Genomic DNA, 72,089 nt, shown 5'->3' on the forward strand with positions numbered 1-72,089 from the left:
CAGGTTTGATAATCTCCTTTGGGGATAATGTGGTATAATTACATAAAGGACTATTATTCACCTAAGAAAATGACAAAAACATATTTTCAGGCAAATGGATGGAACCACTAAATATCTTCCTGGCTGAAGTAACTAAAATTCAGAAAGACAAAAATGGTATGTATTTCCTTATTAGGAGGTCTCCTAATATCAGGTGATAAATTTCCAATAGGCCAACTGTAGTGACCAAATCAGTCTTCCACCAGTGTGGAGTGTGATTGGATGGCAATTAATGATTTATTGGGCAAGGTAATCCTACAGAAATTTTAAAGTAACCTAGTCTGATATTAAAATATCTCTGCATTCAAAAATAGATCAATGTCATGTTTTTGGATAAACAAAGATGGTTCCTTCTTCATCAAATGGAATACAGAGACCCACATTCCAATATTATGCAGAGAGAGACCTTAAAACACACAGCTCTAAATGGATTTCCCTATGAAATTATCCCTTCCCTCAGATCTTTATAATGCCTGTAGGAGAGCCTGCAAGAAAAGTGTCAAAAGTAGAGGGAATGGAGGATACAAAGAAAAAATGCCCTGGGAATCAGGCCACAAAAGAAGAAAGAAGATGCAGCCAGCCTGGTTGAGACCTGATAAGCTAGAGTCAGAATGAGGAGGATGACCTCCCCTATCAGTGAACTAGAGAGAGGGCATAGGGGTAGAAGAAGGAGGGTTGGTGAATTGGAAGGAGAAGAGGGAGAAAGCAGCAGAGGGGATACCAAGTGAAAGATTAGTAATAAATAAATACATAAGAAAAACTTTGATCAAGGTCATAAAGTGTAAAGCTCTTCAGGACTGATGGCTTTTTCTTGGGGGAGGGTTCAGGGTACAGCAAGGATGAACTAATTTTTCTTTAAGGGACTTGGCACTCAGATTCTGCTCTTGTTCCAATCAGTAGATGAACAACACATATCAGAATTTATATATATTTAAAGAAAAAGAATTAGTGTGAACATGGCTATGAATTTGAACCTGGGAGCAATGGAAAAGTAGTATAATGTATATTATATGAAATTCCCACAAAATTAATAAAAAATATATTGACAATTTTTACACTGGTCACTTTCATTGACATATCAACCTCAAAACACTCCTTCTATAATATAAATCCAAAGGAATTATATATTTTTAATATTTTTAATTTTTATTTTTTTAATTTTCCTTTATTCACTTTGTATAACCCCATAAGCCCCCTCCTCCCCTCCCATTTCATGTTCTCTTCCCCTTCTCCACACATGCCCTTCCCCTAGTCCACTAAAAGGAGATTTCTTCTTCTTCTTCTTCTTTCTGATACTAGTCTATCAGATCACATCAGTATCACATCAAGCTGCATTGTGGTCCTCTGTGGCCTGGAAAGGCTGCTCCCTCATCTGAGAGAGGTGATAAAAACCACGCCAATCAGTTCATGTCAGAGGAAGTCATTGTTCCCAATGCTATGCCTGTAGGAGAGATTGTAGAAAAAGTGTCAAAAGTAGAGGGAATGGAGGATACAAGGAAAAAAATGCCCTGGGAATCAGGCCACAAAAGAAGAAAGAAGATGCAGCCAGCCTGGTTAAGACCTGATAAGCTAGAGTCAGAATGGGGAGGACAACCTCCCCTATCAGTGAACTAGAGAGAGGACATAGGGGTAGAAGGAGGGTTGGTTTCATAGGCTACATCTGTGCAGAGGTTCTAGGTTATCTCTATTTGATTCGAGTATGAGTCTCAGGAAAGACCCCTGTGCTCAATATTTTTTGGTTCTGTTGCTCTCCTTGTGGAGCTCCTGTCCTCTCCAGATCTTACTATTTCCCACTTCTTTCATTGGATTTCTTGCACTCTGCCCAACAGTTGGCCAAGAGTCTCAGCATCTGCTTTGATAGTCTGCAGGGCAGAGCCTATCAGAAGCCCTCTGTGGCAGGGTCCTAATTTTGTCCCCTGTTTTCTCCATCTTTCTGATGTCCATCCTCTTTGCCTTTTAAATGGGAATTTAGCATTAAGCCAAAGTCCTCCCTCTTGATTATTTTTTCAGGTGTACAGATTTTATTAGGTTTATCCTATATTATACCTCTACATGAGTGATTCTATACCATGTGTGTCTTTCTGCTTCTGATATACCTTACTCAGAATGATGTTTTCCAGTTCCCACCATTTACCAGCAAATTTCAAGATTGCATTTTTTTTTATTGCTAAGCAATATTTCATTGTGTAGATGTACCACAATTTCAGTATCTATTTTTCAGTTTTGGGGCATCTGGGTTGTTTGAGGTCCTGCTTATTACAAATAAAGCTACTACAAATATGGTTGTGTAAATGTCTTTATTGTGTACTTGAGCCCCTTTTGGATACATGCCTAATATTGGTATAGCTGCATCTTGAGGAAGTGCTATTCCTAGTAGTCTGAGAAAACACCTGATTGATTTCCAAAGTGGTTGTACAAATTTATATTCCCACCAGCAGTGGAGGAGGGTTCCTCTTTCTCCACAACCTCTCCAGCATGTGTTGTCACTTGAGTTTTTTATCTTGGCCATTCGGATGGGTGTAAGGTGAAATCTCAGGGTTATTTTGTTGCGACCCACGTAATCGTCTCGCTAGCAAGAATGCACATTTGACAACAGGATCCTTCTGCAGCAAGCTTTATTACAGTCAAGCTATGAAAGGAGGAAGACCCCGAGCCCTGAAGTGGCGCTGTTTTTATAAGCCCTGCTCGCACCAGTGTGGTGTGAGATGACGTATCATTCCCTGATTGGCTGCTCACCCATGGTGTGAGATGATGTATCATCCCCTGATTGGCTGCTCACCCATCACCCCATATGACACCCCGGGCTGGGCTCATGAAGACGGTTGCCCAATGGTCATAATGGTTTACCAGTTTTGAGGGCGGAAGCCAGCGCCATGGCAACCAAGCCCCGGCTCTCCACATTATTTGATTTGCATTTCCATGATGGCTAATGATGTTGAACCTTTCTTTTAGTGTTTTTCTGCAATTCGATATAACTCTATCTAGTGTATTCTGTTTCCCCTGTTTCCCATTTTTTAAATGCATTTCTTGATTTTTTGCTTTTCAACTTCTTTAGCTCTTTATATACACTATATATTAAACCTCTATCACATAGAGACTTAGTGAAGAATCTTTCCCTTTTGTAGGCATCCGTTTTGTCTTGATAACAATGTCCTTTGCTTTACAGAAGATTTTCAGTTTCATGAGGTCCCGTTTACTGATTTTTGCTCTTAGGGCCTGTACTGTTGGTGTTCTTTTCAGGAAGTTGTCTCCTGTGCAAATGACTTCCAGGCTCTTCCCCACTTTTTCTTCTATCCTATTTAATGTGTCTAGTATCCTGATGTCTTTAATCCACTTTGACTTTAGTTTTGTACACATTGATAAGTATGGATCTATTTTCATTTGTCTACATGTAGACATCTAGTTAGGTGAGCACCACTTGTTGAAGATCATATCTTTTTTTTTTCTGTTTTGTGGTTTTGCTATGTTAGAAAAAATCAGATGTCCATAAGTGTGTGGGTTTATTTCTGGGTCTTTAATTGGTTCCATTGATCCACCATTTTATTTCTATGCCAGTACCATGCAGTTTTTATTACTATTGCTGTATAATAGTAATAAAGATCAGGGATGGAGATACCTCCAGATTTTTATTGTGGAGGATTGTGTTAGCAATTCTTGGTTTGTTATTTTTCCACATGAAGTTGAGATTTTTTTCTTTCAAGATCTGGAAAAATTGTCTTGGTAGTTGATGGGAATTGCATTGAATCTGTATATTGCTTTCGGTAAAATGACCACTTTTACAATGAGCATGAGAAATCTTTCCATCTTCTGATGTCTTCTTCACAGAGTTGAAATTTGTTTTCATCCAAATCTTTAACTTGCTTGTTTAGGATCTTACAAATGTTTTTCATGTCTTCGACTGAATACAAGAACACATCAAGGATATCATCCACTATGAAATGTAGGCTTCATTCCAGGTATGCAGGGGTGGTTCAATATTTGGAAATCCATCAATGTGATCCACCCTTGTAAACATATTAAAGAAAAATAGCACATGATTATCTCCTTAGATGTTGTAAATGCATTTGACAAAATCCAACCTGCACTCATGTTTAAAGTATTGGAGAGATCAGGGTTACAAGGCACATATGTAAATATATGTAAGTATATGTAACTATATGTAAAGGCAATATATAGCAAGCCTATAGTCTTCATTAAAATATACATAGAGAAACTTGAAGCAATCCCACTAAAATCAGGGTCAAGGCAAGGCTGCCCAGTCTCTCCATATCTCTTCAACATCGTTCTGGAAGTCCTTCCTAGAGCAATAAGACAATTGAAGGAGATCAAGTGGGTTCAAATCAGAAAGGAAGAAGTCAAAAATTCACTATTAGCAGATGATATGATAATATACCTGATTGACCCCAAAATTTTACCCAGGAATCCTACAGCTGATAAACACCTTTAGCAATGTGGCAGGATACAAAATTAAATTAAAAAAAATCAGTAGCCCTCCTGTATACAAAAGATAAAAGGGCTGAGAAAGAAATTAGAAAAAGAAAAGAAATTATATTATCTAACAAGGCCATTCCTCCTATCCCTAACCAGACATTACCTCACTCAGGACTCCACATGTAAATAGATGGCTTTCAAGGGGACATTGCAATTCAGATCACCAGGAGGTAGAAGATAGAGGGAATTCTAGGCTAAAAGAGCATATTTATCCTGAAAGTTTGTCATTCAATACAATGATTAAAGTCCCAACAACTTCCAAAGACTAAAGAACAGGACTGACCATCTCCTGGATCGAAATTTTTTATGAGTATTATTTTATAATATTTATTATTTTATAACAGAGTGGAATATTTTTATAACAGTATTATTCAGCTAAGGAAATGAGAACAAGATATTTTCAGGCAAATAAATGGAACCAGGAAAAATCTTCCGGGCTGAAGAAACTGAATGTAGAAAGACAAATATGTTATGTACTCACTTCTTAGGAGGTCTACTAATAGTGGGGTCAAAAAGGCCATCTATTGTGACTACACAGGTCTTCCACTAGAGGGATTGGATGGCAGTTTATTGAGTTTTGGGGCCAGATCATCTTATGGAAATTTTCAAGCAACTCATACTGTTTTTATTAAAGTATGTTGCTCTCTGCTCTCAACTCATTAATCAGCGCCATGTTCTTGAATCCATAAAGATGCTTCCTTTTGTATCAAATGGGATTCCATAGAAAAACCCACAGTCTAATATTATGCCAAGAGAGACCTTAAAACACACAGCAAATGAAATTTCACTATGAAATTCTCCCTTCCCTCAGAGCTCTGGGAAGCATGCAGCAGAGTTGGCAGGAATTGTGTCATAAATAGAGGGAATGGATGGCAGAAGAGAACAATGCCCTGAAATTCAGCCCACAGAGGAAGATGATGCAGCCAGCTTTGCTGAAACCTGATAAACTGGGGTCAGATAGAAGGGGGAGGAGGACCTCCCCTTTCAGGAAACTAAAATTTGTTATAGAGATAGAAGAAGGAGGCTAGGTGGGACTGGAAGTAGAAGAAGAAGGGGGCATCATAGGCGATACAAAGTGAACAAATCATAATAAATAAATAAGAAAAATTGTGATCAAGATTATGAAGTATAGAGATTTTCAGGACAGATGTCTTCTTCTTGGGGGTGGTTCCAAGGTGTGGCAAGGATGAACCTAGTTTTCTTTAAGGGACTTGGTACTGAGACTTTGATCATGTTATAATAAGCATATTAACAACACATATTTCAGTTGATGTGTTTTAAAGAAAAAAAATTAGTGTGGCAAATGAATTTGATTAGGAATTTGATTCTGAGAGCAATGAAAATAGTGTAATGTATTTTCTATGAAATTCCCTCATAATTAATAAAAGTAATATGTTAAGAACTTTGTTATCTTTGAAAAAAGATTCTGTTAAAGGAGGGCCGAGTTTGAAAGTATAAGACATGTTTTTCAGGAACTCAATATGTAGCAGAGAAATCTAATCATGAACTAGATGTTACTCAGCTACCTCAGACGTGGTGAGCTCAGGTGGCACCTAGCAGTCCTGGCCCTACCACTATGTTAGAGGATTTGTCTGGAGGACCACAGCAGGAAACATGGCTCCTCTTTTTTCATAGGCTTATAACATGGACCCATTTCACTGTCCTGGAGGCCCAGTTTTAAAATGTAAATCCCAGGGCCAAGAAGATTTCTCACTGACCTCGGAGAAGGACATAGCTGCCAATCCACACTGGTTAGCCAAGACCACCCTACTCATAGAGGTTTGGCAAGACTAGTGTGGAACAGAACCAGCTGTCAAATAGTTTAGTTCCATTCATTTCTCCTTTTATACTCAAAGATTTTCTCTTTTTCAGCCAAACCAGTCTCAGGAATTGTCTGTTTTCTAAGGAGTCTGGTAATTGGAATTATGCTTCCTGGTCTTGGCAGATGCTGGTCTTATCTAAGTTTTATTTCTCAGAGGCTTTACTTGGTGGACTCTGCAAGTGGGGTGTTCTGAGTCTGAGAAGTAGATAGCAAGCTCCCTGCAACCTTGGGAACCAGACAGCTTACTATGTACAACCTTGAGTGAATTCCTGGATGCCTTGCCAGGTATGAAAAATTTTTGCTTGTACCCTTTGCTTTATAAGTGTTGTTTGCATGTTCAGTAAACTGAGACTTGATCAGAAATCTGTCTCATCTCCATCCTTCCTATCTCTGTCTCCTCATTTACACTTCCTCTTTCAGGTGGACCTTTTCTGTTGATATAATATTCTTTTGAAATGCATACACCTTACACTTGTTCATTCAAATGCTGATTCCCCCCCCCCCTCCCCAATCTCTGGTTTCAGTCAAGATATTACATTGTGATAAACAGGCCAAAATAAAATAACTAGCCACAATGTTGTGCAAAGGGAGGATCCAGAGGACAGGAAAGAGGGGAGGAGCCAAAAGGGTGAGAAAGAGAGAGAGAAAGAGAGCTTGGAGAAAGATCTGAAGGACAGATCTTGGAAGTACATGGAGATGGACTGGACATAATATTTCACAAAAAAAAAACAAGTATAAAGGATTAAATCTAAAGGTTAGAAAACTATGAGGAATTGGAGGTTTTGGAGGGAGTAACTATTGCCCAGCATTGTGTTCTAGGTTAACTAAATAAACCCAGTCTCTTTGTGGTGATTTGGTTATACAGTTGTGTAGGATTAACAGCAAGCTTTACTAAAGACAATTATTAGTAAATATTAATCTCACATACAACACTTTTCAGCAAGCCCAAAAGATGGGTTAGTTGGCACCTGAACAAGGGACCTTGAAATTCAGGGGCAAAATGAGAAAGGTTGGTTTTTGGAGCTCTGGATGCCTAAGAAAAAATGTGCTTCTTGATGACTGTCCATAGCAGAGAGGAAGACTAGGTAGGAAGACAGCAAATTCATGGGCAGAGAAATAGCAGGGAGATGTTAATGAAGACTTTAAAGTCAATGCTAATAAAAGGGAGGAATTGGGAGAAAAGCCTTTATGCCAGTTAGTTTGTAAATGAAGTTTGTTCCTGGTTCCCAGTTGACGCTACCTTCACTCTGGAAACCTGGGAAAAGGAATCTCCCAAGCTAAAGAGTTACTTGGGGAGATTAGGGCAGCCAAACAGGCAGAAAAAAAAATTACTTCTAAGATTATTTCAAGTGTTCATAAAGGAGTTCAAACAGATTTGTGTAATTTGAGAGCAGAAAATAATTTAGGAGCTAGATAGTGAGGATGAAACAGAGTCAGAGGAAGAAACTGCCAAGTCTCATAATTCACACTGGCCTCCTGCGCCCTATGCCCCTATGTCTTTCCCTGACACATTTGGAGAAGACATGGTACCACTGCAGAAGAATATTACTGTTCTACAAGTCCTATTAGAAAGGGAAATAGTTCAGTTATTAAGGGAATTAGAGAAATTAAAATTAAAAAATAATAAAGATAATAATAATAATAAATAATGATAACAATAATAAAATTGGATTGTTCGCACTATTAAATTTTAAAGTCTGTTTTTGTCTTTTAAAATTATAAATGTGCTTTATGATTTCACTCCTAAAGAGGATGCTTTTTTTTTTAATATTTCAAAAACAGGCTTTAAAAATATTTAAATGTTTAAAAAGCAGGTACTGTGGTTGTTTTGTCTTTGTCTCTGTTTTTTTTTTTTCGTTTTTGTCTGCTTGCTTTTGTTTTTGTTTCTTGTTCTGATTTGCTCACAAGGTCTGGGAAACGTGGAGATTGTCCAGTCTTGTGGTGGGAATCTAGTGGACCTTCCAATTCCTGGGGAAGAGACCCCTAAAGGGTCTACTCCTTTTGGGACCAGGATACAGGGTTGCTGGGACCCTGTTCTGTGTGATAAGAGGGCTACTGGAGCCTGCTCTTTATTGGGAAGCTGTGGAAAGTGCCATGGAGGCTCTGCTCCTTCTGGAATCTATGTTTGTGGAAGGGACCCATATGGAGGCCCACTCCTTCTGGAATCTGTGGGACTTGTGTCCAATAGGGGCTGTTTAAGTCCTGGAATTTGGGTATTCTGGCTACTCCAAGGTGACAATGTCACATTTATATGTTCCTTATGTATCTCTATGTATGTATATGTTTATCTGTAGACTAGGATATTTTTAGACATGAGATAATTTGAATCAACAACTCTGAGTTTGGTCCTGGACCATCAGAGTTAAATTTTATAAAACATTTAAAAAATTATCAGATATTTTAATATAGTAAATTTTGGACAGTCTAACAAAGAACTTAAAACAGTTTCTCAAACCTTTGGGGAAAATTAAAAACCTTGGTATTTATTTTATTAATTTTACAAATATCACAATGCTATCACAATGCTACCATGATATCACACTGCTATTACAAAATGATTGTGGTATGACATCACAATGGAATTTTAAAATCACAATGATATTGTGATATCGCAATGCTATTATGACACAACACAAAGGCATGTCATCTCAAGGCTATTATGACATGACAATGCTATTATGACATTCCAATGGTGTTATGACATCACAATGCTATGATAACAATAAAATGGCATTATGAACAAAAAGTTCTCTTATGAAATTACAATGTTATTATGACATTGCAATGGTATTATATATCACAATGCTATTGTGACTTCAAAATAGTATTATGACATCACAATTGTGATATGAAATCACAATAGTATTATGACAAAACAATCTTAGATTACATCAAAATGCTATTATGAACTCAGAATGGTATTAATGATATGATTGTGGTATGATATCACAATGGATTCATGATATCATAATGAAATTTTCATATCAAAATGGTATTATGACATCACAATGCTGTTATAACATCACAGTGCTATAATGACATCACAATTCTATCATGACATCACACTACTAACATAACATCACAATGCTATTAAGATCTGGTAATGGTATGACAACTCAATGCTTTTATGACAGCACAATGCTAATATGACAACACAATGGTGTTATGATTTCACAATGATAAGACATCAGAGTGCTATTGAGACATCATAATGGTTTTATAACATCACAATTGTACGATTATATCACAATAATATGACATCACAATGCTATTATGACATCTCAATTGTTAGACATCTCAATGCTTTTATTAAAACACAATGGTATGTCATTACAAAGTTATTATGACATCAAAATTCTATTATGATTTAACAATGCATTGGCTTCAGAAAGTTTTTATGATATCACAATGATATGACAGTGCAATACTATTATGACATCACAATTTTATCATGGCATCACAATGCTATTAGGATGATTATAATGTGGCATCACAATGGAACTTTAACATCAAATAGCATTATGACTTAAAAAATGCTATTATGACATAATAATAACAAAGACATCACAATGATGTAATGACATCAAAATGGTATAACATCACAAAGGTATTATTTAACAATGGTATTATGACATCACAATTCTCATATGACATCTCAATGCTTTTATTACCTCAGAATGATATCATGAAATGACAATGGTATGACATCACAAAGGTATTATTTCACAGTGCTTTTATGTCATAACAATGGTATTTTGACTTTGCAATGCTATTATGACTCACAATGTATTATAATATGACAATACTATTATGACATTACAATAGCATGATATCACAATGTTATTATGACAACAAAATGGCATGACATCTCAATGGTATTTTTGAATTCACAAAGGTATTATGACATCACAATGGTATTTTTGACATGACACTGATATGAGGTCACAGTAATATTATGACTTCATAATGGGATGACTTCTCAATGGTATTAGGATGTCATAATGATAAGTCATTACAATGGTTTTATAACATCAAAATGGCATTATGACATCTCAATGCTATTATGACATCACAATGATATGACATGACAATGCTTTTATGACATCACAATGGTTTTATGACATCATAATCATAATATTACTATACAATTGTATTATGACCACATATGATAGCACAATGGTTCTATGACCTCACAATGCTATTATGGCATCATAATGCTATAAAGACTTCACAATATTATTATGCCTTTACAATGATGAGATATCAGAATGGTATAATGACAATATTCTGGTATCCATAGCTATTTACTGAAGCCAAAGCCAAATTGTGAGGTCATTTAGTGGAGACCTAAAGCTTTTAGTGAAAAAGTTACCTAGGACCCTAAATCATGGATGATAGATTTGTGGGGACATATGTCTTTTAGTTTTAGAGTATCTGTGAGATATTTTAAGAAAACATCCTTGTGGTATCTTGCAGGTGCAATATTCAACCCATGAAAGCACTCTTCCTATCTCCTGCAGCAGTAATTTAGCCTTCCTCCCCTCCTGCCTTCTCCCTATATAACTTGGGTAAAAATTTCTAATAAATGAGGCTTTTATCAGAGAAACAGACTTAGCCTTCATTCCTTGTGTCTCTTGTTATACCTCATTCTTTCCACCCCCCTCTTGAGGAACCCGTTGAAGTCCTGCAGGTCAGGACAACAGAATGCTATGATTATATCACAGTGGTATCACATCCCAATTGTATGATTTAACAGTGGTGTCATGACACCTCAGTTCTATTATAACTTCAGAATGCTATTATGACATCATAATGCTTTTATGACATCACACAGTTATTATGATATTACAATGGCATTATAACTTCACAATGGCATTAATACATCACAATGCTATTATAACATAACATTGCTATTATGACATCAAAATTGTTTGACATCTGTCTTGTATGTATTTATTAACATTTGCATTTGATATATCTTCTAGGAAAGCTCCTATTGAGCTTTGTAATCAATTCACCTCACAGATTCTGGTTATACTTAGTTAACCTAGAAAACAATGCTGGCTGATAGTTACTCCCTCCTAAACTTCAAAGCCCTGATAGTTTCCTAACATTAGGTTTTACCCATTATACTTGCTTTTTGTGAAATCTTAGGTCTTGTTCATTCTCCATGTAGTTCCTAGTCCCCCTCCCAGCTTGGCTTTCCTAGTTCTGCCCTCTCCCTCTTTTCCTCCCACTCATTTCCTGCACTCTGGCTCCTCCCCTCTTTCCTGTCCTCTGGCTCCTCCCTTTGCAAAACATTGTGGCTATGTTTTATTTTGTCCTGTTTCTCACAATGCAATATCCATATTGAATCCAGAGATTGGGGGGAAAAATCAGCATTTAAATGAACAAGGGTAAGGTGTATATATTTCAAAAGGACATTATGCCAACATGTCTCACTTTAAGTCCAATAAAAGTCTCCTTTTCTTTCAATACAATAATAATTTTGAAATTATGAAAACAGGTAAAATCTACATGCAAAAAGTCTAGTCCATGTATAATTAGCAACTTAGGAGAAAGTATCTGATTATCTTATCTATCTTGACAAGTTAAAAGTTCTATACCTCAATTAACTTTTATCCTTATTCGTATTACCTATATGAAAGGTATTACTTAACTTTTAAACAACTTAATCCTACATGTGTCACTATGACTATTTGATCTTTAACACCATCAGAGACTTGAGAAGGAGTAAAATTAGTTATTTGAGTAAATAGGAAGTGCATGTTAGCAGTTTCAAAAAAAAATGTCAGAAACATTTAACTGCCTGAATAGTCACCCATAACTCTCTATAAAGTTGAAGCAACATTTTTCGCCATCTGGCTTAGAATATTTGACAGAAATATTTGTGAAGGAGGAACTATTTAGGACTTACTTACCCTGTCTTGGCAGAATTTTGCAGTTGACTTGTCCTGCATTAGCTTGCCCATTGTTGACAGAATTTGTCTGTTGAGGAGGGAGGATATTTTCTTTACTCAAATGGCTCATTTGCCACATTTGAGGCCAGCTCCATACTGAACTAATTCAAAGCTCCTTATCTTCTTTCAGGCAAATGGGTTGCTACCATGTGATGACCTGTCTCATTATCATAGAACCTTCAAAATAATGAAAATATTTTTAAATGTCCATAATCTTTAGGTCTCTGAAGTTTTTGAAGACTACCTATCTTTATATAATAGATACGTCTACAAAATCATACCTATCTGTTAAACCTAGAATATATACTCCTGTGATAAAATAAACTAGTGTTTGACATGACTATGAGCTCAATAACTAGCAAAAACTTTCATTACCTAATACCCTAACCAGTTTTTAATAGCAGTTTAAAAGTATTGGAAGTAACTTTGAAATTATTTCAATATACTAAATAAAGCTTATACCAATGTATAAAAAAAATAGACCTCTTTTTGCATCACTATGCAAAACCCTATACCAGAGTTAAAATTAACCTTATTTGAGAAAAGCAAATAAAACACTAAGTTGAGTAGATTCAATAATCTACCTTTTTCATATTCATTTAAGATATCCCTGTATATTCCTTGTTTCACTTTGAATAAGACCATTAATAATAAACATCTCCCAATGACAATAACATTTTGTAGCCATAGCAAAAAAACAGAAACATACTCTTTAAGGAAAATTATATGCCATTCTCATGAATTTCTTCTTGCTGACATTTTGTACATGTAGAAATCCTGTACAGGGGCCAAATAAAATTGGGAGATATGGTTAATTAAGTAAGCAATAACATTTGTGGTCCAGTCTTTGAATGTTGAGAAATTTCAGGCTTAATAAAAGTCAGCTATGGAACAATTCAAAATGCTGGGCGAATTAAAATTAGTAGCTTTCTTCAAAGTTCTTTTGGGAGTAGGCTTTGGTGAGAAACAGCAGTTGAAGCAGTTGAGGCAGGAAGAAGCAGAATTGTGGAACATGCAAGATACAAGAACAGATTTGACAATGTCCCAGAATGCTGAAGAATGATTCTGTCAGGTTTGATCCAACATCTCTGCTGTCCAGTTCTTTTGTTCTGCAAACATATACTTTCTCAAAAGACTTATAGAGTTCTAAAACTATGAGTGTAAAAGATGTGACCCCAAAAATTGTATCACGGAACTCCTACAACTGATAAACACCTTAGACATAGTGGGTGGATATAAATTTAACTAAAAACATTATTAGCCCTCACGTATAAAAAAGGCCAAATGGCTGAGAAAGAAATTAGGGAAACAAAAGAAATTATATTATATAACAAAGCCATACCTTTTATCCCTAACTGAACATTTCCTCACTGGGGACTAAACATGTAAATAGATGAGCTTCAAGGGGCTATTCCAATTCAAATCACCAGGAAGTGGAAAAAGATAGAGGGATTTCTAGGCTAAAAGAATATAGTTATCCTGAAAATTTGTCATTCAATACAATGTTTAAAAGCCCAATTACTTCCAGGATATGAAGAACAGGACTGATAATCTCCTTTGGGGAAAATGTGGAATATTTACATAATAGAGTATTATTCAGCTAAGAAAATGACATCATGGTATTTTCAGGCAAATGGATGGAACTAGGAAAAAACTTCCCAGGGAAAGTAACTAAAATGCAGAAAGAAAAAATATGGTAGATATTCACTTATTAGAAGGTCTCCTAATAGTAGAGGATAAAGTTCCAATAGGCCACCTATTGTGAACAAACCAGTGTTCTGCAAAGGGGATAGGGTGGCAGTTAAATGATTTGTTGAGATAGGACATTCTATGGAAATTTTCAAGCAACCTAGTGTGTTGTTCTTAAAATATGTTGCTCTGCCCTCATATGATAGATCAGTGCTATGTTCTTGCATCTACAGAGATGCTTTCTTCTGCATAAATGGGATTGCATACACAGTCTGATTTTATGCAGAGAGAGTTCTTAAAACAGCCAGCTTTAAATGGGATTTTCCTATGAAATTATCCATCCCCTCAGAGCTCTGGGAAGCCTACAGGAGAGGAGGCCTGAAGAGTATCATAAGTATAGGGAATTAATACACAAGGATAACAATGCCCTGAGAATCAGGCCACATATGAAGATTATGCAGCTAGGCTTGATGAGACTACAGTCAGATTGAAGTTGGAGGAGGAGTTTCCCTATCAGGGAACTAGAGAGAAGGCAAATGGCTAGAAAAAGTGGGGTGGTGGGCCTGAAATGAGAATAGGGAGGGTCAACAGAGGGGATATAAAGTAAACAAATCATATAATAAATATATAAGGAAATTTGTGATCAAGGTGATGAAGTATAAAGCTCTTCAGGACTGATACCTTATTCTTGGGGGGTAGTGTCAGGGTGTAGCAAGAGCAAAGTTTGGCTGTGAGTCTCTGCTATTTCTTAAACCCCAGTTAAACCATGAAAAGAAGAAAAAGTGGATTTATTGAAAACAAAATTATATTATGTAGTCTTTTATTCTAATTTTTGGGGAAGGTATTGTACTCTCTGTGAAAACTCAGTTTTCTTTAAGAGACTTAAGATTCTGATTCTGATTGAGATTCTGATCATGTTCCAGTGAGTATATAAACAGCACCTACTAGAATTGATGTATTTTAAAGTAAAAAAAAAAAAAAAACAACAAAAAAACATTAGTATGACACATGGGTAGGAATTTGAACTTGGGAGTAATCGAAAAGGAGTGTAATGTATATTATATGAAATTACCACATAATCAATAAAAATAATATGTTGCCAACTTTTACAATGACTTTTAACATGAAGATAAGATCCCAAAAAAGGAGGGAGAGTTTGACTGTGTAATGCATGCTTGTAGTAGAGAATCCTAGCCATGAACTAGTAGTTACCCAGCTCTTTAGACCCCATGAGCTCACTTGGCACCTCTGAACAAGCAGTTTTGACATTAACACTATATTTAGAGGTTTTCTCTCGTCTTTCAGGTATATAAGAAAGACACATTTCTCTGAATTGAAGGCCCAGTTTTAACAATAAATCCCAGCACCAGGAGGGTTTGTCACTGACCAATGAGGAGGGTACAGCTGCCTATCCAGCCAGGTCAGCCAAGGCAACCCTGCTCATAGAAAGTTGGCAAAACTAGTGTGGAACACCACCAGCTGTCAAATATTGCACCTAAGTTCCACTTTTACACTCACCAAATTTTCTCTGTTTCAGTCAAACCAGTCCCAAGAATTGTCTGGTTTACTTCTCTTTCTCCTGCTCTTAAATACTCAGTATCCCAGGGATCCCTAGACCCTGACAGAATGTTATATTAATAAGAATGTGAAGGCACATTTAGTGAGTATGCAAATAATTGCTCAGTTAAAAGTCATAACCTAGGAAAATTTAGGTCCAAGAACACAGTAGGAGACTATTTTGTTATTTGGTACAATCCCCTTAATCCCTCATCACTTTGAAGCTTTCTTACTTTGAAAGCTGTCCAATGAAATAAACATTAAACTTTTATTTCTTACCTGACTTTGTTACAGAGGTAAACAGGAGGAAAAGTGCAGGATCTGTATAAAAGGATGAAATGAAGGGTTTCATAAGAAAAAATACAATGTGCAGAGGATCAGAGATACTGGGTACTGAGGAAAGTTTATATACTTACTTCTATGGAAATCTCAAGTTTCTCTCAGGTGCTGATTGGCTGATAGAGAGAATGATGTCATGAAACAAGTGAAAGCCAATAAGATATTCAGGAGCCAACTATTAAAAGAAAAACCTGCTTTAGAGAAAGCATGCCTCAGTCTGATTACCTAAAAGCACACAACCCAGAGATGTCATTTCCTGTGTCCCTTAGACTTTTAGTTCAGCAAAATTGTCACATATTTCATTCAAGTGGTCATAAATAAAATCACGATCCTTTACATGTGGGTTTTACATTATCGCAGATTCCATTGTACAGATATGTTCTCACTTAGTGAATTCCTGTGAAAATGCTCCTTGAGCAAGGCAATTCTTTGGATAAAAAGCTTTTAGCTCGGTCCTTGCTTATATTTTTACAGACACTCTACATGATGTCACGTCAGCAAGCAGTCATCTCGTGGTAGTCCTTCAGCAGAAATGAGAACTTTTCATAGTGAACCACAAGTGGTAGGCAGAGAGAGGGAGACTGATAGTGACAGAGCTAGAAATAGCTAGAAAGACAGATTCATAAAGAGACGGAGATCAACAGAAACAAAGATATAAAGTGAGAGAGACCTAGAGAGAGAGGCTTCATTCACTTTGATCACTATCATTGGCATATCAACCTCAAAGCACACCCTCCTGTAATATAATTTTATGCAACAAGTCCATACCTCCAAACACTTCCCAGACATTTCCTCCCTGGAGACTAAACATGTAAATAGATGAACATCAAGGGGACATTGCAGTTCAAATCAGCATGAAGTAGAAGAAGATGGAGGGACTTATAAGTTAAAAGAACATAGATTTACTTTTATTTTGTTATTTAATACAATGATTAAAGTCCCAGCAACTTCCAAGGACAAAAGAACAGGACTAACAATCTCCTTTTGGGAAAATGTGGAATATTTCCATAACCGAGTATTTTTCAGCTAAGAAAATGACATCATGAACACTTTGAGGCAAACTGATGGACACAAGAAAAAAACATTCACATACTGGGTGAAGTAACTAAAATGCAGAAAAACAAATATGGTATGTATTCACTTATTAGAAGGTCTCCTAAGAGTGGGAGATAAAGTTCCAAAAGGCAATCTATTGTGATCAAAATAGATTGTGATCAAACCACTCTTGCACAAGGGTAATTGGGAGATAGGGAACTGAGTTGTTGGGACAGGGCATCCTATGGAATTTTTTTTAAAAACTCAGGCTGTTGTTTTTATAATGTGTTGCTCCCTGCCCTCAATTAATAGATGAGTGGCATGTTCTTGTATTCACACAAATGGGATCAAATGGTATTAAATACACAGACCCACAGTCTAATAATATGCAGAGAGAGACCTTAAAACACACAGCACTGAATGGGATTTTACTAGGAAATTCTCCCTCCACTCATAGCTCTGGGCAGCTTCCAGTATAGGAGCAGGGAGACTATCATAAGTACAGGGATTTGAAGACATGTGGAGAAAGATGACACAGAGAAAGACAACACAGCCAGCCTTGATGAGTCCTGATAAGCTCAGTTCAGATAGAAGGGGGAGGAGGGCCTCTCCTGTCAGGGAACTAGAGAAAGGCATATGTATAGATGAATGAGGCTGGATGGGACCAGAAAGAGAAGGGGAGTGATCAGCAGAGGGAATACAAAATGAACAAATTGTAATAAATAAATAAATAAATAAATAAATAAATAAATAAATAAGAAAAACTGAGATCAAGGTGATGAAGTATAGAGCTCTTCAGGACTAATGGCTTCTTCTTGTGGGGGTGCAAGTAGGATGAACTTAGTGTTCTTTAAGGGACATGGCACTGAGACTCTGATCATGTTCCAATGAATACACAAATAACACATACTTCAATTAATGTATTTTAAAGGAAAAAAATAGTATGACCCAACTAAAAACATTAAAAAAAGGAAGCAGATATACCCAAAAGGAATAGACAGTGGGAAATAATCAAACTCGGGGCTGAAATCAATCAATTAGAAACAAAGTTCTCAAACAATCAATAAAACTAAGAGCTGGTACTTTGAGAAAATCAACAAGATAAACAAACCCTTAGCCAAACTAAAAGGCAGAGAGAAAGTATCCAAATCAGCAAAATCAGAAATCAAAATGGAGACATGATTATAGACACTGAGGAAATCCAAGCAAACATCAGGTCGTATCACAAAAGCCTTTATGCCACAAAATTTGAAAATCTAAATGAAATGGAAAATTTTCTAGATAGAGTCCATCTACCAAATTTAAGTCAAGATCAGGTAGAAAGATTGAACAGGACTATATGCCAGAATAGTGCTGCTTAAATACACCCTATGGTGGCGTGTACTCCTCTGGTTAGCTGCTTGCCCATTGCCTCGTGTGATGCTCCGGACTGGGCAGTAACGCCCCTGGGCTGGACAGTGGCTTGGCGGGCTTTTGCAACTTGCAGACGTGGTCTATTGTTTGTTCATTAGGGCCAGGGCCAGGTGTCAGCACCATCTCGTAATGGCGATTGTACTCTCTTGGCTCCCCACATCTCCCCCTTTTTGTTTTAATAAATGAAAACTGCCTCAAAGCCTTGTAAACGCGGCGTACCAGAAAGCCCTAAGCGGGATCAAGCGAACTCCTTCTTTGGGGAGTAAGCGATCAAGAGCTTTAGATTACTCCCTTACCACACCAGGTGCAATGGAGAAAAGTCCTCTGGGTGCAGGGGCTAAGGGAGAAGAATAAAAATGGAGGTGACACCCATTCCCGTGCAATGGAATAAAATTATAAAATTTCAGGGAGTGCAAGGACTGTCATTCTCCTATCTTGGTACCGCAGCCGCTTAGGCAAAGGCAACATTGTGACTTAGATCACTCATCGACTCAGTGCAATGGGTAAAACCCCTGAGGTGCATCGACTGAGTGTCACAGTCTGTTTTAATTTTTTAACATGGATAACCAAATTTTGGGAGATGATCCTTGTTCCAAGGCCACAAGTGCTTGCACGATCGCGACCTTGTCACGGTGTTGTTGGGCTTTGAGCTTGCAGACCAACCAAAGTAAGGACAGTAAGCCACAACATAGGGCTGCACCAAACATTCCAACGCCCACCCATTCCTTAAAATAAGAAAAGGTGGAAGAATCCCAGGATAATAAGCCATCTGTGAGCGATAAATCCACTCGAGTAGAATTAATGGTCACCACCGCCGCCCTTAGCTCTTCAAGCATTTCTTCAAATTCTTCTGACCAGTTTCCTGCAAGATATAAGGACAATTTCCTGGACAAATTATCGGCTCAGGTAAGACTTTCATATTGTACACTGGTAATACAGAGTGTTCCTATTTTTCTCTCACATTCTAATTGAGCCAATTGAAATAAAATATCTATTCTTTCTTCCATAAGATCCAGACGCTGGTTAAGAATCATCAATCCACCTTTAAATTGTGCGCTAGCAGATACATGAAGGTTCATGGCTTCAGCCACACCTGCTGACAATTAATTTACTGTTGTGCTTGTTTGGACTGAATTTGCCATTGCCAAGCCGGCTGCAGTGGCAGCAGCTGCACTGACAGCAATGGCAGTAACAATGGCTGTGGTGATGCCAAAATCTCTCTTCTGTCTAAACAGGGAGAGGGTGGATGGAGTCTCCACAGGGATTGGGATCCACTGCGGGACTCTAACAACCAGGGCACGAGTGTAATGCCTGGCATTCCAACATTGCGACATCCAGCATGTCTCATTGGTACAATTTCTAAAAGAATTATTGGACAAAACAAATAAGAAAGGAGGATAAACACAGACAGGACTAGGTGGAAAAGTCGTCTGATTTGTAATGGTTCTATTCCAATGGGTAATCTGTCTTGTCACATTTACCATTTCCATAACCCTTTTTTTTTAACGCAGTACCATTTAGGGCGCCCATGACGATCGATTTCCCTAAAGTACCACCACTAATGAATCCCAGAGGATTGAGGTCCCTACAACTACCATTTATCCCACAAAGTATCCATTTATAAAAAGGGGCCATATCTCGATGTTGTATAAAGAGCCCCTTTTTCATTACCATACTTTTTGTAGGATCCATCAACATATTTGGGGAAAAGGAAAAGGTTTTATTTTTGTCAGCCCATCGAGTAAAGCACGACTGGCAGTCAGACCATGGAGGGATGGACCCATCATCCTCCCATGCACATGAAGGGGCCACCCTAGGTTGAAGAGGTCTATCTTTATCTAAAATTTTGGTCCTAAAAAGGAGCCGTTTATCCAGGTGACCTTATGCGAAAAGGTATAATAGATATCGATGGCGTCCTTACTATCCCTTTCCTTTTGGGACATAACTTCCCAATCCCAATCCTTATAGCCAAATGACCCAAGAATCCTTTTGGTAAGCCGAACACAATCTCCTACGGAATCCTCGATTTGAAAGCAAAGGGTGCCAGCTTCTGGAAAGTCATGGCTTTCCCCTAATGATGCCTCAGTCTCATCATAAGGCAAATAAGGCAGGCCTAAATCTTTATTGGACAAGAAGAATTTTGGGAAAGTCAATGAATTATGTCTGACCGGCATAGGCTTTGGGAATGCAGACAAAATGGCCCAACTTTGTACCCCCACAATACTAGGAACCCGATTTAGAAGGATCCAAGCAAGAACTGGAATTACTTGCAGGTATATTCATTGGAGGATGATCTTCAGGTGCCGCGAGCTTTCGCATGAGGCCCTCCGGTACCCAGAATGGATTGTTTTCTTCCTGTGGGAAAACACAGACAGCTCCCCTGGAGCTTATTAAAATAGGATCCGGGCTTTTCCACTGATCAGTCAAGACATCCTTCCATTTGTCCATTTCCTTAGGCCTATCAGGCTCTAAGCAGTGGCGATCAGCCGCCGAGTGGCCCTGACTGTCCAAATTTAAAAAATTGAGAGTAAAGAGTGCCAAGGAAACAGTCACATGTGGCACTGAGGGCAGAGCCCCCTCGACTCCCCCTTTTTTTTTTATTAAGTAGGATTTTAGAGTGCGATGAGCACGTTCAATAATACCTTGTCCCTGAGGGTTATAACGTGGGTCACTCCCATTTGATGACAAAACTGTCCAAATTTTTGAGAAGTATAGGCTGGCCCATTGTCAGTTTTTAGAATTTTGGGCTTTCCCCAGGCACTCCATGCCTCCAAGCAATGTTGAATAACATGGGCTGCCTTTTCTCCAGTCAGGGGAGAAGCAAACATAACTCCAGAGCAAGTATCAATGGAAACATGTAAATATTGTAGTTTGCCAAAAGATGAAATGTGAGTAACATCCATTTGCCACATCTGTAGAGGATGGATTCCTCTGGGATTAATCCCAACATGAGGCACAGGTAAAAACTGACAGCAATTTTGACATTGGGTAACAATATTTCTAGTTTCTTTTTTAGTTATGTCAAATCGATGACGCAATGTCTCAGCTGTAACATGAAATTTTTTATGAAACTCCTTAGCCAATTCTAAATTTGAAAGGAGAGCAAATGTAATCATCTTTGTGGCTCGATCTGCCAGGTCATTTCCATGGGACATGGGCCCCGGTAGACCGGAATGAGCCCTAATATGTGTAATAAAAACAGAGGATCTTCTGGTAATTAAGGCAAACTGAATCCTTTGAAAAATTTTTGCAAGCTTGCTAGATGCTTTAATCAATCCAGCAGCCTCTAAGATTTTGGTTGCATTTACCACATAACTAGAATCAAAAACAATATTTAAGTGACGTGGAAATTTTTCCAAAACTTTTAGCACTACTAAACATTCTACAATTTGAGGTGAGGTCTCATGATATTGCTTAGAAACAACGTTATTATTAACCACATAAGCTCCTACTCCTGTTTTGACCCATCTGTATAAATCATAATTTGTCTGATTATGAACAAATTGGCCTTGCCCCGTTAGCAAATCAATGGTCCATTGCCGCTGATTGTCTTCTGCATGGGCATTGGCCCTTGCCTGAGTTTGGGAAGCATCATACCACAAGCATCATTCTAAGTACTGTCGGGAGAGCAGCTTTTATGGTATTTTGCCAATCATTTGGGGTCATGGCCATGCTAGCAAGTCTTTCAAGCTGCATGATCGTAAAATTAGCATCTACCCCGTATTTGTTAACCAATTTAGCAAGTTCTTTAACAAGGGGATATTCTCCTGGTTCATGAACACGGTTTCATTCCGCGGCCTCAAATACAGGGAAGGCCTGTAAAAGCTTTCTTTTATCCCTTTTTGAAAAGAAGGAATCCAAACTGTGTCTCTCAACATAAGGCGGAGGAGCCTTAGGGGTTAATGAGAAAGCCCCTCGAATTTCAGCTCCTCCCCTCTTTTGTTTTAGATTTGGTGGTAACCGAGGTTCCTGAGGGTGGCGCCCCTCCTCCTCGGAGCGAGCAGCTTCTCCGTCTAAATCTGACCCCCTGGAGGAACTTAGTTTGTTAGATTCAGAGCTATGAAACCCCAAAGCCTCCAATTCTCTTATCGGATAGAGAGGCTTTCTTTTTGGATTTTTACTTCCCTTTTCACCTTTCTCTCCCAGGACATCCTTTCCCTTACTTCTTGCTTCTGCGGTTTTAACATCCACAGAAGAGTCTTTTTTCTTAAAGACATCTTTTTCTTTTTTCTTAAGGGCCCCCAACCTTTTATCCCGTTCTGTTTTTGACATGCTGTCTTGTAATTCCTCTAACACCCCTTGGCCAGCTGCTACAGATGGGTGGCATCTCTCATCTTCTAAGCAAGATTTTACTAAAATCCACAATGAACTAGCTCCAACTTTTAGCTTTCTGTTTTCTTCTGCCCTTCGTAAATCAGCTTCTAGCTTATCCCAGGAAGCAAGCGTCAGCGACCCTGAACATGCAAACCAGGGAGCAATGCGATCAATTTCCATAATAAACCCTTTTAATGTTCTTTTTTGAAAGCTTTAATTCATGCTGTTTTAAAAGTGACTGAAGTGCCGTGATCACTGAATGTGAAGCTCCCATGTTGCTCCCTTATCTACGAGAGAAACTGACACAGGGAGGGGCACCACGGCTTATGTACCTCTGGCTAACGGTACCCAATGGCACACCAAAAAGGGAGGGGAGGACACTGTGGCCTATATACGACTGTCTAACGATGTCCCACAGAGACAAAGCACTGTAGCACCAGTCTTTATGGAAACAAAATGAATACCAAAAGAAAAATCGCTAAAGCCATCAAAACAAATGTAAGAGCAACTGGGACAATTAAATGGGGCGAAATCTCTTTAAGAGCAGACACACCTCTTAAAACTTACCTGTTAGCACTGCAGTTCTGAATCCACCCTGTGAGCAGCACCCTGAATCCTCACAGGGCCGGCAATCAAAGGCTGCACGGAGTCCTGGGGTTTCGGCACCAGCTGTGACCCGCGCAATTGTCTCACCAGCAAGAACGCACAAGGATCCTTCTGCAGTAAACGTTTATTACTATGAATAGAGGAAGACGATAACCGCCAGAATGGTGCTGCTCAAATACACCCTATGGCGGTGTGTACTCCTCTGGTTGGCTGCTTGCCCATTGCCCCGTGTGACGCCCCGGACTGGGCAGTAATACCCCCGGGCTGGACAGTGGCTTGGCGCGCTTTTGCAGCTTGCACACGCACTCTATTATTGTTCATTAGGGCCAGAGCCATCTCGTAATGGTGATTGCATTCTCTCGGCTCTCCACAAAGATCTCCCATGCTCATGGATTGGTAGGATTAACATAGGGAAAATGGCCATCCTGCCAAAAGCGATCTAGAGATTCAATGCAATTCCCATCAAAATACCAATACAATACAACCTAGGAACCTGCTACAGAGGGTCTCTGAAAGCCTCTGCCCTGCAGACTATCAAAGCAGATGCTAAGCCTGATGACCAACTGTCAGGCAGAGTGAATGGAATTTTATGTAAGAAGTGGGAAATAGCAAGAGCTGGAGAGGACAGGGTCTCCACAAGGAGAGCAACAAAAAAAGAAAATTTGAACACAGGGAACTTCACAGAGACTCACACTCCAACCAAGGACTATTTATAGAGATAACCTAGAACCACCGCACAGATGTACCCCATGGCATTCCAGCATCCGCGTGGGTTACATAGTAATGGGAAGAGAGACTGCCTCTGACATAATCTGATTGGCCTGCTCTTTGATCACCTCCCCTTGATGGGGGAGCAGACTTACCAGGCCACAGAAGATGACAATGCAGCCACTTCTGATGAGAACTGATAGTCTAAGATCAGAAAGAAGGAGAGGAAGACCTCCCCTATCAGTGGACTTGGGGAGGGGCATGCATGAAGAAGGGGGAAGGAGGGTAGGATCAGGAGGGGAGGAGACAGGGGCTTATGGGGGGATACAAAATGAATAAAGTGTAATTAATAATAATAATAAAAATTATTTATGGACACTGAAAGAAAAATTCTCAACTTCATATGGAGAAACAAAAACCCCAGAATTTCCAAAAATATGCTGTAAAACAATAGATCATCTGGAGGTATCTTCATCCCTGATCTCAAGCTGTACTACAGAGCAATAGTAATAAAAACTGCTTGGTATTGGCATAGGAGCAGAAAAATAGATCAATGGAGCAAAGTATAATTCCCAGAAATAAACACAAAGACCTATGAATAGTTGATTTTCCAGAAAGAGGTCAAAACCATTCAATGGAAAAAAAACAGCAACTTCAACAAATGGTGCTGGTCCAGCTGGTTGTCTACATACAGTAAAATGAAAATAGATCCATTTTTATCACCCTGCACAAAACTAAAATACAAGTGGATAAAAGACCTCAACATAAAACCAGATACACTAAATCAGAAGAAAAAGTGGGGGAGAGTCTTGAATTAATAGGCACAGGAGATGACTTTATGAAGGGAACACCAACAACATAGGCTTTAGGGCAACAATTAACAAATGGGATGAGATGAAAGTGAATAGCTTCTGTAAAGCAAAAGATATTTTCATCATAATAAAACAATGGCCTACAGACTGGAAAAGTATCTTCATTATCCCTGTATCTGTCAAATTAAATGTTAAATCTAAAAAATTCCTGATACAGACCATCCAAGAAAATAAAGACAATAGAAAAGACAAAACCTAAGAATAATAGGAAAAAAGGAAAAACAAGATTCCCTTCTCCAAGGCCCAGAAAATATTTTCAACAAAATCATTTAAGAAAATTTCTCCAACTTAAAGGAGAGGCCAATAAGAATACAGGAGGCCTATAGAACACCCAATAAATTAGACCAGAAAATAAAATCCTCCCACCACATAATAATCAAAACAGTAAGTATACAGAACAAAGAAAAACTACTAAAAGTTGCAAGGGAAAAAGACCAAGTAACATATAATGGGACACCCATTAGAATCACACCTGACTTTTCAAAAGAGACTATGAAAGCCAGAAGGTCCTGGAGAGATATCATGCAGGTCCTAAGAGAACACAGATGTCAGCCCAGGCTACTATACCCAGCAAAAATGTCAATCCTCATAGAATGAGAAAACAAGATATTCAATGGGGAAAACAAATTTCAACAATACCTACACACAAATCCAGTGTTACAGAAGACACTAGAAGGGAAAATACAACCCAAGAAACTAGCTACTTTCCAGAAAACACAGGAAATAATTAACCTCACTACAGTAAAACAATAAGCAACCAAGCACACAAACTTATGATGACAGCCAACATCAAAATCAAAGGATCTAACAGCCACTGGTCATTAATCTCTCTCAATGTCAATAGACTCAATTCTCCAATAAAAAGACACAGACTAACAGAATTGATGCATAAACAAGACCCTATAATCTGTTGCATACAAGAAACACAACAAAGACACAAAGATAGACAATACCTGAGGGTAAAGAGTTGGAATACAGATTTCCAAGCAAATGTACCAAATAAGCAAGGAGGAGTAGCCATCATAATATCTGATAAAATAGACGTTCAACCAAAATTAATCAAAAGAGATGAGGAAGGACACTTCATACTCATCAAGGGAAAATTTCACCAGGAATTCATCACAATCCTGAATATCCATGCCCAAAATACAAGGGCACACATATTTCTAAAAGAAACATTGATAAAACACACATAGATCCCCACACATTAATAGTGAGAGACTTCAATGCCCCAGTCTCAACAAAAGAGAGGTCAACAAAACAGAAGTTATACAAATACAAAATAATGTCTCTTACAGAGGTCATGGATCAAATGGACCTAACAAAAATTTAGAGAACCTTACACTCAAACACGAAAGAAATAACCTTCTTCTCAGCACCTCATGGAACCTTCTAAAAATAGATCATAATGGGTCACAAAGCCAGCCTCAATAGACACAAAAAGATTGAAATAATACTTTGTATCCTATCTGATCACCATGAAATAAATCTGGACCTCAACAATAATAGAAATAGCCAAAAGCCTACACACACATCAAAATTGAAAAACTTTCTACTAAATGACAGCTTGTTCAGGGAAGAAATAAAGAAAGAAATTAACGTCTTCCTAGAAATCAATGAAAATGAAGACACAACATACCCAAACTTGTAGGACACAATATGAAAGCAGTGCTAAGAGGAAAGTTCATAACACTAAGTGCCTTCAAGAAGAAATTCGACACAGCTCATCAAGCAACTTAATGGCTCATCTGAAAACCTTAGAAAAAGAAGAAGCAGACACAACAAAAAGAAGTAGACAGCTGGAAATAATCAAACTCATGGCTGAAATCAATCAATTAGAAACAAATAAAACAATTCAAAGAATCAATGATACCAAGAGCTTGTTCTTTGAGAAAATCAACAAGATAGACAAACACTTAGCCAAGCTAACTAAAAGGCAGAGTGACACAGTCCAAATCAACAAAATAAAAAATGAAAATGGGGACATATCTACAGACAATGAGGAAATCCAAACAATCATTAGGACTTCAAAAGTCTGTATGCCACAAAATTTGAAAATCTAAATGAAATGTACAATTTTCTTCATCGATTGCACTTACCAAAACTGAATCAAGACCAGGTATATCAATTAAACAGTCCTATATCCCCCAAGGAAATAGAAGCAGTCATCAAAAGTCTCCCATCCAAAAAAAAAAAAAAAAGCTGAGGACCAGATGGTTCCAGCGCAGCATTCTACCAGACCTTCAAAGAAGAACTAACTCTGATTCTCTTCAAACTATTCCACAAAATAGAAACAGAAAGAACACTGCCAAACTCATTCTATGAAGCCACAGTCACCGTGGTACCTAAACCTCACAAAGGCCCAGCAAAGAAAGAGAATTTCAGAGCAATCTCCCTTATGAACATTGATGCAAAAATAGTCAACAAAATCTTGCCAACCAAATACAAGATCACATCAAAGATATCATCCACTATGACCAAGAAGGCTTCATCCCAAGTATGCAAGTGTGGTTCAATATATGGAAATCCATCAATGTGATCCACCATATTTAACCAATTGAAAGAAAAAACCTACATCATAATCTCCTTAGATACTGAAAAAGCATTTGAAAAAATCTAATATCCATTCATGTTTAAAGTCTTGGAGAGTTCAGGGATACAAGGCACGTATATAAACATAGTAAAGGCAACATCAAACTAAACGAAGAAAAACTTAAAGAAATCCCACTGAAATCAGGGACAAGACAAGACTGCCTACTCTCTCCATATCTCTTCAACATAGTTCTGGAAGTCCTTGCTAGAGCAATAAGACAGTTGAGAGAGATCAAGGGGATACAAATTGGAAAGGAAGAAGTCAAAGTATCACTATTTTCATATGATATGAGAGTATACCTGAGTGACTCCAAAAATTATACAAACTGGCCGAATACAAAATTACCTTAAAAAAATAAGTAACCCTCCTTTATACAAAAGACAAGTGGGCTGAGAAAAAAATTAGGTAAAAAACACCCTTCACTATAGCCACAAATAAAGTGGCTTGGTGTAACATGACATAAAGTACGTTGATGTAACAATAACCAAGCTAGTCAAAGACTCATATGAAAAAAATGCAAGTCTCTGAAAAAATAATTAGAAGAAGATATCAGAAGTTGGAAAGATCTCCCATGCTCATGGCTTGGCAGAATTAACATAGTAAAAATGGCCATCTTACCAAAAGCAATCTACAGATTTAATGCAATTCCCATCAATTTACCAACAATTATTTATAGACCTGGAAAAGAAATTCTCAACTTCACATGAAATAACAAGAAAGGCAGAATTAGTAAAACAATCCTCTACAATAAAAGATCTTCTGGAGGTATCTACATCCCTGATCTTAAGCTTTACTATAGAGCAACAGTAATAAAAACTGCATGGTACTGGCATAGAAACAGAATGGTGGATCAATTAAACTGAACAGAGGACCCAGAAATAAACCCACATACTTATGGACACCTGATCTTTGACAAAGATGCCAAAACCATACAAGGGAAAAAATATAGAATCTTCAACAAATGATACTGCTCTACTGGATGTCTCCATGTAGAAAAAATGCAAATATATCCATACTTATCACTCTGAACAAAACTAAAGTCCAAGTGGATCAAAGACCTTAACATAAAACCAGACACACTAAACTACTAAGAAGAAAAAGTGGGAAAGACCTAGAACTCTTTGGTACCCAAGGCAACTTCCTGAACTGAATACTAACAGCATAGGCTCTAAGAGCAACAATCAATAAATGGGACCTCATGAAACTGAAAAGCTTCTGTAAAGCAAAGGACACCGTCATCAAAACAAAATGACTGACTATGGATTGGGAAAGAATCTTTACCAACCCTTTTTCTGACAGAGGTCTAATAATATAAAGAACTAAAGAAGCTGAAAAGCAGCAAACCAAGTAATCCAATTAAAAAATGGGGAGCAGAGATAAACAGAGAACTCTCTGTAGAGGAATATAGAATGACAGAGAAACACTTAAAGAAATGCTCAACATCATTAGCCATCAGGGAAATCCAAATCAAAATGACCCTAAGATTTCACCATCAGAATGGCCAAGATGAAAAAGTTGAGTGATAATATATGCACGAGAGGCTGTGGATAAAGGGGAACCCTCCTCCAATGCTGGTGGGAATGTAAACTTGTATAACCACTCTGGAAATCAATCTGGCATTTTCTCAGACAACTAGAAACACTGCTTTTCCTCAAGATCCAGCCATACCACTCCTAGGCATATATCCAAAAGAGGCTCAAGCACACAATAAGGATATTTGCTCAACCATATTTGTAGCAGCTTAATTTATAATAGCCAGAAGCTGGAAACAGCCCAGATACCCCTCAACTGAAGAATGGATGCAGAAAGTTTTAGTACATCTACACAGTGGAATATTACTCAGCAATGAAAAATAAGGAAATCATGCAATTTGCAGGTAAAAAGTGGGACCTGGAAATGATCATCCCGAGTAAGCTATACCAGAAGAAAAAGGAGGCACATGGTATATACTCACTCAGATAGACATGAGTGACCATAATATAGACTCATAATATAGGATAAACTTACTAAAATCTGTACATCTAAAGAAACTAATCAAAGAGAGGACCCTGACTATAATGCTCAATTCCCATCCTAAAAGGCAAAGAGGATGTACATCAGAAGAAGAAAAAAACAGGAAACAAAATAGAAACCTGCCACGAGGGCCTCTGAAAGGCTCTACCCTGCAGACTATCAAAGCAGATGCTGAGACTTATGGCTAACTGTTGGGCAACATGCATGGAATCTTATGTAAGAAGTGGGAAATAGTAAGATCTGGAGAGGATAGAAATCCCCTCTATCATTCCCTCCCAATCCCTCCCTCCCTCCCTCCCTCATCTCCTCCCTCTCCCTCTCCACAAGGAGAGCAACAGAAACAGAAAGGTGAAGACAGTTGTCTTCCCAGAGACTCATACTCCAACCATGTACCATGCATGGAGATGACCTATGACCCCTCCACAGATGAAGCCCATGTCAGTTTAGTGTCCAAGTGGGCTACATAGTAATGGGAAGAGGGACTGTCTCTGACATAATCTGATTGGCCTGCTCTTTGATAACCTCCCCCTGAAGGGGGTGCAGCCTTTCTAGGCCATAGAAGATGACAATACAGCCACTCCTGATGAGATCTGATAGACTTAGATCAGAATGAAGGTGAGGAGGACCTCCCCTAACAGTGCACTTGGGGAAGAATTGGGTGGGAGGGAGGGGTCTGGATTGCAGGAAGGAGGGGCTTATCAGTGGACACAAAGTAAATAAAGTATAGTTAATAAAAATAAAAAATGGGGGCTGCAGAGATGGCTCAGTGGTTAAGAGCACTGACTGCTCTTCCAGAGGACCTGAGTTCAATTTCCAGCACCCACATGGCAGCTCACAACTGTCTGTAACAGATTTGACACGGACATAGGCGGGCTAAATACCAGTGCACATAAAATAAAAAAGATCCTGCCTCAATAATAAAGAGGGCTGGAGAGATGGCTCAGAGGTTAAGAACAGTTGGTGGCTCACAACCATCTATACTGAGGTCTGATGCCCTCTTCTGGCGTGCAGGTGTGCATACAGTTAGAGTACTCATATACATAATATAAAAAAGAAATCTTTAAAAACTACAATAAAAAATAAAAAAAAATAAATGAATAATTGTCCTCAGTCCCTACTCTTGCTTTTATTATATTATTTTTTTATTTTTATATTAATCACAGGTTATTTACTTTGTATGCCAGCCATAACCCCCTCTATCATTACCTCCCAATCCCTCCCTCCCAATCCCTCCCTCCCAATCCCTCCCTCCCTCATCTCCTCCCTGTCCCTTTCCAAGTCCAATGCTACGGGAGGTCCTCCTCCCATTCCATCTGACCTTAGCTTATCAGGTATCTTCAGGACTGGCTGCCATGTTTTAAGGCTTTTAAATTTTAGAGAAAAATATAACATTTGCTGTTAAATATCGGCATTAAAATGAAAAAAAATTTAACTAAACAATACTTTCAGATAATCTGTTAGATATTAGAAGTCATATGAATTTACATCTTAAGACATATTTTGTCAATAAAGATTTTTTTTTATTAATTACGATTTACTCACTTTGTATCCCCCATGGTTCCCTGCCTCCTCTCCAAGTCCACAGATAGGGGAGGACTTCTTTTCCTTCCTTCTGATCCTAGTCAATTAGGTCTCATCGGGTCTTCTTCTGTGGCCTGGTAATGCTGCTTCCCCCTAGGGGGAGGAAATTAAACAGCAGGCCAATCAGTTCATGTCAGAGACAGTCCCTGTACCTATTACAATAGAACCAACTTAGATAATGAACTGCCATGAGCTACATCTGTGCAAGGATCTTAGGTTATCTCCATCCATAGTCCTGAGTTGGAATATCAGTTTCAGGAAAGACCCCTGTACTCAGAATCTTTTGGTTCTGTTGCTCTCCTTATGGAGTTCCTGTCCTCTCCAGATCTTACTATTTCCCATTTCTTTCCTAAGATTCCCTGCACTCTGCTCAAAGGTTGCCCATAGTGTCAGTATCTACACTGATAGCCTGCAGGGCAGATATTTTCAGAGGTCTTCTGTGTCAGGCTCCTGACTTGTTCCCTCTTTTCTCCTTCTACTGATGCCCAGCCTCTTTGCCTTTCTGGATAGGAATTGAGCATTTTAGCAAAAGTCCTCTCTCTTGATTAGTTTCTTTAGGTGTACAGATTTTAGTAGGTTTATCCTATATTATATGTCTATATGAGTGAGAATATACCATGTGCATCTTTCTTCTGGGATAGCTCACTCAGGATGATCTTTTCCAGATCCCACCATTTACCTGCAAATTTCATAATTTCCTTTTTTTTTATTGCTGAGTAATATTCCATTGTGTAGATATAGCACAATTTGTGCATCCATTCCTCCACTGAGGGGCATCTGGGCTGTTTCCAGCTTCTGGCTATTACAGATAAGGCTGCTACAAACATGGTTGAGCAAAGGTCCTTATTGTGTACTTGAGAAACTTTTTCATATATGCCTAGGAGCAGTATAGCTGGATCTTTGCGCTATTCCTAGTTGTCTGAGAAAGTGCCAGATTGCTTTCCAGAGTGGTTGTACAAATTTACATTCCCACCAGCCATGGAGGAGGGTTCCCCTTTCTCCACAACCTCTCCAGCATGTGTTGTCTCTGGTTTTTGACCTTAGCCATTCTGATGGGTGTAAGGTGAAATCTTAGGGTCATTTTGATTCGCATTTCCCTGATGGCAAATGAGGTTGAGCATTTCTTTAAAGGCTTCTCTGCCATTCAGTATTCCTCTGCAGAGAATTCTCTGTTTAGCTCTGTACCCCATTTTTAATTGGACTACTTGATTTTTTTGCTGTTTAACTTTTTTAGTTCTTTATATATACTGGATATTAGCCCTCTGTCAGATATAAGATTGGTGAAGATCTTTTACTAATCTGTAGGTTGTCCTTTGTTCTGAGGACAGTATCCTTTACTTTACAGAAGCTTTTCAGTTTCATAAGGTCCCATTTATTGATTGTTTCTCTTAGAGCTTGTGTTATTGGTGTTCTGTTCAAGAAGTTGTCTCCAGTGCCAATGAGTTCAAGGGTATTCCCCACTTATTTTTCTAACCGATTTAATGTGTCCGGTTTTATGTTGAGGTCTTTGATTCACTTGGACTTCAGTTTTGTGCAGGGTGATAAGTATGGCTCTATTTTACTTTTTTTACATGTAGACATCCAGTTAGACCAGCACCATTTGTTGAAGATGCTGCCTTTTTTCCATTGAATGGATTTGGCATCTTTGTCAAAAATCAGGTATCCATAAGTTTGTGGATTTATGTCAGGGTCTTCTATTTGATTCCATTAATGCACCAGTTTGTTTCTATGCCAGTACCATGCAGTTTTTAGTACTGTTGCTTTATAGTACAGCTTGAGACCAGGAATGGAGATACCTTCTGAAGATCTTTTACTGTAGAGAATTGTTTTAGCAATTCTGGGTTTCTTGTTGTTCCATATGAAGGTGAGAATTTTTCTTGGAAGGTCTATAAAGAATTGTGTTAGTAATTTGATGGGATTTGCATTGAATCTGTAGATTGCTTTTGGTAAGATGGCTATTTTTACTATGTTAATCCTGCCATGCCATGAGCATGGGAGATCTTTCCATCTTCTGATATCTTGTTCCAATTCTTTCTTCTTGCTTTTTTAATACCTGTTATCTGACTAACTTAAATCTTGACCCTAACCCCCCCCCAAAAAAAAACCTCAAGTGACAGTATATGAGGAGAGGTTGTAGAGAAAGGGAAACATTCCTCCATTGCTGGTGGGAATGTAAACTCGTACAACCACTTTGGAATCAATCTGGCGCTTTCTCAGGCAATTAGGAATAGCACTTCCTTGGGATTCAGCTAGCCCACTCCTTGTCATATATCCAGAAGATGCTCAAGTACACAACAAGGACATTTATTCAACCATGTTTGTTGCAGCTTTGTCTTAGCTTTATTTGTGATAGAACCTGGAAAAAAAAAAACGGGATATCCTTCAACTGAGGAATGGATACAAAAATTATGGTACTTTTACACAATGGAATACTACTCAGCAATTAAAAACAATGAAGTCATGAAATTTGCAGAGAAATGATTGGGATCCAGAAAGATCATCCTGAGTGAGGTATCCCAGGAGCAGAAATACACATACAGTATGTACTCACTTATACAGTCCTATAAGATAGGATAAATATATTCAAATATGTGCACCTAAAGAAGATAAACAAAAAAAAGGACCTGGGGTAAAATGATCAATCCTCACTTAGAAAGACCATTTGGATGGTAATGGGAATTAGGACAAGACAAATACCAGGACAAGAGCCTAATGTAGAGGCTCTGAAAGACTCTATCTAACAGCTTATCAAAGCACATGCTGAGAATCATAACCAAATCTTCAGCAGAGTGTAGGAAATCATATGATAACAGTGGGAGTTAGTATGAATGGGAGGCGACAGGAGCTCCACAAGGACAAAATATATCAGGGCACAGGTTTCCTCTATGAGACTGTTACTCCAACCAAGGACCATGTATGGATATAAGCTAGAAGCCCTGCTTGGATGAAGACCATGGAAACTCAGTATCAAAGTGAAATTTCTAGTAAGGGGAACAGGAATTATTTCTGACATGAACCCAATGACTGATTCCTCTATCTATTCCTTCCACACCCAAGGGAGGAACAGCCTTCCTAAGCCACAGAGCAGGACATGGCAGCCAGTCCTGAAGATACATGATTAGTTAGGGTCAGATGGAAGGGGAGGAGGACCTCCCCTATCAGGGGACTTGGAAAGGGACAGGGAGGAGATGAGGGAGGGAGGGTTGAAATGGGAGAGAATTAGGGAGGAGGCTAAAAAGTAAATAACCTGTGATTGATACTTAAAAAAAATAGGTGATGAAGTATAGAGCTCTTCAGGAATAATGGCTTCTATTTGGAGTTATTGCCAGGGTGCTGCAAGTATGAACTCAGTTTCCTTTACAGAACTTGGCACTGAGACTCTGATCATATTCTGAATGAATATATGAACAACACATACTTCAATTGATGTATTTTACAGAAAAAAATATTTTCATGTGACACCTGGGTAGGAATTTGAACCTTGGATCAATGAAAAAGGAGTCTAATGTATATATATGAAGTTCCACATAAGCCATAAAAATAAAATGTTGACAACTTTTACAATGACTTTTAAATTGGAGAAAAGATTCTACCAAAGGAGGGAAGAGTATGACTTTGTAAGGCATGCTTTCCAAGTTCTCAATATGTAGCAGGGAATCCTAGCCATAAATTAGTTTTTTACCTAGATACCTCAGACCCCATAAGCTGAGGTGGCACTCTGAAAAAGCAGTCCTGGCATTAAAACTATGCTTAGAAGGTTTGTCTGGAGGATCACCACAGGAAAAACAGCTGTTCTTGTGTCCTAGGCATATGCCATGGATGGATTTCTCTGTCCTGAAGGCCAAGTTTTAACTGTAAACTTCAGGACCAGGGGGATTACTCACTGACCACTGAATAGAACACAGCAGCAGAATTGGACAGTCCAGTCAAGGCAACGTCTCAAACAGGGTTGCCAACCCTAGTGTGGAACAGCCCCAGCTGTCAAATAGTTTATATTGAACTTCAGTTCTCTTTTTTTTTTTTTTCAATGCAGTTTATTCAGGAACATTGAACAATCCTCGGACCCTGGGGAAAGCCAGCCCACAGCTTAAATAGCCTCTGGGTAGCCAACCCAGGCGTGCCACGGGGGCAATGCAGATAGGTCCACATACATGGAAGCAAGCCAGATCCTCGGCCTTAGCCAAATGTGGAGTTGTTCGTGACAGAGAGCACTCACCATCGGGAAGGTGGAAGGCAGAAACCAGCTCCATCTTTAAGGCATAGCATTCCGCAGCTCTCTACAGTTCCCCCTTTTTGTTTTAGACGCATCAGGCAAGAGTAGAGGTCTGATCTCTGATATTAGAAATAAATTGGGACTTTGTACAGATGTTCATTTAGGTGTCATCCACCCAAAGAGCATCAGACCCGTCCGATACCTTTTTCTCAGAGGCGGGACCTGGGGCATCAACCCGCGAGGCTAAGCACTGCACTCAGGGTCAGCCGCTTTGGACCCAGAGAAGAGCATGTCTGATTGCATGCGGGTTCAGTTCTCTTTTTAAATATACAGATTTTTCTCTGTATCACCCAATCCAGTCACAGGCATTGTCCGGTTTCCTACTGTTTTTGCTGCTCTTAAAGACACAATACAGCAGGGAAACCTAGGCCCTGCCAGCCTATTATAGCAATAAGAATGTGAAGGTACATTTACTGAGTACACCAGTGACTGCTCATTTCTAAATCACAAACTAAGAAATTTCGGATCCAAGATCACATTATGACACCACCTTGTCATTCCATACATTTCCATAATCCCACATAACTGAAACTTCACTACATAGTAAGCTTTCCAATTAAATAAATATTAAAGTTTCTTTTTCTACCTGACATTGTCACAGAGGTAAACAGGAATAAAGTGTGGAAACTGGATAAAGGGATGAGATAAAACGTGTTGGGTTTCACAAGAAAAAGTCACATGTGTGCAGGATCAGATATGTTGGACACTGAGGAAAGTTTGTTTATTCATCTTAATGGAAACTTCAAGATTCTCTCAGGTGCTAATTGGCTGAGACAGAAACTGATGTAATGAAACAGGTGAAAGCCAGTAAGTGTTTCAGGAGCCAGTTATTAAAAGGGCCAAGTGGACAGCCTGCTTGAGTGAAAGGCTGAGGAGCCCTATATGCCTCAATCTGGGCATCTGAAAGCACCTAACCCAGAGATGACAGTTCTTATTTCAGGAAAGCTGTCAAGCAGTCATTTCTTTCAAGTAGTCATTACTAAAATAAAATGTCCTTGACATGTGATTTTCACATTATCACAGCTTCCTTTATTATTTGTTATAAGCACATATATGTCCCCATGCAGTGAATTACTTAGTTTGAAAATGCTCTCTTACAAAGGCAAATCTTTAAAAACAAAGTGTTTAATTGGGACTTGCTTATATTTTTACAGAGACCATCTACATACAGGTCTGCAAGCAGTCATCTTATTTTAGTACTTCAGGTGAACTGAGAGCTTTCCATATTGTATCACAAGCAGTAGGCAGAGAGAGGTAGACAGAGAGAAAGATAAAGAGAGTTACAGAGACCTATTTAGATAGACAGACCAAGACCAACATAAACAAATATATGAAGTGACAGAAACTGAGACACAAAACTTCATTCTGTTTGGTCACTTTCATTGGCATAACAATCTCAAAGCACAACCTCCTATATTATAACTCTATTAGGAATTACATTATCTAACAAGTCCATACCTTCTAACCCTTCCCTCCCTGACATTGCCTCAGTGGGGACCCTAAATGTAAATAGATGAGCTTCTCTGGGACATTGCAAATCAGATCACCAGTACCAGGAGCTAAAGTTATTTACTGAAGACAAAGTCAATTAGAGAGGCAAAGCTCTTTAGTGGAGACAAAGCTATTTACTGTTGCTAAAGCCAAATAGTGAGCAAAGGTCATTTAGTGGAGACCTAAAGCTATTTAGTGAAAGAGTTCCCTAGGACCCTAAATCCTGGGTGAAGGTGAGGATATCTGTCTGTTAGTTTTAGAGCATCTGTTAGATATCTTAAGAAAGCATCCTTGTGGTATCTTTCAGGTGCAATATTCAACCCATGAAAGCACTGTTCCTATCTCCTGCAGCAGTAATTTAGCCTTCTCCCTTTCCTGCCTTCTCCCTATATAAGTTGGGTAAAAATTTCTGATAAACTAGGCTTTGATCAGTCAAACAGACTTAGCCTTCATTTCTTGTGTTTCTTGTTCCACCCTCCTCAATTCTTCTACCCCCCTCTTTAGGAACTCATTGAAGTCCCTCGGGTCGGGATATTTCTGGTGTCCAATGTGACCTAAAGGTATGGAGGACTGGATGGACCGTTGTTCTTCAGTGGACACAATAATACATAGGATTCAGCATTTCCTCCAGGAAACTAAAAAACTGCCTAAAAGATCTCCACAAGCTGCCTGTCTGTGAGTCTGATCTGAGAGGTAATTCAGAACGACAAATTACAGCGCAAGAATTGAGTCAGCATGACTTATTCTTACAGGGACTCAAGGAGTCCCTCAAGACAGGAGGAGTAAGGGTTAAGAAAAAAGATTTAGTTAGCTTCTCTGTTTTTATTACTAATATTTGCCCCTAGTTTCTACAAGAAGGCACTATTGATGTAAAACACTGGCAGAGAGTTGGAAATTGTCTTAAATAATTTTTTGAATCTTGTGGTCCACAAAAGGTGCCTGTCCAGGCATTTTCCTACTGGAATTTGATTAATGATATTCTTCAGATCAGACATTCCCAACCTGACTTGGCTGAGGTAGTTTCTCAAACTGAGAAGTTCCTCAAAAATGATTCTAAAGGCAGTCCCAAAACCCTTGAATTAGGTAGGGACACAAATGCACTTCCCCAACTCTCCCAAGCTCCCTCTGTAGACTTTTTGTCCATACCTATGCCTGAATGGGAGACTCCAGTTCTAGTTCAGCCTACAGCCATTCTCTCTACTGCTCCATTACAGCCCAACACTCACAGACACAGAATGGCCATAAAGACCAGCCCTTCACTGAAAAGGCCATTTCCCTTGAAGAGAAAGCCAGGTACCATAACCTAGACTGGCAACCCCTCCCATTTTCCCACCTTCAGCAGCTGCCCCTTGTTTACCACCTCTGTATATTAAAGCTCCTTTCTGCGCACCAGCCTTATATATTTATTCTGATATAGAGGATGCTGCTCAGCACACTAAAACTAAACTCTGTCAGGAGGTCAAATCCCTCAGGGAACTTCTTCAAAAGAAAAGGGAGCATTTAACACTTCTTACAGAACTGAGGGAATTGGATCTTGAATTGACCCAACCCTCTCCTGCAGCTGCCTTCCTCCTTCCAAGACAAAGAAAAAGGCTCCTAATACACTGCAAGTGTTTCCTCTAACTTGTAGCAGAGTGCAGGCTCCTGACTAACTCCCAGTAGAAAAAAGGTCTGGTCCACCTCAGGCCGTGTAGTTGAAGGAGAGGATGATGAGGAGAATCTCACCTCTGGTGATGAGGCCCCTACAAGTGAAAATGAAATTTCTGCCACCTAAGATGGGGAGTGGGATGGAATATATGAACAGCAGTATCGATGCCTTGGACTTAGATATATAAAGGAACTGAAAAATGCAGTCTCACAATATGGTCCGGTAGCTCCCTTCACACTGTCCATAATTGAAACTCTGAGTGACCAATGGCTCACACCCAATGACTGGTATTTTTTGACTCATGCTTGTATTATCAGGGGGCGATTTTGTCCTCTGGACGTCAGATTTTACTGAATTTTGCAGACAGACCACACACTGTAAAGGCACTTCCAATCATAGGACCTTGCAAAAATTACAAGCATAGCCCCTATGATACCAATGAGCAACAGACGGAGTACCCTCCTGATCTTCTTTCTCAAATAGAAACTGTGGTACTCAGGGTTAGAAATGGCTTCCCCCTAAGGGAGCTATAACAACCCTCCTAGCTAAAATCCAGCAAGGATCAGATGAGCCCTATAGTTATTTCATCAGCGGTAGTACTGACACAGTGGAACAGCTGCTGGGCTCACCTGAAAACGATAGTGAATTCATAAAACATCTTGCTTTTGAAAATGCTAACCCTGCTTTCCAAGCTGCCATACGACCATACCGTGAAGACAGGGGCATTTCTGATTATATCAAGCTTTGTACAGGTGTCAGCTCAGCTTGTTCCTTTGGCATAGCCATCGGAGATGCATTCCAGGGCCTAACTCAGGGCTCCCTCCCTCAAACTTGCTTTAATGCCAAACAACCAGGACAGTTTGCCAAGGAGTGCAAGGCTGCTAAAACTGACCACCAGCTTCCTGCTACTCTGTGTCCCAAGTGCAAAAGAGGGAAACACTGGGCCTCAGAAAAAAAGATACTCAAGGCAATCCCCTACCAAAGCAGAGAAACCTCTTAAAGGGGCCTGCCCCTGGCCCGGAACATGAGACAAACCCCTGGAGAGGGTTTGTCGCCCAAACATTAACTTCTCAAGCTCAGGCACCTCAAGCATTTCCCCCATTCCCAAACAATCAGGCCTTTCCTTCCTCCCTCGAGCAACCACAGGTAGCTCAGGGTTGGACTTGTTTCCCTCCACCAGCACAATAATAACACCTGATATGGGAATTCAGGTCTTGCATACAGGGGTCCCAAAATGGTGTAGTTTTCAAAGAGCTGTCCAATCAGTTCATGTCAGAGGCATCCCTGTTCCCATTACTATGAATGCCCTAGCACCGTGCACTGCTGTGCATTACATCTGTGCAAGGGTTCTAGGTTATCTCCATGCATGGGACTTGATTGGAATATGAGTCCCAGGAAAGACCCCTGTGGTCATATTTTTTTGATTCTGTTGCTCTCCTTATGGGGTTCCTGTCCTCCCCAGATCTTACAATTTCCCACTTCTTTAATTAGATTCCAGGCACTCTGCCCAACAGTTGGCCATAAGTCTCAGCATCTGCTTTTGATAGTCTGCAGAGGAGAGCTTTCAGAGTCCCTCTGTGGCAGGCTCCTAACTTTTTCCCTGTTTTCCTCTTCTTCTGATGTCCATCCTCTTCCTCTTTTGGAATGGGTATTGAACATTTTAGCCGGCATCCTCCCTCTTGATTAGTTTCTTTAGGTGTACAGATTTTAGTAGGTTTATCCTATATTATATGTCTATATGAGTGAGTATATACTGTGTGTGTCTGCTTCTGGGATAACTCACCCATTTTCAACCATATACTTGCAAATTTCATTATTTCCTTGTTTTTTATTGCTGAGTAATATCCCATTGTGTAGATGTTCCATAATTTCTATATCCATTCTTCAGTTGGGGGCATCTTGTTTTTTTCCAGATTGTGGCTATTATAAATAAAGCTGCATCAAACATGGTTGAACAATTATCCATATTGTGTATTTGAACCTCTTTTGGATATATGCCTAGGAGTTGTATAACTGGATCTTAAGGAAACGGTATTCCTAGATGTCTGAGAGAGAGCTAGATTGATTTCCAGAGTGGTTGTACAAGTTACATTCCCACCAGCAGTGGAGGGGGTTTCTCCTTTCTCCAAAACCTCTCCAGAATTTGTTGTCTCTTGACTTTTTAATCTTGGCAATTCTGCTGTGTGTAGGGTGAAACCTCAGGGTCATTTTGATTTGCATTTAGCTAATGGCTAATGAGATTCAGCATTTCTTTATGAGTTTCTCTGCCATTTGATATTCCTCTATCAAGAATAATGTTTTTCACTGTTCTTCGTTTTTTTTTTTTTTTTTTTTTTTTTTTTTTTTGTTTTTGTTTTTTTTTTAATGGGATTGCTTGATTTGATGCTTTTCAACTTCTTTTGTTCTTTATATATACTGGATAATAGCCCTGTCACATAGAGGATAGGTGAAGATTCTTTCCCAATGAGCACACATTTGTTTTGCTTGATGACAGCTACTTTTGCTTTACAAAAGTTTTTTTCAGTTTCATGAGGCCCATTTACTGATTGTTGTTCTTAGAGCCTGTGCTGTTGGTGTTCTGTTAAGGAAGTTGTCTCACCAAATGGGGAAGTTGGCTCTTCCCCATTTTTTCTTGTAACTGATTTAATGTTTCTGCTTGTATGTTGAAGTCCTTGATCCACTTGGAATTTAGTTTGGTACAGGGTGATAAGTGTGGATCTATTTGCATTTTTCTAAGTGAAGACATCCAGTTAGACATCCAGCACCATTTATTGAAGATGCTATCTTTTTTGCATTGTATGGTTTTGGCATCTTTGAAAAACTCAGGTGTCCGTAGTGTGTGTGTTTATTTGTGGGTCTTCTATTTGGTTCTAATGATCCACCATTCTGTTTCTATGCCAGTACCATGCAGTTTTTATTACTGTTGCTCTATAGTATAGCTTGAGATCATGGATGGAGATACTGCCCAAAGATCTTTTATTGTACAGTATTGTTTTAGCAATTCTGGGTTTTTGTTTTTCCATATGAATTTGAGAATTTTTTTCAAAGTCTGTAAATTATTGTGTTGGTAATTTTATGGGAATTGCATTGAATCTGTGGATTGCTTTTGGTAAGATAGACATTTTTGCTATGTTAGTCCTGCCAAGCAATGTGCATGGGAGATCTTTAAATCTTCTCATATCTTTTTCTAATTCTTTCTTCAGAATCTTGAATTTTTTTTTTTTTTTTTACATACAAGTCTTTGACTTGCTTGGTTAGAATAAAACCAGTTACTTTATGTCTTTAGCCAAATACGAGAACACCTCAAATATATTATCCACTATGACCAAGCAGGCTTCATCCGAGGTATGCAGTGTGGGATTGATATATATATTAATCCATTGATATAATCCATGATATTAACATACTTAAAGAAAAGATAACACATTATAATCTCCTTAGATTATGAAAAATCACTTGACAAAATCCAACATCCATTCATGTTTAAAGCATTGGAGAGATCATGGATACAATTCACATATCTAAACATAGTAAAGGCAATTTACAGTTAGCCTATGGCCAACATCAAACTAAACCCAGAGAAAATTAAAGCAATTCCACTGAAATCAGACAGAAGGGAAGGCTGCCCACTCTCTGCATACCTCTTCAACATTGCTCTGGAAGTCCTTGCTAGAGCAATAAGACAACTGAAATAGATCAAGGGAATAGAAATCAGAAAGGAAGAAATCAAACTATCAATATTTTCAGATGATATGACACTATACCAGATTGACCTCAGAAATTCTACCAGGGAATTCCTACAGCTAATAAACTACTTCCACACAGTGGCTGGATAAAAAATTTACTCAAAAAATCAGTAGACCACTTGTATACAAAAGACAATATGGCTGAAAAAGAAATTAGGGGAAAAAAGGAATTATATTATCTAACAATGCCTTAACTCCTAATCCTTCCCAATCATTTCCTCACTGGGGTCTCCACATGTACATAGATGGGTTTCAAGTAGACATTGTAATTCAAAGTACCTGTAAGTGGAAGAAGATGGAGGGACTTCTAGGCTAAAAGAACAATGTTATCCTGAAAGTTTGTCATTCAATTCAATGATTAAAGTCCCAACAACTTCCAAAGACTAAAGAATAGGCCTGACAATCTCATTGGGGAAAATGTGGAATATTTCCATAATGGAGAATTATTCAGATAAATAAATGACATCATGATATGTTCAGACAAATGGATGAAACCAGGAAAAATCATCCTGGGTGAAGTAAATAAACTGCAGTCAGAAAATATGTTATGTATTCACTTATTAAGAACACCATCTTTATAATGGGTTATTGCCCCTCAGTTCTCCTCTTAAAATCAAAAATATTTCTCTGTTTCAGCCAAACCAGTCTCAGGAATTGACTGGTCTTCTCTTTCCCTGCTCTTAAAGACTCAATACCTCAGGTAATCCTAGTCCATGCCAGCATATTATGTCAATAAGAATGTGAAGGTAAATTTAGTGAAGACATGCGTAACTCTCAGCTCAAAGTCAAAATGTAGGAAATTTCAGATTCAAGACCAAAGTAGGAGACCACATTTTCATTGGTCAAATTCCCCTTAATCCCACATCACTTTGAAGGTCCCTACTTAGGAAGCTCCAATTAAATATTAAATTTTCATTTCTTACCTGTCATTGTCACAAGGATAAACAGGAGTAAAGGTACAGATCTGAATAGAAGGTTGAGATAAAGGCATGCTTGTTTTCACAAGAAAAATTCACATGTGCACAGGATCAGAGATACAGAACACTGAGGAATGTTTGTTTTCTCATCTCCATGGAAAACTCTAGATTCTCTCAGGTGCTGATTGGTTGAGTGGCAGAATGATGTCATGAAAGAGGTGAAAGCCAGTAAGAGTTTCAGGAGCCAGTTATTAAAAGGGACAAGTAGACAGCCTGCTGGAGTGAGAGTGGTGAACCCTTCAAGCCTCAATGTGGGCGGATCAAGCACACAACCCAGAGTTGACAGTTCCTGTGTCCAAGACTCTTAGTTAAGGAAAAGTGTTACATATTTCTTTCAAGTGGTCATTCATAAAGTCATGTGCCCTTGAAATGTGACTTTCACATTATCTCAGATTCCATTATTATTTGTTAAATGCACAGGTATATCATCAGTCAGTTCGCTACATACTGTGAAGAGGCTCCCAGACCAAGGTATCTCTTCATGACAAAGACCATCCATGATGCCATTTCAGCAAGCAATCATCTTGTTGTAATCCTTCAGCAGAACTGAGAGCTTTTCAGACTGAACCAAAATGTCAGGTAGAGAGAGAAGAGAGACATATTCAGAAATAGAGACTGATACCTACAAAAACAAAGATATAAACTGACAGAGATCAAAGACAGAGACTCAATTATGTCTGGTCACTTTCATTGCCATATCAACCTCAAAGCACACCCTCACATAACATAACACCAATAGGAATTACATTATCTAATAAGGATATACTCCTAACTCTGCCCAGACATTTCCTCATTGTGGACTAATCTTGTAAAGAGATGAACTTCAAGGAGACAGTGCAATTCAAATCATCAGGAAGTGGAAGAAGGTGGAGGCAGTTCTAGGATAAAAGAACATAATTATCCAGATACTTTGTCATTCAATACAATGATTAAAGTCCCAGCAACTTTGAGGATCTAAAGAATGGAAGTGACAATCTCCTTTGGGAAAAAATGTGGATTATTTCATTTCTTAGGAGGTCTCTTAATAGCGGGGCATAAATTTCCGATAAGCCATAGTTTGTGACCAAACCAGTGTTCCACTGGAGATATTGGGTGGCAGTTAATTGAGTTGTTAGCCCAGGGCATGTTATGGAACTTTTCAAGCAACCCAGATTGTTGTTATTAAAATATGTTTTTCTCTGTCATCAGCTGATAGATCAGTGCCTTGTTCTTGTACACACAAAGATGCTTCCTTCTGCATCAAATAGGAATGCATAAAGATGCATAGTCTGATATTATGCAGAGAGAGATCTTAAAAACACCCAGCTCCAAATGAGATTTCATGATGAAATTCTCCCTCCCCTCAGAGATCTGTGAAGTCTGCAGGAGAGGAGGCTTAAAAAGTGTGATAAGCAGTGGGAATTGAGGACATAAGGAGAACAATGCCCTGAGAATCAAACTGCAGAGGAAGATTATACAGCCAGACTTGATGAGACCTGATAAGCTAAAGTCAGATAGAAGTGGAAGAGGTCCTTCTGAATAAAGGAACTAGACAAATGGCATAGGGCCTTAAAAGGGAGGTTGGTGGAACTTGAAAGAGAAGATGGAGGGGTCCGTATAGGGGATACAAAATGAATAAATGCAATAAATAAATACATAAGAAAAACTGTGAAAGGACTTGGCACTGAAACTCTGATCACATTCCAATGAATATATGAACAATACATAGTTCAACTGAGCTATTTTAAAGAAAAAAAATTTTGAATTTGAACCTGGGATTATTGGAAAAAGACTTTAATGTATATTATATCAATAATATGTTGACCAGTTTTACAATGTTTTTTTTTTTTTTAAATGGAGAAAAGATTCTGCAATTGGAGGGTAGAGTTTTACTTTGTAAGGCATGCTTTCCAGGAACTCATTATGTAGCAGACAATCTTAGCCATGAACTAGTTGTTACCCAGCCTACCTCAGACCCCATGGGCTCAGGTGGCATCTCTGAACAAGTAGTGGTGGCACTAAGAGGGTTTTTCTGGAGGCTCACAGAATTAAACAAAACTGCACATAGGTCCTAGTCATATAGCATGGACCAATTGCACTGTCATGAAGGTCCAGTTTTATCTGTAAACCTCAGAATCAGGAGGGTTTCTCATAGCTTCAGATCCAGTCAGATCAACCAAGGCAACACTGCTCATCAAGGGTTGCTAACACTAATGTGGAACAACACTATATGTCAAATAGTTTATTTCCCTCAGTTTTCCTTTTACACTAACCAATCTTTCTCTGTTTCAGTGAAAACAGTCCAAGGAATTACCAGGTTTCCTTCTCTTTTCCCTGCTCTTAGACTCAATAGCCCAGGGAACCCAAGGCCCTGCAAGCCTATTATACTTATCCAGAAAGGCAAGAAGATGAACATCAGAAGAAGGAGAAAAGAAGGAACAAGTCAGGAGCCTGACACAAAGAATCTCTGAAAGGCTCTGCCCTGCAGACTCTCAGTGAAGATGCTGAGGATTATGAGCAAACTTTGGGCAGGGTGCAGGGAATCTTAGGAAAGATGTTGGAAACACTAAAATATGGAGAGGACAGGAACTTCACAATGAGAGCAACAGAACCAAAAAATCTGAGCAAAGACTGATACTCCAAACAAGGACTATGCATGGAGATAACCTAAGACCCCTAAACAGATGTAGCCCATGGTAGTATTCAGTATTCAAGTGGGTTCCACTGTAATAGGAACAGGGACTGTCTCTGACATGAACTTATTGGCCTGCTCTTTAATTATCTCCCCCTGAAGGGGAAGCAGCATTACCAGGCCACAGAAGAAGACAATGCAGCCACTCCTGACTAGGATCAGTAGGAAAGAAAAGAAGACCTCCCCTATCAGTGGACTTGGGGAGAAGCATGCATGCAGAGGGTAGAGGAAGGGAGGGATTAGGACAGGAGGGAGGGAGGAAACCACAGGGGGAATATAAAGTGAAGAAAGTGTAATTAATAAAGACTTAAAAAAAAGAATGTGATGGTACATTTAGTGAGGATGCGAGTAACTGCTCAGTTGAAAATAAGAATCTAGGTTATTTCAGAAACAAGACCACAGTAGGAGACTACCTTGTCATTCGGTATGTTCCTTTTAATCCCACTTCACTTTGAAGCTTCCCTATTTATTAAGCTGTTCAATTAAATAAACATTAAAGTATTATTTCTTCCCTGACATTGTCACAGAGGTAAACAGGAGCAAAGGTGTGGGATCTGGATAAAGGGATGAGATAATGGCTTGTTGGGTTTCACAAGAAAGAGTCAAATATGCACATGATCAGAGATACTGGACAAGGAGGAAAGTTTGTTTACTCATTACCTTGGAAACCTCAAGATTCTCTCAGGTGTTGATTGGCTGAGAGGGAGAATGATGTCAAGAAACAGGTGAAAGCCAAGTAAGAGTTTCAAGAGCCAGTTATTAAAAGGACCAAATAGACAGAGTACATGAGAGAAAGGGTGGGTATCCCTTCATGCTTCAATCTGGGAAGCTGAAAGCACACAACCAGAGATGAGAGTTCTTGTATGCAAGTTACTTGGTTCAGGAAAAGGTTCACATATTGCTTTCAAGGGTCATTAATAAAATCATATTTCGTTGACATGTAACTTTCAAATCATCACAAATTCCATTATTATTTGTTAAATGTACAGCTATGTCCTCAGTCGGTGAATTATTTACTGTGAAAATGGTGCCTGATAAAGGCAAATCTTTGAACAAATAGTGTTTAATTGGGACGTCGCTTGTATATTTACAGAGACCATCCAGGATGTCATGTCAGCAAGTAGTCATGTAGTTGTATTCCTTCAGCAGCACTGAGATATGTTCATTCCACAAGCAGCAGGCAGAGAGATATAGAAAGATATAGAGATAGCTACAGACATAGATTCAGAAATAGAGCTACCAAGACTAACAGAAACAAAGATTTAAAGTGACAGAGACGAAGAAACAGAGTCTCCATTTGGTCTGCTCACCTTCATTGTCATATCCACCAAAAAGGGCATTCTCCTATAAAACTCAGAGAGCAGAGCCCAGCCAGCTCTGATCAAAGCTTCTAGCACAGAGCACAGGGCTGGACACAAAGAGCCCACAACAAAATACTTGTCCTGCCCACACTGTCAGCCACAGACTTTAGAGTCCAACCTGCAGAGCCCTCCACAGACTGGAGACCACTGGGTATTTGGGAAACCTGTACAGAAACTTTGTCCCCACAATCTGAGTTAGCTAACCTTGCCAGTATACACATCCCTTCTTATGCTTGCTTCCAACCCCCATATCACAAGCACCTACACTTTAGCACCCACCTTCAAGTCTCAAGCATCCACATGAGAGCATGCAAGCACACACACACACACACACACACACACACACACACACATATTCACAGGTGTACTCTCCCCCAATAATGAATTTGTGCCAGCAGTTTTTCTCCCTTAGGTGCAACAACTTAAGCAGCAACACACATTCTCAAACCACTGGACCTCCCTGATCTTGCTGAAGAATACTCCAGAGATCAGAGAGAGACAGTTCCAGTCTGAAATTCTGACTCAAGGAAAAACCAGTGAAGGTCTTATATAAAGCAAATGGCCAAAGGTAGGCACAAGAACTCACCCAACAAAAATCAGGATACCAAGAACCCACCAGCAACCCCCAAAATCAATGGATATTTTAACTCAGTGGAAACACAGGAAAGTGACTTTAAAGCTATGCTTATGCAGTTATTAGAGAAACAAAAAGAGGAAATGAACAGAGCTCTCAAAGAAATACAAAAGACTCTAACTGGCCACATTCAGGAACAATTAGAGACATACAGAGAATAAATAACGAAAAAAAAATAGAAGCCACATTCACTCAGATGAAGGAAATGGTGCAAAACATGAAAAAAGAATGAGAATTTATAAAGAAGATACAAACAGAGAAAACCCTGGAACAGAAGAATTTAGAGGAAAGAACAGGAACCATGAAGGTAAACATCACCAATAGAATATGAGGTGGAACAGAGAATCTCAGGTGCTGAAGATACACTGGCTGCAACTGATTCCTCCCTCAAAGAAAAGGTTAAATCAGAAAAGTTCCAAACACAAAACATACAAGAAATCAAGGATGTCATGAAAAGATGAAACCTAAGAATAATAGGGTTAGATGAAAGACAAGACTCCAGGCTCCAAGGACCAGAAAATATTTTTAAGTAAATCATAGAAAAAAAATTTCCCAACTTAAGCAAAGAGATGTCCATAAACATACAAGAAGCCTACAGAACACCAAATAGACTATACCAGAAAAGAAATACTTCACATCACATCATAGTCAAAACAGTAAACCTAAAAAACAAAGAAAAATATTAAAGGCAGCAAGGGGAAAATGTCAAGTAACATATGAAGGTAGACCAACCGGAATCACACCAGACTTCTCATCAGAAACTATGACAGCCAGAAGGGCCTGGGCAGAGGTCATGCAGTCTTTAAGGGAACACAGATGCCAACCCAGACTACTATACCCAGCAAAGCTTTCAATCAACATAGATTGAGATATTCTATGATAAAATATTCCATGATAAAACTAAATTTAAGCAATATCTACACAGCAACCCAGACCTACAGAAGATACTAAAAGGAAAACTCCAATCCAATGAAAACAACTACACCAAAAAAAAATATAGGATACAGATAATTTCCCAACAAAAAAATAAAAGAAAAAAAGCAATGAATCATAGTAAGACCACCAACTCCACAATAAAAGGAACTAACAGTCTTTGGTCACTATCATCTGTAAACATAAATGGTCTCAACACTCCAATAAAAAGACACACACTAACAAAACAGGTGAAGAAACAAGATACAACATTCTGCTGCATCCAAGAAACACATATTAATTATTATTTAAAGAAATATGAGGCTGGGGTCAACAGATCTTCTATTCCAGAGTTTATTAAGTGCATGTGGAGGGAGTGCAAGAACAGGACATGGTGGAGAGAGAGGAAGAAAGGGGAATGGGGGTACCCTGAGAGAGAGAGAGGGATAAGGACAGAGGAAAAGACAGAGACCACATGTTGAGTTGGCCCTTTAAGGGGCAAGGTAACCATGCCTTCCAGGTGTGGCCACCTGGCCAGCAACATATGACGATATCATAAGTTGCTGGGTAACCCAGGAGCAGGTTGTGTTCCAAAATACTAACATTCCTCCCTTTTTCTATAATTAAAAATGGGGAGCTCAATCTGCTTTTTATAAGGTAAGTTAAAGTATATAAATTTAGGCTCATTGGAAGCAGATCTTGGTTGTCATGCAAGGAGTTTAGAGAGAGAAAAGAATTATAGTAACAAAATGGTCAGATTGCAAGGTCAAGAGTAAGGGAAGCCCCTGGCCTGGAAAATTTAGGGTAGAGGGTTGTCAATAGAGAGAGATGTCAGGGATGCAAGGCAGCAGATAGGGACTGGGGAACACTGGGATAACCTGGAGCTACATGTCCTGGTTTTGACGCACACCATTTCAGTATTTTGTTAACAACAAGTGGATAAAGGGCACAGATTCTCTTCTGGCTACTTCCTGCTGACAAGGGGGACACTTTAAGGAGGTCAAAGGCTGAAATGTTGGTCATGTCCAGGAAGAATAAGCTGTTTGATGCTTTCCAGGGTCTGCAAGAACATTCATGGCTGGGAGGGAAGATGCAAGTTCAGCTTGTTGGAAGTCTGTGAAGGCAGAGTTGAAGACCTGCAGCTTATTGGAAGTATGTGAGGGCAGAGTTGAAGATCTGCAGCTTGTTGGAAGTCTGTGAGGTCAGAGTTGACACCTGTAACTGCTTGCTGTTGTGGCTATAGGAAACATCTGTGTCTGCCAGGACACTGAAACACATATATAGGCAAAAGATAAAGTTGAGTAGCTTATAGAGAAACTCATGTAGGTATACACTGAAAACTTTTGGGAGAGTAAACAGAGGTAGTAAGTTTGAATCAATCAGACTTGAACATGGGAACCTCTGTCTACCTGGGGGGAAGTTTATTTACCCAATCACTGGCAATATTTAAAGAAGGCTTTGTTTTGAATCTGTCATTGAGGTGAGGTTTGGTTACAAAAGCGTGTAAACATAGAGGCCCTGGTGCTAGATGGCAATAGTTGTAGAAACTTAAAATTCTCCAGAAGACATCCTATCTGGAGGGATGGACATCTGGGCATATCCTGTTGAGGGCAGAGAAGTCAGGGACCTTCCAGAGGCATCCCAGTGGCAAGGTGTGACTTGAGCAAGAGGGATCCTACTTGGTCCAATAGCTCATCAGGTTTTGGCCAGAGACTGGGGCACAATGGTATGCCTAGTGCTAGGCCTTCCTGTGAGTGAGTGAGCAAGCAGAGAGGGGGAGAAGTAACCATGTGAGAGTGGGGACATACCACTCAAGGGAGAGTAGGGACCTAAAATGGAGGTCAGCATAAAGGGTCAATCCTAGACAGTCAAGGCTAAGGCTGGCAGGGGGGTCCCTTCATCTCAAAAGATAGTATGAAGTTGCCAGAGCTGTGTGGTCAAGCTTCCCCTACCAAGAGATGTGTTTATGCTGAGAAAATGGAGTGAATTCAACAATATATTGGCTGGTCAATAAGGAGAACACACCAATCCAGCCAGTGTTGCATGAAGTAAATAGCAGTCTTGTAGCCAGAAAAGGAAGTTCCAAAACCAGGAAAAGGGGAGGAGTCCCAACTTTTGAGATAGGCAATAAGTGCAGTAATTATCTGGAGTCCAATTGACCTGAGAGAGGTGGATTTAGGTGGACTTTCTGCAGCTTACAGGAATTATTTTTAAGTTTTAATACGGAGATAAAACTTTAGACATGTTAGTATCACGATTGTACTCTGCATTGTAGAAAAAGGCAGTAGACATACATCTTTGTGTTAATAGGATAAGTATTTTTAAGGTGAACTCTGAAAATGCAAATGCCTTTTACGAAGTAAAAGGGGAACTCACTTGATCTTAAGTTTTAGTATAAGCATATATATTATGGAGACTTACAATATTGAGCTTAGAACCATAATAGTATGTGGTATAGTGGAATGTTTCTGTATCAGAGTTAGATTAATAAATTAGAGCCCTATTGATAAAGGTCAAAACTCTGGACAGTCAATACAACAGTAGCATAACAAGAGGAAATATTAAGCCTTCTTATTTAAGATACCTTAAATCACCTTAGAGCTTGTAACTTTTATAACTTGAATTTACCAACCTTAGAACATTTTCTTAGACCCTCAAACATTTATAAGTTGAATTACCAACCTTAAGACATCTTTTTAGACTTTCAAACATGTATAATTTGTATTTATCAATCTTAAGATACCTTTTTAGACTCTCAAAAATGTATAACTTATGATTACCAATCTTAAGACATCTCTCAAATATGTTTTTTGAGAGGGATCTTTGTATTTAGTTATTTACCATGAGGTATAGTTGAAAGTGCTATAAACGTAAAAGGTTTCATTTATGCCTGTTTCTTGAGTCTGGACTGTGTCTAGGCCTAAAAATAGCAGCTCTAGGACTTAGGCTTAAGGTTTGTCTCCTGCATATGAAGAGAACTGAGAAGGCACCTGAAGTCTCTGTCTAGGCCTGAAAATAGCAGCTCTAGGACTTAGGCTTAAGGCCTGGTCTCCTGCATATGAAGAGAACTTTGAAGGCACCTGAATTCTCCCAACTCAGAAGTTGGCAATATATCTGTGGGACCTCATTCTGAGACCAAATACACACCTGTGTGAGAGCTGTGGAGGTTGTTGTGTCAAGGAGCTGTCCTCCGCCAGGCCAATGAGCTAGAAGTCCTTCACCAGGCCAACAAGCTATAAGGCTGGAAGTGTCTGTGGCTCTTGTGCTGGTTGAACCTCCATGGCTGGGTAGAGAGGATAAGCCTGCTTGGGAGCATTTTGACTTCCAACGGCCAGTTTGCCAACAGCCAGCTTTGGCCTGTTGCATCAGCAGTGGGACCAGCATCCACTTGGCTGCATTTGAAAAAGTCAGCTGGTGGAATGGACTTTTGGCTTTGCAAACCTCGTGCCTTTTTGCCAGAATACCAGCAGAGCACAGTGGCTAAGGTCTAGAGCCAGGCACTACCTATGAATTGACTATTAACTTGCACTTGTTAACCATTAAATATTTGGACTTTGGGTATTGCCTTTGCTAAGTTAGAATCTTAAAAGTCATGATTATAATTTATTAAAGTGAGAGCACAAGAGTTCTTGTATGATTTAGTACATAAAATTTTATAGCTTATAATAGTCTAAGGCTATACTACATATTAACAACATCATTTTAAGATAACAAGGCAAAGCTTATATTAACCTTTTGATAGCAGAGATGCAGTAAATTGACCCAGTTTTAATAGAAATATTTTTTAAATTAATAGATATTAATATAGAATATTGGTAAACAATTTGCACATAATAATGAACCCTTGAGCTATAAGTTTAGAACCAATGAATTAGCAGAACAGTATAAACCAATTTTAAAATTAAGCAAACATATTTTAAACTTTTGATAGATATGTAGCAAATTGATCCAGTTTTAACATAAATAAATACTTCTAAAATTAATAGATCCCAGTTTAGAATATTGGTAAACAACTTGTACGTAATAATGAGCCCCTGAGCAGTACATTATAAAGCAATTTTAAATTTATATTTGAGCAACATATAGTAGGAGACAGTAAAATTCTTATATTTTTTTAAACCAACTTAATTTGAATAGATATTTATAACTCTGAAAGTTTATTATTATATAAAACTTATTTTGAAGCAGGGTTGAAACATAAAATAGTAAAATGTAACTTTGAATTTTTATAAAAATCCATACCAACTTGAAATGAGTCTTGTAGTGGCCTAGTCTAAAAGATAAGATAAACAGTTAGCTATGTTTAAGACTTATAAATGCAAACCAAATGAGAAAATTATATAAAGCATTACATAAGGAATTTAAAAGAAAAGAGTAAAGTATACAAAAATCAAGGAGAAAAAACTTTTTTTTCTATGCCAGAGGTTTATTAATTGGGTATGGAGGGAGTGAGAGAACAGGACATGGAGGGGAGAGAGAGAGAAAGGGGAATGGAGAGAGAAGTTGAAAGAGAGTGAGAGAGAAAGACCAGGTGTCAGGGTTGGCCCTTTAAGGGGCAAGGTAACCACGCCTTCCAGGTGTGGCCACCTGGCTGGCAACACATGATGACATAAGTTGCTGAATAACCCAGGAGCAGGTTGTGTTCCAAAATACTAACAACACACCTATGGGAAAAAAAGGTAAACACTACCTCAGAGTAAAGGGCTGGAAAAATATTTTTCAAGCATGTGGACCCAGAAAACAAGCGGGGGCAGTGATCTTAATATCTAATAAAATATACTTTCAACCAAAATTAATCAAAAAAATATGAAGAAGGACAATTCTTTCTCATCAAAGAAAAATTCCAAGAAGAGGGCATCACAATTTTGAACATCTATGCCCCAAATACAAGACTACCTACATTTGTAAATGAAACATTATTAAAGCTTAAATCACACATCGATCCCAACACTTTAATAATGGGAGGCTTCAACACTGCACTCTCACCAAGGGACAGGTCATCTGCTCAGAAGCAAAATAGGGAAACAAGGGCAATTACAGCAGCCCTAAATCAAATGGACCTGATAGAAGTCTATAGAACTTTCAACCCAAATCAAAAGAGTATACTTTCTTTTCAGAATCTCATGGAACCTTCTCAAAAATTGACCATATAACTGGTCACAAAGCAAACCTCAGAAGATACACAAAGATTGAAATAATCCCTTGTATCCTTTCTGACCATCATGGTGTAAAGCTGGACATCAACCACAACAAAAACAGCAAAAAGTCTGCACATACATGGAAACTGACCAACTCGCTACTCAATGACAGCTTGGTTGTGGAAGAATTAAAAAAAAATAAATACTTCATAGAATTCAATGAAAGTGAAAACACAACATACCCAAACTTATGGGACACGATGAAGGCAATGCTAAGAAGAAAGCTCATAGCACTAACTGCCTTCAAGAAGAAATTTGAAAAACATCACATACAATCAACTTAATGGCACAACTGAAAGCCCACCCCCCAAAAAAAGAAGCAAATTTACCCAAGAGGAGCAGAGAACTGGAAATAATCTATTGGCTGAAAACAATCAATTAGAAACAAATAAAATTATTCAAAGAATCAATGAAACCAAAAGCTGGTTCTTTGAGAAAATCAACAAAACAGACAAGCCCTTAGCCAAACTAACTAAAAGGCAGAGAGAAACTATACAAATCAGCAAAATCAGAAATGAAAAGGGAGACATAACTACAGATACTGAGGTAATCGAATCACTAGGTCTTACTAAACAAGCCTATATGCCACAAAATTTGAAAATCTAAAAGAAATGGACATTTTTTAGATAGAATTCCATCTAACAAAATTAAGTTGAGAGAAGGTAGAAAGATTGAATAGGCCTATATCCCCCAAGATATAGAAGCAGTGATCAACGGTCTTCCTTCCAAAAAAAAAAAAAAAAAAGTCCTGGGCCAGATTGATTCAGCAGGGAATTCTACCAGACCTTCAAAGAAGTGCTAACTCCAATTCTCTCCAAATTATTCCACAAAATATAAACAGAAGGAACATTACCAAAGTCCTTGTATGAAGCCACAATTCACCTTGATACCTAAACCACAAAAAGACCCAGCAAAAAAAGAGAAGTTTAGACTAATCTCTCTTATGATCATTGATGCAAAAATCATTGCAAACTGAATATAAGAACACATCAAAGATATCATTCACCATGACCAAATAGGCTTCATCCCAGGTATGCAAGGGTGATTCAACATATGGAAATCCATCAATGTAATCAACCATATAAACAAACTGAAGGAGAAAACCCGCATTATCATCTCCTTACATGCCCCAAAAGCATTTGTCAAAGTCCAACACCCATTCATGTTTGAAGTCTTGGAGAGATCAGGGATACAAGGCATAAACCTAAACATAGTAAAGGCAATATACACCAAGCCTATAGCCAACATCATACTCAAGAGAGAAACTAACTTAAATCAATCCCAATGAAATCAGGAAAAGATGAGACTGTCCACTCTCTCCATATCTATTCAACATAGTACTTGAAGTTCTAGCTAGTGCAGTAAAACAACTAAAGGAGATCAAGGGGATACAAATTGGAAAGGAAGATGTCAAAGTGTCACTATTCGAAGATGATATGATAATCTACATGAGTGACCCCAAAAATTCAACCAGAGAAATCCTTCAACTGATAAACACCTTCAGCAAAGTGGCAGGATACAAAATCAACTCAAACATTCAGAAGACAAACCCATATATACTCGCTTATATAGACTTATAAGATATGATAAACATAATGAAATCTATACACCTAAAAAAGATAACCAAGAGAGTGGACATGGGGTAAGATGATCAACCCTCATTTAGAAAGACAGATGGGATGTGCATTGAATGTATGACATGAGTCTACTGAAGGCATCTGAAAGACTCTAAGTAGCAGTGTTTTCAAAGCAGATACAAAGACTCATAACCAAACCTTCTGCAGAGTACAGGGAATCATATAAAAGAAGGGGAGTTAGTATGATGGGGAAAGGATAGGAGTTCTACAAGGACCAAATATATCTGGGCACAGGGATTTTTTCTGAGACTGACATTCAGCCAAGGACCATGTATGGATATAACCTAGAACCTCTGCTCAGATGTAGCCCGTGGTAGCTCAGTAACCAATTGGTTTCCCATAGTGAGGGCAACAAGGACTATTCCTAACAGGAACTCAATGGCTGGCTCTTTAACCTCCCCACCCCGCAAGGGAGGAGCACAGAGGAGGGCTTTGCAGCCAGTCCTGAAGATACCTGATAAAATAGGATCAGATGAATGGGGAGGAGGTACCCCCCTATCAGTGGACTTGGAAAGGGGCAGGGTGGAGATGAGGGAGGGAGGGTGGGATTTGGAGGGAATGAGGGAGAAGGATACAATTGGGATACAGAATTAATAAAATGTAACTGATAAGAAAAAAAATAAAATTAAGAAAAAAATTCAGAAGCCCTTCTTATACCAAAGACAAAAGGGCCAAGAAAGAAATCAGGGAAACAAAACCCCTCGCAATAGCCACTAATAACTTAAAATACTTTGGGGAGACTCTAACCAAGCACGTGAAAGACCTGTTTGAAAAAAAATAAAAAAAAAAAAAACTTTAAGTCTCTGAAGAAAGAAATTAAAGAAAATATTAGAAGATGGAAAGATATCCCATACTCATGGATTGGTAGGAATAACATTATGAAAATGGTCGGAGGGGCAAGATGGCGGCTCCGGGAGGACTCTCATTCTGAGCAGCAGCACAGCAGGATCAGCACAGTGAACAGCAATCAGAACTCTTGGCCATAAAACACAGTCATTGTGTTTCCCAGGTGAGAGGATACCCCACGGTGGGGGATTCAATAAGCTTTTAACTCACCCGGCTAAACCGCGGAAGAGATCCCAGTTCCGCCAGACTCTTGGCTGCCGGCCGCTAGCCCCAGCCCCAGCCCAGAGCCACAAGCCAGTGTCTCTGGTCACAGTCCCAGACTGAACCTTGGGCACCACACTATCAGAGACTGGAATTTTCAGTCGAGAGATAATCCCAGGGTACAGGAAACGATTGGGACCGGCCTTAGGTCACCCAGACATCCCCTGGAAAAGACTCGGGCGGGTTCCACGGGCACCCCAGGAGCCAGCCCGGAGCCAGAGCCAGGGACCCAGGTTCCAGCACAGAGCCCTGCCTGCCTGCGTGCCTGATTCGCCTCCGGAGATAGAAACGGCGGGTCTGATCTCAGAGCACTCAGCTCACCCCCAACCTGAAAAGGTCCCCGGAAAATTACCCAGCTTAGGGAGCCACTCGGGCTCCCAAAAGCCGCAAAGGCAGACACAGGCAGTTTCTGCGCACCAGACAGCTGGCAGAGACTGAGCCGCCATCACACAGCTGTGCTCCAGGCACAGACAAATCTCTGTGGCCAGCCAGCTGGCGGACACTGAGCAGTGTGCACCAGGGCAAAAAAAGACACTAGGAGTCCATGTCTCCAGAAAATCCACGGGGAAGGAAGGAAACTGTACTGATCTAAATCACCCAATCCTTCCCTAGAAAAAGTCTAGCAGTCTAGTGGGGCCGAGGCGCCAGCACTCAGCTGTGCTCCAGACACAAGCACAAACAGTTGAGGTGCGCCTGATGTCCAACTGGGTCACAGCAGCTGATCATTAAATTTGCAACAAGAAACCCAGAAACAGGGCAGCTGCCCTCAGGACTTCCCTGGGTGAGAGGAGAACCCTCTTGACTAACAAAGACCACAGTTACCACTCAGGTCTATATCCCTGAGGTGAGCAACTCCTGAAAAAACACCAGCCATCCAGGGACTATACCCAAAAAGCTGAGAAGACATCAGGAAAAACCAGCTTTCTGCAAAGGGGATTCTCTCCACCACAGGATCCCCAGGAACCACCAGAAAATAACCCCAAACTCATAAGATAACACAATGGGTAGAGGCCAGTGTAAAAGCTCAAGCAACAAAAGACAGAGCAATATGGCATCTCCAGAACTCAGTTACCCAGGGGCAAGTAGCCCTGGACACCCCACCATAACTGAAATCCAAGAAGATGACCTAACAAGTATGCTCATGAAGATGATAACAGAGGAAACAAATAAGATTTGTAAAGACATAGAGGAAAATAAACTCAAACAGAATATTGCCATCGGTAAAGAAATAGAGGAAGCTCCAGCCAAACAGTTTATGGCCTTTAGAAAGGAAATGCTTAAAACACTGAATGAAATGATAGAAACAGAGTTGAAGGAACTAAAAGAAAAACAGGAAAGTACAATCAGACAGGTGAAGGAAGTAAACAAAACAACTCAACACCTGAAGATAGAATTGGAAAAATTAAAGAAAACACAAATGGAAGAAATAATGGAAAGGAAGAATCTAGGGAAGAAAACAGGAACTACAGAGGTAAGCATAACCAACAGACTAAAAGAGATGGAAGAAAGAATCTCAGGTGTAGAAGATACAATGGAAGAAATCGATGTATCTGTCAAAGAAAATGTTAAATCCGAAAAATTCCTGACACAGACCGTCCAAGAAATGCAAGACAATATGAAAAGACAAAACCTAAGAATAATAGGTATAGAGGAAAAAGAAGACTCCCTTCTCCAAGGCCCAGAAAATATTTTCAACAAAATCATTGAAGAAAATTTCCCCAAGCTAAAGGAGAGGCCAATTAGAATACATGAGGCCTACAGAACACCCAACAAATTTGACCAGAAAAGAAAATCCTCCTGCCACATAATAATCAAAACAGTAAGTATACAGAACAAAGAAAAAATACTAAAAGCTGCAAGGGAAAAAGGCCAAGTAACATATAATGGCAAACCCATCAGAATCACACCTGACTTTTCAACAGAGACTATGAAAGCCAGAAGGGCCTGGACGGATATCATGCAGACCCTAAGAGAACACAGATGTCAGCCCAGGCTACTATACCAAGCAAAACTCTCAGTCCTCATAGATGGAGAAAACAAGATATTCAATGACAAAAACAAATTTCAACAATACCTACAAACAAATCCAGCATAACAGAAGACACTGGAAGGGAAAATACAACCCAAGAAAGCTAGCTACATTCAAGAAAACACAGGAAATAAATAACCTCACTTCAGTAAAACAAAAAGTAACCAAGCACACAACCTGATGACCACAGCCAACATCAAAATCAAGAGATCTAACAGCCACTGGTCATTAATCTCTCTCAACATCAATGGACTCAACTCTCCAATAAAAAGACACAGATTAACAGACTGGATACGTAAACAAAACCCAACAATCTGTTGCATACAAGAAACACACCTAAGACACAAAGATAGACATTACCTGAGGGTAAAGGGTTGGAAGACGACTTTCCAAGCAAACGGACCCAAGAAACAAGCAGGAGTAGCCATTCTAATATCTGATAAAGTAGACTGTCAACCAAAATTAATCAAAAGAGATGGGGAAGGACACTTCATACTCATCAAGGGAAAATTCCACCAGGAAGACATCACAATCCTGAACATCTATGCCCCAAATACAAGAGCACCCACATTTGTGAAAGAAACATTGATAAAATTTAAAGCACATATAGATCCCCACACATTAATAGTGGGAGACTTCAACACCCCACTCTCAACAAAGGACAGGTCAACCAAACAGAAATTAAACAAAGAAACAATGTCTCTGACAGAGGTCATGAATCAAATGGACCTAACAGACATTTACAGAACTTTACACCCAAACACAAAAGAATTTACCTTCTTCTCAGAACCTCATGGAACCTTCTCCAAAATAGACCACAAAGTGGGTCACAAAGCAAGCCTCAACAGATACAAGAAGATTGAAATAATCCCATGTATCTTGTCTGATCACCATGGAATAAAGCTGGACCTCAACAATAACAGAAATAACAAAAAGCCTACACACACATGGAAACTGAACAACTTGTTACTAAATGACAGCTGGGTCAGGGAAGAAATAAAGAAAGAAATTAAAGTATTTCTAGAAATCAATGAAAATGAAGACCACAACATACCCGAACTTGTGGGACACAATGAAAGCAGTGCTAAGAGGAAAGTTCATAGCACTAAGTGCCTTCAAGAAGAAATTCGAGACAGCTCATTCAAGCACCCTAATGGCTCACTTAAAAACCCTAGAAAAAGAAGAAGCAGACACACCAAGAAGGAGTAGATGGCTGGAAATAATCAAACTCAGGGCTGAAATCAATCAGTTGGAAACAAATAAAACAATTCAAAGCATCAATGAAACCAAGAGCTGGTTCTTTGAGAAAATCAACAAGATCGACAAACCCTTAGCCAGGCTAACTAAAAGGCAGAGAGACACCACCCAAATCAACAAAATCAGAAATGAAAAGGGGGATATAACTACAGACACTGAGGAAATCCAAACAATCATTAGGACTTACTTCAAAAGTCTATATGCCACAAAATTTGAAAATCTAAATTAAATGGACAATTTTCTTGATCGATTTGACTTACCAAAGCTGAACCAGGACCAGGTAAATCAACTAAATAAACCTATATCCCCCAAAGAAATAGAAGCGGTCATTAAAAGTCTCCCATCCAAAAAAAGCCCATGACCAGATGGCTTCAGCGCAGAATTCTACCAGATCTTCAAAGAAGAGCTAACACCAATTCTCTTCAAACTATTCCACAAAATAGAAACAGAAGGAATATTACCAAATTCATTCTATGAAGCCACAGTCACCTTGGTACCTAAACCTCACAAAGACTCAACAAAGAAAGAGAATTTCCGGCCAATCTCCCTTATGAACATTGATGCAAAAATACTTAATAAAATACTTGCAAACCAAATCCAAGAACACATCAAAGATATTATCCACTATGACCAAGTAGGCTTCATCCCAGGTATGCAGGGATGGTTCAATATACGGAAATCCATCAATGTGATCCACCATATTAACAAACTGAAAGAAAAAAAAAAACACATGATAATCTCCCTAGATGCTGAAAAAGCCTTTGACAGAATCCAACATCCATTCATGTTCAAAGTATTGGAGAGATCAGGGATACAAGGCACATATCTAAACATAATAAAGGCGATATACAGCAAGCCTATAGCCAACATCAAACTGAATGGAGAGAAACTTAAAGCAATCCCACTGAAATCATGGACAAGACAAGGCTGCCCACTCTCTCCATATCTCTTCAACATAGTGTTGGAAGTCCTTGCTAGAGCAATAAGACAGTTGAAGGAGATCAAGGGGATACAAATTGGAAAGGAAGAAGTCAAATTATCACTATTTGCAGATGATATGATAGTATGCGTGAGTGACCCCAAAAACTCTACCAGGGAACTCCTACAGCTGATAAACACCTTCAGCAAAGTGGCCGGATACAAAATTAACTCAAAAAAAATCAGTAGCCCTCCTGTATACAAAAGACAAAAGGGCTGAGAAAGAAATTAAGGAAACAACACCCTTAACAATAGCCACAAATGACATAAGGTACCTCAGAGTAACCCTAACCAAAGAAATCAAAAAATGTATGAAAAAAATTTCAAGTCTCTGAAGAAAGAATTAGAAGAAGATATGAGAAGATGGAAAGATCTCCCATGCTCATGGCTTGGCAGGATTAACATAGTAAAAATGGCCATCTTACCAAAAGCAATTTACAGATTCAATGCAATGCCCATCAAATTACCAACACAATTCTTTACAGACCTGAAAAGGAAAATTCTCAACTTCATATGGAATAACAAGAAACCCAGAATTGCTAAAACAATCCTCTACAATAAAAGATCTTCTGGAGGTATCTCCATCCCTGATCTTAATTTGTACTATAGAGCAACAGTTTTAAAAACTGCATGGTACTGGCATAGAAACAGAATGGTGGATCAATGGAACCGAACAGAGGACCCAGAAATAAACCCACACACTTATGGACACCTGATCTTTGACAAAGACACCAAAACCATACAATGAAAAAAAGATAGCATCTTCAACAAATGGTGCTGGTCTAACTGGATGTCTACATGTAGAAAAATGAAAATAGATCCATAATTGTCACCCTGCACAAAACTGAAGTCCAAGTGGATCAAAGACCTCAACATAAAACCAGACACATTAAATCGGCTTGAAAAAAAAGTGGGAAATACCCTAGAACTCATTGGTACAGGGGGAAACTTCCTGAACAGAACACCAACAGCACAGGCTCTAAGAGCAACAACCAATAAATGGGACCTCATGAAACTGAAAAGCTTCTGTAAAGCAAAGGACACCGTCATCAAAACAAAGCGACCACCTACAGATTGGGAAAGAATCTTCACCAACCCTTTATCTGACAGAGGACTCATATCCAGTATATATAAAGAACTAAAGAAGCTGAAAAGCAGCAAACCAAGTAATCCACTTAAAAAATGGGGAACAGAGCTAAACAGAGAATTATCCATAGAGGAATACCGAATGGCAGAGATGTACTTAAAGAAATGCTCAACCTCACTAGCCATTAGGGAAATGCAAATCAAAACAACCCTGAGATTTCACCTTACACCCATGAGAATGGCCAAGATCAAAAACTCAAGTGACAACACATGCAGGAGAGGTTGTGGAGAAAGGGGAACCCTTCTCCACTGCTGGTGGGAATGTAAACTTGTACAACCACTCTGGAAATCAATCTGGCGCTTTCTCAGACAACTAGGAATAGTGCTTCCTCAAGATCCAGCCATACCACTACTGGGCATATATCCAAAAGAGGCTCAAGTACACAAAAAGGACATTTGCTCAACTATGTTTGTAGCAGCTTTATTTGTAATAGCCAGAAGCTGGAAACAACCCAGATGCCCCTCAACTGAAGAATGGATGCAGAAATTGTGGTACATCTATACAACGGAATATTAGGAATATTACTCAGCAATGAAAAATAAGGAAATCATGAAATTTTCAGGTAAATGGTGGGATCTGGAAAGGATCATCCTGAGTGAGTTGTCCCAGAAGCAAAAAGACACACATGGTATATACTCACTCATATAGACATACAACATAGGACAAACCCACTAAAACCTGTGCATCTAAAGAAACTTAGCAAGAGAGAGGACCCTAACTAAAACGTCCAATCCCCATCCAGAAAGGCAAAGAGGATGGACATCAGAAGAAGAAGAAAACAGGAAACAACCTAGGAACCTACCACAGAGGGCCTCTGAAAGCCTCTGCCCTTCAGACTATCAAAGCAGATGCTGAGCCTGATGGGCAACTGTTGGGCAGGAGAACGGAATTTTAGGTAAGAACTGGGAAATAGTAAGAGCTGGAGAGGACAGGGTCTCCACAAGGAGAGCAACAGAACAAGAAAATTTGAATATAGGGAACTTCCCAGAGACTCATACTCCAACCAAGGACTATTCATGGAGATAACCTAGAACCCTTGCACAGATGTAGCCCAGGGCAGTTCAGAGTCCAATTGGGTTACATAGTAATGTGAAGAGGGACTGCCTCTGACATAATCTGATTGGCCTGCTCTTTGATCACCTCCCTCTGGGGCGGGGGGAGCAGCCTTACCAGGCCACAGTAGAGGACAATACAGCCACTTTTGATGTGAACTGACAGACTAAGATCAGAAAGGAGAGGAGAACCTCCCCTATTAGTGGACTTGGGGAGTGGCATGCAAGCATAGGGAGGAGGGAGGGTGGGATTGGGAGGAGAGGAGGGAGGGGCTTATAGGGGGATGCAGAATGAATAAAGTGTAATTGATGAAAAATTTAAGAAAAAAGGGAAAAAAATAATTTAAGAACCTTAAATGACTTTCAAAATTGGAGGAAAACATGGAGTTAGTCAATTGGCATGGAGCACGTCTCATCCCTGGGGGCAATGGTCTCCTGAACCTACTCAGACCTCGGACACCACCACTGCTAGTTCTAGAACTGACGCAGGATGTTCCAACGAGGGGTTAAGGCTTCTCATAATATTTCCTATAAGCCCACACCTGTTTGTCTATATCCCCCATTTTTATTCATTATTAGCCAGATAGAGCCAAGTAATTGTGGTAATGATACTTGCTTTTTTGCCCAATGCTGGAATGCTAGTAAATTTAGGTATGCCCTGGTTACTCGCATGCCTCACTGGGTGCCTGTGCCTATTGATGCCCCTTACGCTATGACTCTCTTCAGACAGAAAAGGGATCTTGGAACTACAGCCACCATTGTTACTACCATCTCATTGACGGCTGTTGGAGCTACCACCAGGGCATTAGCCATGAGTCATACTGGGCAGACTGCTCAGACCCTGAATAATCATTTAGCCAATGTAGCTCATGCCTTAGTTGTACATAAAGGAATTAATGCTCAACTAAAAGGAAGCTTGATGGTGTTCAATCAGAGGATTGACCTCTTGCAGGAGCAAATTGATACCCTATTGCAAATCACTCAACCTGGCTGTCAATGAAAGTATGCTGGACTTTGTGTCACTAGCATACAACATGAGAATTTTTCCTGTGCTGCAAATCTGTCTAAACAATTGTCGAGCTATATTTTAGGTAATTGGACTGGAGAATTCGATAGTACGATGGAGCAGCTGAGAGTGGCCATCGTCACAGTAAATTCTACCGGAGTGGACACAGGATTAGCCACAGGATTATCAACATGGATTGCTGCAGCCATGAATCATCTGAAGGAATGGGCGGGCATGGGAGTGTTAGCAGGCCTTCTGGTGTTGGTCTCCTTGGTTTGCCTGTGGTATATATGCAAGATTAGAGTCTCACAACAGTGTGATGCAGCCATGATCATTCAGGCCTTTACAGCCATTGAAGCAGGACATTCTCCCCAAGCATGGTTGGATACCATAAAAAGCTAAAATGATACGCTCAGGATGCGAGGCTAAGCACTGCACTCAGGGTCAGCCGCTTTGGACCCAGAGAAGAGCATGTCTGATTGCATGCAGGTTGATGCACCATGTCCAGCCTCTGAGAAAAAGGTATTGGACGGGTCTGATGCTCTTTGGGTGGATGACACCTAAATGAACATCTGTACAAAGTCCCAATTTATTTCTAATATCAGAGATCAGACCTCTACTCTTGCCTGATGCCTCTAAAACAAAAAGGGGGAACTGTAGAGAGCTGCGGAATGCTATGCCTTAAAGATGGAGCTGGTTTCCGCCTTCCACCTTCCCGATGGTGAGTGCTCTCTGTCACAAACAACTCCACATTTGGCTAAGGCCGAGGATCTGGCTTGCTTCCATGTATGTGGACCTATCTGCATTGCCCCCGTGGCACGCCTGGGTTGGCTACCCAGAGGCTATTTAAGATGTGGGCTGGCTTTCCCTGGGGTCCGAGGATTGTTCAATGTTCCTGAATAAACTGCATTGAAAAAAAAAAAAAAAGAAAATGGTCATCCTGCCAAAAGCAATCTAAAGATTCAATGCCATTCCCTTCAAAATACCAATTCAATTCTTACAAAACTTGAAAGATTCTCAGCTTCATATGGAAAAAAAAAACAATCTTCAAAACAATCTTGTACAACAACAGATCATCTGGAGGTATCTCCATCCCCAATTTCAAGCTTTACTACAGAGCAATAGTAATTAAAACTGCATGGTATTTGCATAGAAACAGAAAGGTGGATCAATGAAAATAAATAAAAGACCCAGAAACAAACCCACAATATCTATGAATTTTTGACAAAGAAGCCAAAACTATTCAATGTGAAAAAGACAGTATCTTCAACAAATGGTGCTTGTCCAACTGGATGTCTATGTGCAAAAAAATAAAAATAGATCCATATTTATAACCCCACACAAAACTAAAGCCCAAGTGGATGAAAGAAATAAAAATAAAACCAGATACTCTAAACCGGTTAGAAGAAAAAGTGGGGAACAGCCTAGAACTCATTGGCACAAGATACAACTTCCTGAACAGAACAACAACAGAACAGATTCTAAGAGCAGCAATAAATAAATGGGATTTCATGAAACTGAAAAGCTTCTGTAAAGCTAAAGGCACTGTCATCAGAACAAAAGGACAGCCTACAGATTTGGAAAGGATCTCCACATATCCTATGTCTGAGAGAGAGCTAATATTGAGTATATATAAAGAACTCAAGAAGTTAAAATGCAACTAATCAAGAAATCCAATTAAAAAAATGGGGCACGGAGTTAAACAGAGAACTCTCTACAAAGGATTGTAGAATGGCAGAGAAACACTTAAAGAAATGGCAACATCCTTAGCCATCAGGTAGATGCAAATTAAAAAAACCCTGAGATTTCACTTTACACCCATCAAAATGGCTAAGATTAAAAACTTAAGTGACAACACATACTGGAGAGGATGTGGAGAAAGGGGAACCCTCCTACATTGCTAGTGGGAATGCAAAGTTGTACAACCACTTTGAAAATCAATCTGGTGCTTTCTCAGACAAATAGAAATAGTGATTCCTCAAGATCCAGCTATATCACTCCTAGTCATATATCCAAAAGGTGCTCAAGTACACAACAAGGACATTTGTTCAACCATGTTCATACTAGCTTTATTCATAATAGCCAGAACCTGGAAACAAACCAGATGTCCAGCAATGGAGGAATGGATTCAGAAATTGTGGTATTTTTACACAATGGAACACTACTCAGCAATTAAAAATAAAGAAATCATAAATTTTGCATTCAAATGGTGGGACCTAGAATCAATCATCCTGAGTGAGGTATCCCTAAAGCAAAAAGACAGACATGGTATATACTCACTTATATAGACATATAAGATAGGATAAATATATTGAAATCTGTAAGCCTAAAGAAGATAAATAAGAAAGAGGACTTAGCTTAAGATTGTTGGTATCAGTAAGCAGGCATCTCTATGGCCAGACCCAAGGAACCTGGTTATCAGACATTTATGAAGCCACCAAGACCACCACCTGCTGATCACCTGGAACTACCTGCATATGCCCTGTGTCAACTTATAAAAGAATCTCTGGAGCCCCTCCTCTCTCTCTCTTTTTCTCTTCCACCTCATCTCTCTGTGACCCCCTTTCCCTTCCCCTAATGAACCTCCCACATGGAACCGGTCTTCTAGTGTGATTTGTAAACTCATCCTGTAACCTTCACAGGCACACGTTGTCATCTTCACAGAAGCATGATTTTCTAACATTGGTGCATCTTGGCCCAGATAGGTTCTCGCCAGCGGGCACACCAAGCAGGGAGTGCTGGCACCCCACTGGGGCTGCTGAAGACCTATTTTGCTCCAAATCCACCTGAGATCTCCACTTTCTAGCTACCAGATAGCTGCCAAGGCATCCAACAACCGGAAGGATTAGTGAGTTTCCCTTTTGGTCAGCCTAAATGTTTCTCTGGGCAAAGGAAGAGTGACAGTTGAGAGTCCGGCACCTTCCCACTGTTCTTTGAAGTGGGGGGACCCCCAACCACTTCAACTGGACACATCCCTATTGCTAAAACTCCATCTCTATTAGGGCCTCAGTTTTCCCTGGGAGAGCTCTTTCAGTCACACACGGTCTCTTCTTCTTCCCTCTTACTCACTTGCTTATTTGCTCACTCACTCACTTGCTTGCTTGTGGGAAGACCTAGCTAGGTAGCCATGTGCTCTTGGCCATGCCTCCTGGCATTGTGCCCCAGTCTCTGGCCAAAAGCTGACAAGCTTTTGAATCAGGTAGTACCTCCTGTCGCACCTTCCTTTGGGACGCCACTGGAAGGTCATCGGCTTTCTTGCCTCTGGATGTGAAGTCCCAGATAATGCCATCCATCCCTTCACTGGGATGTCCCCACTGGGTTGTCTTTTGGAGAATTTTAAGACTTAACAGTTAAAAACTTCCAAACTCACTTGCCTCTGTATTAAGACTTGGCCTCCATACTCTTTAGGTAAGGGTCCAAATTGGCCAGTTAACAGCATGTTAAATCCCAATATTTTACAGGATCTTAAATTACTGCCAGCAATCTGGTAAATGGAAGGAGGTACCCTACATTCAAGCTTTCTTTCTTCTCTGTTCTAAACCTCCTCTCTGTTCTTCCTGTTCTCCCACTCAACTCCTCCTAACCATAAAATCTCAACCTGAGGAGTTCTCTACCTTTGACCCAGCAGATGAAGCTCCACCCCACTGCCATCAACCTCCAGTTTCTCTGGAATCCTTCCAACCTCTGGTGCCTTCCCCCCTCCTCTTCTACTCCCTCCTCTTCTCCTTCAGTTTCTCCAAAACCCTCACTCCCTTCTCCAGCAGTAGACTATCCTAGTCACCTCACTCTGGTACCCACTTTCAGCCCCCAACTATCAGCCCACCCACAATATGTTCACACTCTATAGCAAAGTCTGATACCTCTCCTCAACATAAGCCAGCCTCTATCCTTCCCTTGAGGGAAATAGCAGGTATAGATAGCTTAATTAGGGTGCATGTTCCCTTCTCATTACCTGAACTTTCTCAAATAGAAAAGAGATTAGGATCCTATACCTCTAATCCTTCTACCTTCATTAAAGAATTTCAATATCTCACTCAATCTTATAGTCTCACCTCCCATGATATTTATATAATTCTTGCCAATAACCTATTACCTGAGGAATGCAGGCCAGTTTTCGAACAGGCTAGAATGCATGCAGATGAGGTTCATGAAACAAATATTTCACACCCTGTCAGAGCTGAGGTGGTACCTGACCAGGATCCACAGTGGAATTACAGTACTCAGGGAGGCATTTTAGCAAGAGATCAGTTTGCAACCTGTCTTCTGGCTGGTCTCCGCAAGGCTGCCCTTAAGCCAGTTATTTATGAAAAGCTCCAGGAGGTCATTCAGGAAAAAAAATGAAAACCTGTCTCAATTCCTGGAGTGCCTTACAAAGGCCCTCTTACAACACACTAATCTAGATCCCAAAATTACAGAGGGCAGACAACTCCTGATGACCTATTTCTTCTCCCAAAGCTACCGCAACATCAGGGCTAAGCTTAAATCCTTGGAGAGCAGACCCCTGACTCTGCAGGTGGAAGTCTTAGCCCTGGCCTCTAAGGTGTTCCACAGGTGAGATAAAAAGCCTGCAGACAAAAATACCAAATGCTGGCCCAGGCCATCAAACCAGCTTCAGCCACTACCCAGGCTCCCTTGCCTTCTAAGACATAGGACCACATGCTCCCTGTTTCAAATGTGATAAAAAAGGTCACTGTGCCAGGGCTTACCCTAACCCCTGAAAGCCACCGGCCATGTCCAAAATTCCACCAAGAGGAAAATTTGGGTGTTGACTGTTACCTTTTCTCCCATGATATGGGGGTATCACTCACAGATCACTCTCCGGCCGATATCCTAGGCCTGGCTATGGATGACTGAAGTTGTCAGGGTTCCCTTGACCTGACCACTGTTATCACTAACAGGGAACCATGGTATCAGTGCAAGCCATCTTCTTCCTTGTGAACACTGGACCCACTTACTCAGTCCTAACAGAATACTGGGACCAACCTCTTCTTGTAATTCCTCTATTGTCGGGGTAGGGGGACAGCCTTGCCAACCTTGCCAGACTTCACCACTTAATTATATTTCTAGGGAAGTTACCTTGACTCATTCCTTTTTAGTAATGCCAGCCTGTCCAGTTCCCCTAATGGGAAGGGCCTTTTTAGCCAAAGTAGGAGCCTCTATTTCCTTTACTCCACCCATTCGCTTGACCCCAAGCTTGCCAGCGTCCTCTCTCCTCCTCCTCCTAGCCACCTTCCCTATCAGTTCTAACACATCACTTGCCTTACCAGCCTCTCAAGTGGACCCTCAAGTCTAGGATATCCAAAACACCTCGGTGGCTAGCCACCATTCCCCTGTAGTCATTCGGCTATGGGACCCCACCTGGTATATTGTTCAGGCTCAATACCCTCTTCCTCTTAAGAGTCTTAGGGGACTTAAGCCTATTATCTCTGACCTAAGGGGAAAAAAAAAACTCCTTTGCCCCACTTCCTCTCCTTTGAACATTATTGTGGTTAAAAAGCCCAATGGAGTCTATCACCTGGTTCAAGATCTCCACCTACTAAATTCTACAGTCATTCCTCTCCACTCCATTGTAGCTAACCCTTATACCCTCCTCTCCACTATCCCCTCAGGCACGTCCCATTTCTCAGTTCTGGATGTCAAGGATGCGTTTTTCTCTATTCCTTTAGATACCCAGTCACAAAATAATTTTGCCTTCATCTGGACTGACCCTGACACCCTGGTCTCTACTCAGCTTACCTGGACTGTTTTACCCCAGGGATTCTGGGAGAGCCCATAGATTTTTGGACAGGCCTTAGCTTCTGATCTACTCTCCTTATCTCTCCCTAAATCTAAACTTATGCAGTATGTAGATTACCTTCTCCTCTGCAGCCCATCCCTACAAGTAAGCCAAACTAATATTTCTGCTCTTCCCTCACCTGGATTCATCTATCCTGCCTCAAGCCTTCCCCCCTTCTCCTTAAGGTAACACCCCTTCCTGCATATCAACTCCAGCAGGACCTTGCTCCCTCAAGCTCCAAAAGACTCTAAGATCAACCACCCTCTCCCCAGTTCCAGAGGAATGAGGCCTCATCACAGGAGTGGTGTTCTACCCTACAGGATTGGATATGTATTTTTCCTCCTCTCCCTCTTGCCTATTTCTGTTAAAGATAATCGCTATGTATGGAGATTTAAGGTTTAAAAACCATCATTAATAATAAACAATCTCTCCAAATAGGATCAACAAATTGTTCTATGGGAGGCTATCAGGAGCCAATTGAGATAGCTGTCACACCCACTTCTATCCCTCCCCTCTTATTTGATAGAATTTTTTTTCTTCTTTCTCTTTGATCAGACAAAGGATTATTGCAAAAACTGGCCAGACAGGTATGTAGGCTGCCCATACTGGTCTTGCCAAATCCATTCAACAGCACAGAAGAAGCTCCTTCACCTGTATAAAAAGACCCTCTACTTATACATCCAAGACCCTGGGATACAAGATGAGAAGCAGGCGTCCTTGGAAAAATCTACTGCCGCTACACACCCGATCTACCGATAAGTACTATCCATATCCAGAGAAAATATGTCCCAATTACCTAAAATTTGGGAATGGGAGAAATAGAAAAGATAAACACTCCTCTAAAGTCATTACCTCTCTAACATCCCCTCTCATGAATAACACAAACCTGTCATTTCATCTCTTACTTCAGACTCTGACCTCAGCCTATAAGCTCTTTAATGTGACCCAACCAGGCCAATTTAAAGCTTGCTGGCTGTTTGTACCACAGGGGACAAAGTCAGAGGTACCACTGACAGCCTCTGCAGTGACTCTGTCAAGTAACCTCACTTCACCATTTACTAACTGCCCTGACTCTGAGGTTGCCACAACCCCCTACCTGTCTCATATCACCCTCTTTGGCATGGTAAGCTGTTTCAAGGCATCTGGGACACACTTTGCAGGAATGCTAAGTTCCTTACACTATAATAAAACTAATCCTTGAAACCTCATCTCAACCCCAAATGCCCTACTGCTAATAATATCTCGATTCTTTGTGGCACTCAGGTTTATCATTGTCTGATGCCAGGAGCCAAAGCTATCTATGGAAGCCAAAGCCAAAGCTATCTAGTGTAGACAAAAGGTGTTTGCTAGGCCAAAGCCAAATAGTGAGCAAAGGTCATTTAGTGGAGACCTAAAGCTATTTAGTGAAAGTTATCTAGGACTCTAACTGCCAGAGACCAAGAATCTCAGGCATGTAGTCACAAGGGATGCTGGCGCCAGAGGCTGCAACTAGCCTTGACCACCTGGATAGATTGCTTCTTGAGACCAGGAACCACCCCCCACCTGACTCCCCCACCTGACTCTCCCACCTGACTCCCCCACCTAATTTTACCACCTGATTCCCCCACCTGACCGGAATCATAGATAGCCTCCCATCCTTCTCCCTCCAATTTTTTACTTCCTTATTCTTTGAGCTTAAAAGCAAAAGCTTTGTCCCACAATAAACGGGACTTTGACAAGGAAAACTGCTTGGTCCCGTTCTTCTCTCTTGCCCGTTTTTCTTCAGGCTTGGCCCTCTTCGAAGACCCCACGAATTACTAGTCCCGCAGGCAGGTACAAGTGGTGCCCAATGTGGGGCATGAAGTATGGACCACTGCCGGATGGAGGTCCTCATGGATTGATCAGGATCTCTCAGAAAACGCGAGGAACTGAAAGTAAGATTGGCTGCTCGCGACTCGTAAAGACGTATGTTCCTGCCACTCACGGGAAAAAGATACGTCAGGTAAGTCTTTTTCCATCCCATAAAAATGGGCCAACAGTTGTCTAAGGAGGCTGTTTTTATTCGTGACCTCAAGACATCGCTCAGGGAGAGAGGAATTAGAGTTAAGAAAAAGGATTTGATTAAGTTCTTTATTTTTGTGTCGGAAATTTGTCCATGGTTTGTTATTGATGGGCCAG

The 72,089-nt window shown here is 39.7% G+C and overlaps 1 long non-coding RNA gene across 1 annotated transcript; it reads right to left on the reverse strand.

Annotated features, from left to right (window-relative positions):
- Positions 1-2,285: 2,285 nt before the first annotated feature.
- LOC132651592 (uncharacterized) lies at positions 2,286-52,127 on the reverse strand. Its single transcript, XR_009589179.1, has 10 exons — positions 51,893-52,127; positions 30,994-31,125; positions 23,227-23,376; positions 20,613-20,700; positions 18,565-19,207; positions 15,975-16,072; positions 15,838-15,879; positions 13,022-13,089; positions 12,274-12,489; positions 2,286-4,043 (listed from the first exon to the last, which is right to left on the reverse strand). It is a non-coding gene; the product is annotated as an uncharacterized LOC132651592 (long non-coding RNA).
- Between the last annotated feature and the right edge of the window lie 19,962 nt (positions 52,128-72,089).

Source organism: Meriones unguiculatus, assembly GCF_030254825.1.
Source record: "Meriones unguiculatus strain TT.TT164.6M chromosome Y unlocalized genomic scaffold, Bangor_MerUng_6.1 ChrY_unordered_Scaffold_23, whole genome shotgun sequence".
Classification (NCBI taxonomy): domain Eukaryota; kingdom Metazoa; phylum Chordata; class Mammalia; order Rodentia; family Muridae; genus Meriones; species Meriones unguiculatus.